Source organism: Mus caroli, unplaced genomic scaffold (genome assembly GCF_978045245.1).
Source record: "Mus caroli unplaced genomic scaffold, Mus_caroli_1 scaffold_4, whole genome shotgun sequence".
Taxonomy (NCBI): Eukaryota; Metazoa; Chordata; class Mammalia; order Rodentia; family Muridae; genus Mus; species Mus caroli.
In genome coordinates, this window is record NW_028227259.1 from 15,235,677 (window position 1) to 15,307,765 (window position 72,089).

At 40.0% G+C, this 72,089-nt stretch overlaps 4 pseudogenes; 2 read left to right on the top strand and 2 right to left on the bottom strand.

The window, feature by feature from the left end:
* Positions 1 to 14,241: 14,241 nt before the first annotated feature.
* LOC110293848 (dead end protein homolog 1 pseudogene) lies at positions 14,242 to 15,312 on the bottom strand (annotated as a pseudogene).
* A 1,908-nt stretch (positions 15,313 to 17,220) lies between these two features.
* Positions 17,221 to 18,972, bottom strand: LOC147004926 (NEDD4-binding protein 1 pseudogene; annotated as a pseudogene).
* Positions 18,973 to 30,548: 11,576 nt separating this feature from the next.
* LOC147004927 (glycylpeptide N-tetradecanoyltransferase 1 pseudogene) lies at positions 30,549 to 32,382 on the top strand (annotated as a pseudogene).
* A 19,185-nt stretch (positions 32,383 to 51,567) lies between these two features.
* Positions 51,568 to 53,319, top strand: LOC110294127 (NEDD4-binding protein 1 pseudogene; annotated as a pseudogene).
* The last annotated feature ends 18,770 nt before the right edge of the window (positions 53,320 to 72,089 follow it).

A 72,089-nucleotide genomic window follows, 5' to 3' on the forward strand; every position in this document is an offset into this window, starting at 1 on the left:
TTAGTGCTACTTCAGGAGGAAAAGGCTTGTACACTGTAAACAAATCAAATGACTATCTACTTCTACTCACCAGCTACAAATACTAAGTAAAAACATAGTCATAATCATGATTCCCTAGTTTAGGGAGGAAGGAAGGAAGGAAGGAAGGAAGGAAGAAAGAAAGAACGAAAGGAAGGAAGGAAGGAAGGAAGAAAGAGAAAGAAAGAAAGAGAGAAAGAAAGAAAGAAAGAAAGAAAGAAAGAGAGAAAGAAAGAAAGAAAGAAAGAGAGAGAGACAGATGGGTGACTAATATTTTGAAAATAAACAGGATTTTATTGTAATCTTTGGAGCAGTTAGTAAAATGTGGACACCATTTCCCCAAATGTGTTTGAGGTAATTTCAAATAAAGTTTTGTTTTAATGATTTTGGGTGGTAGTGGTGGTGGGCTTACTTGGCTATGTTAAAGTATCAAAAAGTTCTTTCAAGCATTTGATTTAATTGTCTAAGGACAAAGGAGAAAAATGAAAAGCAGGGGAGTAAAAGTAGAGACAGTGTGGTGGTTTGAATAGGTGTGGCCCCAGAGGTTCATGTGTTTTAATGCTAGGCAAGAGAAAGTGGCACTATTTGGATATGTGGCCTTGATGGAGTAGGTTCAGCCTAATTGGAGGAAATTTGTCACTGTGGAGCAGGCTTTGAGGTCTCTTCTGCTCAAAATACAGAGTGTGGCACACAGTCCCTCACTGCTGCCTGTGGATCAAGATATAGAAAGAACTCTCAGCTCCTCTCCAGCAACACATTTACTTGGATGCAGCCATGATTCTCACCATAATGATAAAGGACTAAATCTCTGAAAATATAAGCCAGCCATAATTAAATGTTTTCCTTCTTAAGAATTGTCTTAGGCATAGAGTTTATTCACAGAAATAAAACGTGAAGACACACAGCTTCTTCAGCTTGCATCATGATGTGAATACTAAGACCACTACACAAGGCCCTTCCTCTATAGGTTACTGATGAATACCTCACTGTGAGTCATGGACCTGACAGCTTTTTCTTAGTCTTAAGTCTTATTTTCAATTGCCTCTTATTTAGAGTTAAGCTACTGTTCTATCCAATTCTAACACTTCCTCCTTATTGAGTTCCTCAGAAACTATCTTTGCTCACTGCTCACTACTCCACCTATGGATAACACATGAAAGTTGATCCTGTTCCAATCATGACCTTGTTTAACTGAGGAACTTCACCTTTAAGCAAAGCCCTTGAAGCCACTGTCTCTTCTAAGCATCTTCTTCTAGATCTCAGTCAACTGCTCTTACCTTTTGATGTTTTCCCAAGCTTGGTAAGGTTTTGATGACATCATGGATGTTATCGTAGTTCAGGACTGTGCTTTGTCTCCTCGAGGTCTTCCTTAGTTGCTGTCTCATCAAAGGTCTCTCTCTCTAAAGTAACAGCCTTAAAAGCAGTTTCAACGACTTGATTCACTCATTGAATGGGAAAGGTAATGGTTAGATAAGGAAGCAAGCTTGTACAACCACTCTGGAAGTCAGTCTGGAGGTTCCTCAGAAAATTGAACGTAATACTGCCAGAAGATCCAGCAATACCTCTCCTGGGAATATACCCAGAAGAAGTTCCAACTGGTAATAAGAACACATGCACCACTATGTTCATAGCAGCCTTATTTATAATAGCCAGAATGTGGAAAGAACCCAGATGTCCCTCAACAGAAGAATGGATACAGAGAATGTGGCACATTTACACAATGGAGTACTACTCAGTTATTAAAAACAATGAATTCATGAAATTCTTAGGCAAATGTATGGAACTAGAAAATATAATCCTGAGTAAGGCAACCAAATCACAGAAGAACACATATAGTATTCACTCACAGATAAGTGGATATTAGACCAGAAGTTCAGAAAAACCAAGATACAATTCACAGACCACATGAAGCTCAAGAAGGAACACCAATGTGTGTATACTTTGGTCCTTCTTAGAATGGGCAACAAAATACTCATGGGAGGAGATTCAGAGACAAAGTGTGGAGTAGAGACTGAAGGAAAGGCCTCCCAGAAGCTTTACTACCTGGGGATCCATCCCATATATAGTTACCAAAATCAGACACTATCGTGGATGCCAACAAGTGCTTGCTGAGAGGAGCCTGTGCATGACAAATACAGAGGTAGATGCTCAGAGCCAACCATTGGACTGAGCATAGAGTCCCCAATGGAGGAGCCAGAGAGGATGGAAGGAGCTGAATGGGTTTGCAGTCCCATAGGAGGAACAACAATATGAACCAAAGACTATCCCCCAGAGCTCCCTGGGACTAAACCACCAACCCAAGAGTACACATGGAGGGACCCAGGGTGTTTGTAGCAGAGGATGAACTTGTCAGACATCAATGGGAAGAGAGGCCCTTGGTCCTGTGAAGGCTTAATGTCCCAGTGTAGGGGAATGCCAGGACAGGGAAGCAGGAGTGGGTGGGTTGATGAGCAGGGGGAGGGGGAATGGTATGGGGAGTTTTCGGAGGGGAAACCCAGAAAGGGATAACATTTGAAATGTAAAAAAGAAAATATCTAATTAAAAATTAAAAAAAATAGTGACCTTATCTAGCTGTAAGCCTCTGAGAAAACAATTACACATGGTGAATAAAAGTTACATTGACAGAAGGTAATATTGTAACTCATTCAATTATATAATTGTATTTATTCATTATTTGTAAACCAAGGAACTTTTGAGTGTACAAAACCAAATGAGAATTCATCTCCCAAACCATTGTGGTCTGCAGATCATTTCACAAACTCAGACACTAGTCTCAGTCAATCAGGGTTGGTTTATTGAAGGCCAGACCCCAAGACTGATCGATTAAAACAATATACCATACTTGAGAGCTGGCTGCCATGGCCAGCTAGAATTATATACAGATTTTAAGCCTGAGATCCACAATCATCTATGCTAAGGTATTTCACCAATCAAAATTTAATGATACGGGATTTCCTTATGATCATGTCCTTGTACACTTATTCTGCTTCCATTCCTTGGGGTATTTAAATGTGGCAGGCCATTTGTCTTGCCCACCATTCATGTCTTAACTTGCTAACCATGATGTTAATTAAATTACCTAAGTACTTGTCTCTTTCCCCCAAGCACAATGTCAGTTCCCACAGAAGTGTTGGGAACTTAAACCTTACTCAAACCCTACTCAAAATGGAAATCTTATTCCAGATAGCTTCTTACACTGGTAGAGGTGTATCTCATGTTTTGAGGTCCATGCTAAGAACAGATTATAAAAGGAAAAATCTTAAAAGTTCATACATAGTTGCAGGAAATTCTGCCTAGTGTATGGATTGGGTCCAAACTTATTATGGCTTCCTATATGAGGCACTTTTAATTGACTTCTGTTGTTTTGGCTTTCCAAGAACACTAAATCACCAAACATATCAGAATTTGCTATCAACTTGAGCATGAGAAGTCTTTGTAGTAATAGCACATGAGAATGTCTCCTTACCCCATTAGCAACATCAAAAAGTTGGAAGGTAGACAGACCATATTCATGTAGGCCCTAACATTTCACCTAGGCATTAACATTATATACATTGAACCATTTATGAAAGTCAAATCCTAAATTCTAAATTTTCTGAAGGCAGGGCTTATATTGGGTCCAAAGAATTATAAGCATGACAGTGGAATGCACTGTTTATCAAAAATAACCTAGAGCATTAATTATGTAAAATCCACAGGTGAATACCAGCAGGAGATATAGGGGATCAATTAAAATATTTATCAATGTTGTCAGCCAAGGACACCAGTTACATAGATATTTATTTTATTTTATTTTTAAAGTTTGTTTGGCTTTATCTAAGATATCTCTAATTACTTCAGAATGATTAGCATGAAAACAGTATTATTAATCTGGCATCATATCACATTACAATAGTAGATCCTAGGTTAGAATGATGCCAAAAACAAATCTGAAGACATGCTGAGAGTTCCAAAAGTTTCTTTTTCTTAGATAGTCCCTCCACATTTGGTATCATGATAGGATGGACACTTTATATTTACTCATGTAATGAGAGTAGTATGTCAATTGGTATTATAGGTAGCCATTTATTCCTTATGCCAGGGGGTTTCCTTTGGACTTAGCACCATTTCAGACTATTAGGCAGGACAATGTATTATCTCCTGTAACTACATCTAGCTGGTATTAGGACATTGTCATCCTGCCCAAGAAGGCTGAAAGGCTAGGCAAATGTTGGAAATGGGGCATTTATCAGAAGTATCTGATTAGATGATCCACAAATAAGACATTGACTTGACCAGTACATATCACTTTTCAGCAAACCAGAGCTCTGCAGCTTGTGTCCACAGGTAATCCTTGGATGGAGTCTGTCAATCAGATGAAAATCTGCTGAGATACATATAAATTGGGGACAGAAGTTACAGTTGTCTAGTAATTTGGGAAGGTGAGGGATCCCAAGACCAAGAGAAAAGTCCCATTTTCAAGAACAGGCAGGTGTATTTATCTGGAGTTCCTTTAATCTTTGGCTGCTATGGGAAATATTCAAAATTGCAACATCCAGCACTATTGCCAGCTACTCTCAAGCCCCAGAGACCCCGCTGCCTCCATGGCTACCCCCAAGCAGCAACTGCCCATCTTACAGTTCTGTTGTTAAGGATTCTGCTCACATTCTAACCATCCACTCTCTATGATCAGCGGTCCCAAATCTTAGTAACCCAGTAAAATCAAAACTCTAGAGGCTTGTAATTTATAAGTCAGATTTATATCAGTAAATTCTCACCCCACAAAATACCCACACAATGAACTCAGAGCCAAGTGATATTGTTATAAGTTGTCCACCTAGATAAGACAAATTGTCTTGTAATTATCATTACCTTATTAGATATTCATAGCTACCTATGCTATTTAAAACCACACAGAGTCTGAATGTCTTTCTCTTCCTCCATCTTCCTTCCTTCAACTTTCTCCTGTTCCTATTTCTGTCTCTGAAACTCTTAGCTCCACCTCCCTTTTCCCTGTCCAATCACAGACTTCTTGTTGTATTAATATTTAAATTAATTGGGGGGAAAATTCTGCTACATTTCACCTTTTCGGGATTAAGAGGGTGCATCATCCCACATCAAGATGTGGATCAAAAGCTTGTATTTTCCAGCCTCAACATCCAGGTCACAGGTGTGCCTTCCTTTTCTGGATTGTAATTAATTCCAGATATAGTGAAGCTGAAAATCAAGAATAACCATCAGAGTCCACCATTTGTCCTTTTGACACAAATCAAAACATGCCAAAATCAAAACAATAACCAGGTTATAAATACATGATGTAACCATCCCCCCTATAAATGCATAATCTATAATGTGGTTACAATAATGCCTAACATGATTAATCTTACCCTTATAAAACTGTAGAATCCAAAAAAAGTTCAAGACCCCTCTGAAGGGACTTTCAGAAACATAGTGGTCAAAATGACTAAGTCTGCAGCTGCCAAAACAAAATGAACTGTTCTCACAAAAATAACCATAACAAGATTAGCAGTTCCCAGAGAAATTACCCAACCCTGCCCCACACTGAATTCTGGTAAAAACCACAATCTACCCTGATCTTGCTAGAAATCCCTGTGATATTAATAGCTGTGACGTTAATAGCAGACCCATAAGTTCAAAACATACTGCTGCTTTGCTGAAAAACCACAAGGACAGGCAGAGTGAGGGACTAGGCCAAAGGGTTAGTGTACTGGCTAGTTTTATGTCAACTTGACACAGCTGGAGTTATCACAGAGAAAGGAGCTTCACTTGGGGAAATGTCTCCATGAGATCCAGCTGTAAGGAATTTTTTCAATTAGTGATCAAGTGGGGAGGGCCCTTGTGGGTGGTGCCGTCTCTGGGCTGGTAGTCTTGGTTCTATAAGAGAGTAGGCTGAGCAAGCCAGGGGAGGTAAGCCAGTAAAGAACATCCCTCCATGGCCTCTGCATCAGCTCCTGCTTCCTGACCTGCTTGAGTTCCAGTCCTGACTTCCTTTGGTGATGAACAGCAGTGTGGAAGTGTAAGCTGAATAAACCCTTTCCTCCCCAACTTGCTTCTTGGTCATGATGTTTGTGCAGGAATAGAAACCCTGACTAAGACAGTTAGTCACCCTATACAAATCAATCAGTGCCTGAAAAGGTTACTTGCTACACCAATTAGAATAAGCCAGCTAACCTTGTTGCCTAAATCTGCCCCTTACAAGGTATAAAAAGTGTGTTCTTTGTTTGTTCTGGGTCTCTCCTCTTGCCTGTGTGCTTAGGAGGGTCCCCAACATGTTGTATCCAAAAAAAAAAAAAAAAAAAAAAACAAACCTCTTATGCTTTGAAGCAATGGTGGTTTCTGTAGTCTTTGTGAGTGAGGATTTTTTGGTGGACTCCAACAAAACCACAAACACCTTATGAATTTAGAGTAGTTTAATGTCTTTAGGAAACATTTTAGTATCTCAAACTTAAATATGGTAACCATATTTTAACTGATCTAAGAGAAATTCAGAGAACATAAAATATCTCTTCAAATCTACAGCAGCACTCATGTCAATTGTAATCCTCATTCCTGCAACTGGTCATGTGGTCTTCGGTGATATTTATAACTACCTCACTTGACTGCTCATTCTGTATTTCTACCACTCTCCACTAGCATATCTTTAGGTCTTAGTTCCTTTCCTGAAGGATTGGCCCATACCTTTATTCATAACGGGTCTGTGCTCTTTGAAGTCCTGCTTAGATTAGGCAGATGTAGTTTCTGATTAACTTTAATGACAGGCACGATACTACTAAGATGTGTGCTTAAGAATCTTCTACCTTCAGACTCAATCTTTACCTCCATTGTGGAGAGGCAATATAATTTCACCATGGTAATCTGGATCTGTTACCCCTGCTAACATGGTTATTCCTTCATTAGCCTGTTAATTTAAAATCCTTAGAAGCCCAAAACGACCAGGAAGAAGTTTGAGCTTCAAGTTCAATGGAATGTTCATTGTGGTTCATGGCAGGAACACTTCCCTCCTCTGGAAGCAATGCTTCTAGAACAAGAGATCTTAATGTCTTCGGTTCAGGAAGGAAAAACTTACCTGTGGGTCACTAAGAGTAAGGGTGAGTGGAAATATTTCTCTTGCCACTCCTTGATTCCTGAACCCATAAATTATGGCTATAAGAAAAACTCTAGCAGACATCGAAGGCTGATTCAACCCACATACTGACTTCTAAAGAACCTTGACGCAGACATCCTTGCTGATGCCACCTAATTGGCACTCTGTCTCTTCAAAAAGTCATTCCATTTTTCTATAAGTCCAGCTATGGGGAATATGGTTGTGAAATGAATTCCTTAGTCAGAAACAATACTTTGTGTAATACCATGATGGTGAATAAGATTTCTATAAATATATGGATGATGGTTTAGGCAGAAACGTATGTGTGGAATAAGCATCTACTCCATAATGAACAAAATATTTCCTTACCACGGAGGACATGGTCCAACATAGCTAACCTGCCCACAGATTGGGGGCTGGCCAATCCCAAGAATGGGCCATATTTGGGGTTAGGTGTTGGATTCTGCTGTTGGCATACCTGAAATTCAGCTTCAGCTATGCCCAGGTCAGCCTAGGTGAATGAAAGTTCATGTGGATGAACACATACATAAGTTACCCCCATCTCTGCCACCATGGCCACTTTGATTATGTATCCACTGAGCAATGACAGGGATGTCTGAGGAAGGAGGCTGCATATACACAGAAAGAGTTATCTTATCCACTTAAAAACTGAAACCCTCCTCACTTGAAGTCACCTTCTGATGAGCATTTACATTTGACACAAATAGCCTCACATCCTTTGCCCATTTGGAGATATTTATCCACATATTTTTACCCTGATGCTTCCTTCACCTACTTCCCAATCAGTGTCTTTCCAAGTCCCATGAGTCATTAACCATTCATATATAAGCTGCTCTCTTCTTCCAACCTCTAATATCATGTGTCATACCCCAAGTTCTACTGACTGAAGATATCCTTTCACCAGTACCTTTCAGTTTTGTCCCAGAGAGGGGTTTTAATGCTGCAGCTGTTCACTTTTGGGTTGTGCCTGCATAAAATGCAGAAACATCAATACACTTGGTGGTAGTATTTTTCCTTAGTCAACATATAGGGATCACCCCATGAGGCTATGGGTACATATTTGGCAGCAACTGCACTGTAACAGGAATAAAAAATAGAGACATTTGGGCAATTTCTTCATGTAGCTTCTTTGTGTATTCAGGACCTACTTGGGCCCAAATGTATATAGACCACTACCATTTGGTAATAGATTGCTTTTCTTTTTTTTTTTTTTGCCACTTCTACTTCATGACTTTGTTGGTGTGATACCTCCCAGCATATGATGATCATTTCAATTTGCATGTTAAATTGATAGGCTATTGTCAAATGTTCAGGTTCCCCTATGACCCAATAACAGGCCCAGAGTCATGTTTGAAAAGAGAACAGTTGGTATAGTCTTGCTCCATAATCCCAAAGGTCTCTTCTGAGATTCATCTATAGAGGCCCTCAAAAGACGCCAATGGCATCCCTGTCTGACACTTCTACCTCAAGTATCACTAGGTCAGCTAGATCATATGTTTCAAGTAGTAGAGCAGCATTCACAGCAGCCTGGATCTGTTGAAGGAAATTTTCATGTTCCAAACCCCTCAAAAAGCTATCAGCTTTCTAAATCACTTGGTGTATGGGCTGGAGTAACAAACCCAAGTAAGGAATATGCAGGCTCCAGAATCCAAATAGATTCCCTAATCAGTATATTTCATCCTTTATGGTGGGAGAGGCAAGGTACAATAACTTATCCTTTACCATAGAAGGAAAACCTCTGCATGTCCAACATGACTGAATTTTCACTGCAGTAGACAATAATTGAATATTGTTTAGGGTTTCTATTCCTGCACAACATCATGACCAAAAAGTAAGTTGGGGGAGGAAAAGGTTTTCCACATTTAAATTTAAATGTGGAACTTTTAAATTTAATTTAATTCAACTTAAATTTCCACATTTTTGTCATCACTAAAGGAAGTCAGGACTGGAACTCAACCAGGTCAGGAAGCAGGAGCTGATGCAGAGGCCATGGAGGGATGTTACTTATTGGCTTGTGTCCCCTGGCTTGTTCAACTTGCTTTCTTGTAGAACCAAAGACTACCAGCCCGGGGGTGGCACCACCCATAATTGGTCATCACCTATTGATCAGTAATTGAGAAAATGCCTTGCAGCTGGATCTCATGGAGGCATTTCCTAAACTGTAACATCTTTCTCTGTGATAACTCCAGCTTGTGTCAAGTAGACACATACAATCAGTCAGTTCACTTCCCATTCTCTGATACGCATATGTGTTACCAGTAAGTCCAAAGTTTTCCTTACTTCTGCTCACTTGGTCCAAGCAGCATAATAACATAGGTATAATGCAACAGTGTAATATTTGCGGAAGAGAAAGATAAGATCCCTTTAAATTAAGTTATGACACAGGGCAGGAGAGTTAACATTTCCTTTAGGCAATACTATAAATGCTTCCAGTTTTTATTAGGAGCAGGCAATGAGAAAAAGGCATTTACTTGATTAGTAGCTACATACCATGTCTAAGGAGATGTGCTAAGTGGCCCAAGTGAGAATATTACATTTATACAACAGCTATAATTTGAAATACTACCTTATTTAGTTTTTGGTAGCCAATATCATGCTCCAAGATCTTTTTGTCTTTTGTACATGCCAGATAGGAGAAATAAAGGGAAATATGGTTGGAACTACAAGCCCTGCATCTTTCAAATCTTTGATGATGGCACTATCTTTACAATTCCTCCTGGAATACAATCCAATTTTTGATTCATTATTTCCTCAGAAGAGTCACCTCTAAAGGCTTCCATTTACACTTCCAAGTAAAAGAGTCTCCACTCAGCTTGGCCTTCGAACCAATATGAGATCTTCCAACTTCTATGTGTATCTATCTCGAGTATACATTCTGGAACTGAGGAAATAACCACAGGATGAATCAAACAACATTGGTTATTCATCTGGCTTCCAAAAAACCTCTAGCATAACTGGAGGGCCACAGTGTTTCTTGGGATCTCAGGAAATCAGCATCAGTTCAGATGCAATATCCAATAGATTCCCAACACAGTAGCTAAATAGTGAAAGGTTGGGACCTAATCATTACCTGCTACTCTTCACACAGGTGGTGATATCTACAGCAGTATTTCTCCAGAATTCTAATTTGGAGAGAGTTTAATACCACTCCCCATGCTGTAGTGACCCCACAGCCATGAAACTCATTTAACTGATACTTCATAACCATAATTTTGCTGGTGCTATGGGTTGTAATACATATATTTTGACACAGAATTATTCCAGAGGGATAGTGATCCCCATATTACTGATTTAGAGTATATAAAGGATTATAAAGTTAAAAAAAACTTAAACCCCAACTGTCAATCAATAAGTTGGCCAAAAATTTAAAACTGAGAACTCTCAAAAACAAAAATATAATTGTCCAACAAATATATTTTAGGAATATTTAACATCATTAGCCAATAGGGAAATTTATTAAATTACTCAGAGATTCTATATCATGCCAAAACACAACAAAACCAAGAAACAAACAAACAAAAACCAAACACATAAAGGCATATGAAGATAGAGGAAGACTTACTGTAAGTGATCATACCTGTATATTGAAGATTAACACATGTATTGAGATGGGAGTAAGTGTGGATAGGGGGCAGAATATTAGTGGTTTAGATAGTTTGTTTATTATTCATTTATTTTTCTACTTATTTATTTACACCCCAATCAATGACTCTCTCCTGGTCACCCCCTCCCACCATCCTTCACCCCATCACCCTCTCCTTCTCTTTTGTGTGGGTAGTCGTTCCATTGGAATTCCCCCATCCTCACACAACAAGTCTATGTGAGGCTTGGCTCTTCCTCTTCCACTGAGGCCAGACAAGGCAGGCCAGCTAGCAAACATATCCGATGTAGGCAACAGACTTGGGAAAGGACTGTCTTCAGTTGTTCGGGAATCATTTTTAAGGCCAAACTGCATATCTGCCTCATATATTAGGTCAGGTCTAGGCCAAGTCCTGTATGCTTTTTGCTTGGTGGTTCAGTCTCTCAGACCCCCAGTTGTCCAGGTAAGTTGATTTTAATGGTCTCCCTGTGGAGTTCCTATCTCCTTTAAGGTCAAAAATTATTCTGCCTACTCTTCCAAAAGAGTCCCAAGCTCTATCCAGTGTTTGGCTCTGGGTGTCTGCATCTCTCTGAATGAGCTCCGTTGAGTTTACTGCTATGAAGAGATCCAGTGACCAAGGCAATTCTTATCAAGGCAAAGATTTAATTGGGGCTGGCTTACAGTTTCAGAGGTTCAGTACCTTTACAGTAGGAAGCATGACATCCTGCATGCATACTAGATGCCAGAGGACCCCAAATGTCTACTTCTTGATGCAAAGTCAACAAGGAGGCAACTCCATTCTGCTGGTAGACAGCAAGAGAGTCTGAATCACACTGGCCAAATGTGAGCATACATATGAGATCTCAAAACACCACCTCAACTGTGACACACTGCCTCTTATAAGGCTTCAGCTCCTCCATGAAGCCCACAAGTCCTAGTAGGGCCACAACTATAGAACAATATAGAACAAACATATTCAATCTCCCACTGTGAGAAGACCAGCTGTGATATGTAAAAGAACATACTTTCCTAATCAGAGTTGTTGAATGCAAGGGAACACATGTGATATGAATACTTAGGAGGAAATACTGTGGTCAGAAGAGAACAGCAAAAAGGCATTCAATCTGGGAGATGGGGCAGAGAGGATCAGGAAGGAAGAATCAACCAACACCATGACAACTGATTAAAGAAAAGTTATTACTTTATGAGGATACAAAATAAGGAAATAAATGCACAAAGAGAAAACATTCTCATTGAATAGCCTTCTAAGTTGTAGAGTCAACTCTTACTGGGGTTCCAAAAAAAATTAAAAGTTAGTTATAGTGTAATTAAAAAAATCTTATTCTTAATGATAGTTTTTATACTCTTTATGTTCCGTTGTAGCCCACCACATATCAGAGAGAGTGGGAAAAGAAAAAGTAATGGGGGAAGTGGACCAGTTTAGAAAGGTTCTTTTCTTTTCTTTTTTTTCTTTTTAACATCCTTTAATTTTAAGTTTGCATTCCAGTCATTATCCCAATCCTGATCTACCCTCTGACTGTTCCTCATCCCATAGCACCTCCTTCCACAGCCCTGTCTCCAAGAGCATGTGGTCAACTCCAGTCCCCAGTCCAACAGACCTACTCAGTCCATAAGGCCTCATATCTGCTAAGGGTTAGCTGCATCTTCTCTCACTGGTGCCAAATCAGGCAGTCCTCTGAAGTATAGGTGTTGGGGGCCTCATAAGTATCCTATCTGGTTGGTGGCTCAGTGACTGAGAGATCTTGAGGGTCCAGGTTAGTTGGGACTGTTGATCTTCCTATGGGGTTGCCATCCTCCTCAGCTTCTTCTGGCTTTTTTTCTACCATAACCACTGGGATCTCTGGATTCTGTCCATTGGTAGGGTGAAAGTATCTGTATATGAGTCTTTAAGCTGCTTGTTGTCACTCTCAGAGGGCAGTCCTCCAAGTCTTCTGTCTGTAAGCATACTGTAAAGTTCTTTGCAGCAATCTTTGTCTCTGTTGTCTGGAAATTTGCAGTTCAGGTCACAGGTAAGCCCGGCAGCTGGATCCACTAGCAAACACTTCACAAATACACCAGTGGTCCAATGTGAAATGTCAGGATAAGAAACAGGAATCAGCAGCAGTGGCACTACCTAGCAGAGACAGCCAGGCCTCAGCCTAGGCATGCATCAGCTGGAGGGACCAAGAATAACACAAGGTGCAAATTGTCCTCTGAGCCTCTCTCAGGGAATGGAAGATCATGGACGAAGACTCAAGATCCACAAGCACTGTACATCAAACACTATAGGCAAGCCTAGCTCAGCCTCTGTCACTGTCCCTCAAGTTCTATTTATATGCCTCTGTGGCCTCCCTTCCCCCCAGCCTGGAACCTGCCTGCTCAAGGGTGGAGCTACCGGCTCATTCGTCCTGCCACGCCTACCTACTGCTGGAACCTGCCTTTGCTGCCTGGAGGCACACACGTGTTCGTCCTGCTACTGGACCCTGAGTTACTTGGCGGGAAGTTGGGTTCCCTCCCCCTTCCTTTATAACTGGGTGTCTGAAATTAGTAAAATTGAGCCTTGATCAGAACTTGTTGTCCTGGCTCCATTCTTTTCTTCCGCCCCGTCTAGATTCCTCTCTTTTCAGCCTAAACTGCCATTCTCAGTTGAACCGTTCGTGTTGTGGACTGCGGGCAGGCCGCAACATGCCTCCAAATATTACATGTCCTTCACAGGAATTTCCTGGGCACCTGTCTCAGGTGACTTCATGTTGCTATTCAGCCCAAGTTCACAAAAGCTGCAAGCTGAGCAAGAGAAAATTTTGGTGCCATTGTCTCTATGGAGTCCAGAAAAATGCAGCTCAACTAAGCAATGTAAGGTGGACCAAAATATGAGTGTCTTTAGCAAAGAATCTTTCATCACCATCACATGTCCTTTTGCTTGCTTGCCTTAGCACAACATCCTCTCTCCTGTGTCTGCTACAGCTAAATCTTCTTCACCTCTTTGCCCCAGCAAAACACCAACCACCCAACTTTCCAAAGAAACCTTATGCTGCAGACCCTTTTTGGTCCCTGTCTGAGTAGAACGGGTCTCTGGTTGCAGGTGGACAAGGAGTCGGCGAGTGAATGACAAACAGATGCGACACACGAGATTGTGTAATTTTCTGAATGTAATTTTTCAAATTGAGCATCAAACTTTTTTTTTTAATACCAACTGGGGTTTTAATATAAATAAAACCAGTATAGAAAAACAAAAATCGTGTATGCCCAAACCAGGGACAAGTGGTGGGAAGAAGGGATCTTTGGTTCAGCCAGTTCTCCAAATAAAAACAAAAATTCATAGTAAGCTCTGTTATGTCAAACTGGGAACTGACTAAGGATAGCAGGGTTCAGTGGGGGAGGACAAGGTTCCTCACAATTAAAGTAGCACTTAGGTGTGACAGGGTCCTGTCCCAGCAGGGAAAGCTGTCACCAAGCCCTGGGCTGCCCAGGCCTGCTGGGCTGGGGGTTGGCACAGGCTCTGCTTAACCCATTTAAGGGTGCCTGTAGAAAGAAGGGGTCACTGCTTAACCATAGTACCTGCTTCAGCCCCAGGAGACCACAAGCTCGACCTAGGTTCACTCAGTGCCTCCAGCAGCTTTGCTGACACAGCGTCCTTGGCTACTTCATGCCCATCCTGCCAATCAGAGGCCATCACAACCCAAATGAGGCCGCTGAAAGGCACTGGATGCCCAGGGATCACGACCTGGTACCAGAAGCGATGCCAGTCAGCAGGCCCTGTTCCTAAACACTTGATCAGGAACACTGGGCTGCCTAGCTTCATCCGTTGACACAGCAGTTGCAGGGCAGCCCGAGCCCCTTGGGACCTCAGCTTCTCCCTGGTGTGAGTTAGTTGGCTGACATCTGGCCTGAGGTACCGCAGTGAGGGACCTGCAAGCTGCTGGCGGAAGTGCTGCTTTAAGTCTGGCTTGAGCCACTCCACAGCCACCTGCTCTCCACAGAGGCGTGACTGACCTTCTACCACGGCCCTTTTGGCCATGGCAGCAGATCGGCGCGTACTGAACTTGAGCAGTGCAATCTGAGAGGGCGCAGACCCACAGGGCTGGGAAGCAGCAGCAGCATCTCCTGCAGGCAGGGACCGATCAGTTGCAGGGTGAGCAGTAAGCTCGGCGGTTTAAGCTAAGAGGCAGCTGGTCCTCCGTCAGCTCGCACTTTTCGCACTCCTGGTGCTTTGGCACACCAGGAGATGGCAAGAAGGCCGCAGCTGGTGGTTGTGCAGCGTGGCAATGGCGGCCTGGGCACCGCGCCGCGAGCTGTAGCGCGCATAGGCAAAGCCGCGGTTCAAACCACTGAAGGTCATCATTAGGCAGAACTCATAGAGGCACCCCTGGAGCTGGAAGAGTGGGATTAGCTGGTGCACGTACACGTCCTGCAGAAGTCGTCTGATATACACCTCGGACCCTTATGGTGGCGGGCTGCCCACCCAGCCTGGGGATGGCCCTCCATACTTCCTTTGCCCGTTGACCTGCGCCAGGTGGATGCCAGTCTACCTTACCCACGCCTCCAGGGCTGCCTTGTTCTCTGGATTCACCCTCTCACACCATTGCTCGCACTCCCGTTTGGACTGCATAGCTCTTTCCAAAGTCTTGTAAGTGCCTCTTTAGACCTTCCTTCGGCTTCTGCCTCTCCAAACTTTTTATACAGAAGAAAATAGGGAAGTTAGGTGACACATCCGCAAGGTACAAATGTGGCTACCGGATGCTTAATGACTCTTACACAAAACAGAGGAATGTAAACACAAAGACTGGCAGGAACTGGGCAATAAAACAACGGAGACAAAGTCAGCTCTATCTAAGGTCAGCTATAGTCTTAGAAGCCAGGTGTGAGGTGTTTACACTCCTAGGGCAAGGACTTTCACACCCAAGTCATGGTTCTAATTAGGGAGTTCTGCTCTAGCTAACCATCTCATCAATAATGCAATACTTTAAAACCACAGCCTGATCTACTTCCTAAACCATTGTAAATTCCTGTATATGGGAGTGACTTGGCTTTTATTCTAAGTGATAGTGTGGGGGGACTTTCTACTAATAAGTAATATAGTCTGCCATACATAACTATAATAAGAATTCTAAACTTACTTTGTTAAGCTTGCTCTGAGATTTCTAACTCTATGTAGTAGATAGTAATGACTGATTTCTTTCTCTATCTCTCTTACAATACTAGAGGCAATTCTGAATGTCACTGAATAGGCAACATTCTTACTGAATTCCAAGCCCAGGGTCGGCTCAAGGACTACCTAGGGCATTGGTGAAGGTCGGGAAGCAAGGTTTGATTTTGCTCAGGTATTTGGCAAGTCATTGCTTGGAGGCACCTATAACAAAACAGTACTGAAAGGAAGCACACAGAGCCATTCGCAAGGACAAAATTGGAGCATGCGTGCTATGGAATGCCACAGTTCCAGGAGACTAAGTTTCCCTGTAACTCTTTGCCTTCCGGACTGCATCCAGGCTTTTGGCCTGTCATTCTTGTCACTACTGGAGTGGTTGTAGCAACCTTAAGTTTGGAATTGAGTTAGTCAGCATCCTTCAGTCAGTTTCTTGCAGTACTCACCTCCCCTTATTCTTTTTTTTTTTTTTTTTTTTTTAATATTTTTATTACATATTTTCCTCAATTACATTTCCAATACTATCCCAAAAGTCCCCCATAGCGCCCCCCACTTCCCTACCCACCCATTCCCATTCTTTTGGCCCTGGCATTCCCCTATATTGGGGCATATAAAGTTTGCAAGTCCAATGGGCCTCTCTTTCCATTGATGGCCGACTAGGCCATCTTTCGATACATATGCAGCTAGAGACAAGAGCTCCAGGGTTCTGTTTAGTACATCATGTTGTTCCAACAATAGGGTTGCAGATCCCTTTAGCTCCTTGGGTACTTTCTCTAGCTTCTCCATTGGGAGCCCTGTGATACATCCAATAGCTGACTGTGAACATCCACTCCTGTGTTTGCTAGGCCCCGGCATCGTCTCACAAGAGACAGCTATATTTGGGTCCTTTCAGCAAGATCTTGCTAGTGTATGCAATGGTGTCAGCGTTTAGAAGCTGATTATGGGACGGATCCCTGGATACAGCAGTCTCTAAATGGTCCATCCTTTCATCACAGCTACGAACTTTGTCTCTGTAACTCCTTCCCTGGGTGTTTTGTTCCCAATTCTAAGAAGGTGCACAGTGTCCACACTTTGGTCTTCATTCTTCTTGAGTTTCATGCGTTTATCAAATTGTATCTTATATCTTGGGTATCCTAAGTTTTGGGCTAATATCCACTTATCAATGAATACATATTGTGTGAGATCTTTTGTGATTGTGTTACTTCACTCAAGATGATGCCCTCCAGGTCCATCCATTTGGTTAGGAATTTCATAAATTCATTCTTTTTAATAGCTGAGTAGTACTCCATTGTGTAAATGTACCATAATTTCTGTATCCATTCCTCTGTTGAGGGACATCTGGGTTCTTTCCAGCTTCTGGCTATTAACCTCCCCTTATTCTTGATTGAGCATCTCATGTTGTGCACACCAAACATCCCCTTCCCTTTTGTTCTCTAACACACCAATCTTCACTCTGGGCTTGTCCACATTATGGCATCTCCCACAGCTTACAGCTCCCCCCATCCTGCCTGTTGTCCACATTGTCACTGGGCTCTCAGGCCAGCTACAGTCCAACACCAGGGCAGAGAGGGCATTCAGGTCTTTTAGGTAGGGATGAGCTGCCAGAATCTGGTCGATCTTCCATTTTTGCTCAGAGTCAGGGAAGATGTTCAGCAACGCCTCCCTCAGCTCGCTTGTCTCTGCAGAAGATCTCTGGGCCAGCTCAGAAAGGTTCTGCTGCATTCTTGGAAGGGTGGCCATGGATGTGGAATGGGGCTGCTGAGGAAGCCAAGGGTTGGAAGCTGCTCTATGGATCCAGGGTGGAGCCTCGTGGCTTGTGTCGACTCCCTGGGTGTTGTGGCTCTGGAAGCCAGGGCCAGATGTGTCCACACTTGGTTGGGCATTGATTCTTGGATGCATGTCCCTAAGAAAGGTCTCCTTTTGTAGAAATTCATCTAGCCGAGGTCCATTTCTTCCCAGAGGGTCATCAGGAACCATAAATATGTCCCCCACGAAAGTGTACGGAAGCAGTCTTGTTTTAATAATTTCTCTCCAGGACACTGACTCCATCACAAACTCTCTCAAGTTATCATTTGTTACAATTATACCCCCAGTCTTGTCTGCTAAGTGAAGCAAGAACCTGTCTTCATGAGAAGCAATTCTTTGCCCTAAGACCTTCCGGGCAGAAGTTAAAGCTAATATCCCAAGGTCCTGGAGCTGGCTTAAGAAGTGCTGTTCTGTGGCATTAGGATCCCAACTTGTTCTCCACTGTGGGACAAACACAGTGATGTTTCTGTTGCCGAGCTTCCAAAAATATTCAACTGCCAGCGCTATGCCTCGGCAGCTTAAGAACTTTTTCAGACCATGGGTGATGGCAACATTACTGCCGTCTATAACAATATGCTTCAAGTCGTCCCTCCCTGGTTCACTTTTTAAGTCCAGTTCATATGGTATTTTCAGGATCTCTTGAAATCTCTGAACCTTGGTAACTGATGAATAGGTATGATCAGAGGATCCTGCCAATCTTGCATCATTATCTGAAGTTAGGAAGCAAGGCAGCAGTGGTGGGGAGATTTGAGGATCCTTTTGCTTGAGTTGAGGAGAGTTACAACAGCATGAATGTTTTTCGCAGTCAGGCTTCCTATAATTTGGATGAGAAGTTTCTGTTTGCTGATGAAAACCAGTTTCAGGCCGCTGTACCAAGGGAGCTGGGAAACATAGTCTGGCTGGTGGAATTGCCTCAGTTTCCTTAAAAGTCGGTTTTGTAGGTCCAATGGGCTGTCTCTCTTGATCCTCAATTTTATCAGGCATCTCAGGTTTGTAATTAAGCTCTTCCTGTTCTCTTACCTCCTCTGCTGCTTGTCTCTCAAGCCTTTGTAATATCTTTGCTACTTTTTCTCTCAGTACACCTATTTCTTGTTGTTGAACAGCTAGCTCTTCAACCTTTTTGGAGACAATTTCTAGTTGTACAGTTCTTTTTTCAAGTTCATTTGAGAGGAAATGTATAAAGATTGCAATTGTCAATTGGAAGACACTTATTCCTGCAATCAGGATTGCCATCATTAAGGTAAAGGCTTTCTCAAATACATTTTGTTGGTCTTCAACCCTGACCCTTGTGTGTGAGGGATCAGAATTGGAGTTTTCCATTTGTAATGCAGTCAAAATCTGCCTATATAATTAAATTGTCTTGAGTGTTGGTTTACTGTGATTTCCCTTCTTAGAGGGGTCTGCTCTGTTCCTTGCTCTAGGCTTGAGGCCCCTGTGGCTCCTGGGTTGCAGAAGGTCTCCTGGCGCCCTGCAGAACTTGATGAAATGATTCTTCGTCTGGAGACAACGCTGGTGGATTTCTCTTCTATAGCTTTCTGTCAGAGGGCTCCTGTACACTGCTTCTTGCAATATTGGTGGCCTTGATAATCCAAAGTTGGGATTGTACCAGGTTCAACCAGGTTCACCAGATGTATTTATTATTGGCCAGATGACATTGTTGTCTCTGAAGCTTATTTTTGAAGAATTTGTGGTTCTTCCTGAATTCTGGCTGGTTGTACAAACACACCAAGGATCTCAACTCCACTTCAAGGCACTAAGCAAATGGACTTCCAACTCCAGTCAACTCTACTGACTGAACAGAACTCTCCCTTCTTGTGCTGTGCTTATATAGCGATTTTCCAGAGTGGAGGGTGTATCCTATCTCAGACATACCCTGTGAGATTTGATAGAGCAGATTGTCTGCCTTTCAATTAGATCAGCTTTTGGGGGATTAAAGGTGTGTACTAAGGGTGTGTCAGAAGGCTCTCATTGACCTTGGACATTCCTGGAAGTGTTTAGTGCAGCTATATTGCTCTATCAAATTTCATCTACAATGGAGCAGAATAGTTGGCAGTCTTTTGTTTATCCTGATTTGATGCAGGGTTTGTCTGCCAAAGCTGTATGCCCAAGACACATACAAATAAATACAATCAAATTCAATCAACTCTAGTCTTCTAAATACTAGAGGAGAAAACAAGACAGAGATTTGAGTGCCACCATGCCACAGGTAAATATGTGGAAAAATGCCACAGACTACCCTCTGCCTGGTGGTACATGCAAGCCATAGATACACAGAGCCCTGTCTACTACTGCACAGCACTGTTGCAGGATATTCAATGACATTGTGAACCCCCATATTCTGTGTTTACTAGAAAAACCTGTTTGTAGTTGTGGTGTGCCTCAGTCTTAGCACTACGTTTAACCTGTGTATAACACAGACATGTTCTTAGTACACACCTTGAGTTCCCAATCATTGAAAGTTAGTTTGAATCCTTCTTAGAAGGATTCAATCATCTGCCCACTTCCCTCCTTGTTATTTGACTTTGGTGGCTCCTATCTTGCTCATCTTCTGTTCTACCAATAATATCCACTTAGATTTTTGAATAGATGCCATGAATTTCTGTTGGGTCTGTAAGACCCAAACCCTTGGTTAGTGGTACAAACTTGCAGATGCCCCTGAGTGAAACAATGAGATGCAGACCCTTGCAAAAGAAGGGATTTATTTTCCTGGAGAGGTCAACACAGTCCTTCTAGGCCAGTGACCAGAAGGTGACCTTCAAATGGTATTATAAGCAGTTTTTATACATCTTAGGGGCACATCTTACATCAACAAAGTTATAGTTCAAACATAATGGCTAAGGATATTGACCTTTAAATTGATTTGCAAGCAAGCATGATATGCATTTGAACTCTATTTGGGACTTGCAGAGGGTCAGGTGACTATTTGTTAGTACATTCTGGGAAGTTTTTACTCAAGAATGTTCCTGTGGGTGCAGAATGGAACTTAACCTAGCCTTGACCTGAGGTGAGGAGATGCAAATTGGCCTAGCTGTGACCTGAGGCAGGTGGGTATAAGACTGGCAAAAGTCCCTATGGCCCTTCAGGTCTGTGTTACCTCACTCATGAATAATTAGAATTATACCTAACTTCTCAACAGAGACTCTAAAAGTCAGAAGGATCTGGGCAAATGTCTTACTGACATTAAGAGAACACAGATAGTGACCTACACTTGTATACCTAGAAAAAGATTCGATCACCACTGATGAGGAAAACAAAGATTTCCATGACAAACTCAAATTTAAACTTTTATTTGCAAATACAGCACTACAAAGATTTTAGAAGAAAAACTCCAACTCAAGAAGGTTGACTATATCCAAGAAAACACAGGAAATAAATTCAGAGCAGGAAAAAAAAAAAAGAAGTAAAACAGACACACACACATACACACCACCACCACAACCACCACCACCACCAATAGCACCATCATCACAACAACATCTATCAAAATAACAATAATTAACAATGTTTGGTCATCAGTATCTTTGAACATTGATGGACTCAATTTCACAAGAAAAAAGCACAAGCTAACAGCTTAGATACAAAACAACATTCTTCAATCTGATAAATACAGGTAAAACACCTCAGCAGCAAAGATAGTGGCAGCCTAAGAGTAAAGGCCTAGACAGTTTTTCCAAGCAAACAGACCCCTTAAGAAAGCTGGAGTATCCAGTATAATATTGAGTAAAATAGATTTTCAACCACATTTAAACAAAACAGATGGTGAGAGAGATTTCATACTCATCAAAGGAAAAATCCACCAAGAGGACATCTCGATTCTGAACATCTATGCAAAAAACATAGGCACTCAGGTTCAAAAAAGCTTCAGTTAACACTGAAACCACACATTGATAGTGAGAGATCTCAACACTCTACCCTTACCCATGGACAGGTGTTTGAGACAGAAACTGAACAGAGAAATAAGTAAACTAATAGATGTTCAGAACAAAATGAAGCTAAGAGATATCTTTAGAATCTTTCTCCAAACACAATAAATTATACCTTCTTCACGACTCTCCAGCTGATCTTATCAGTTCACTATAAAATGAAGATAGATTTCAACAACAGGGTAATCAATGGAAATCTGGCAAACTCATGGAAACTGGACAACTCACTACTCATTGATCACTGCCTCAGGGAAGAATTCAGTGAAAATAAAGCCACAACACATTAAAAAGTATGGGACCCAATAAAAGCAGTGAAAGAGAAAAATCTCATAGTATGGATTTCCTTTATAAAGAAAATGGAGACTTCTCATACTAGCAACTTAAAAGCACACCTAAAAGCAATAGAACAAAAAGAAGCCAACACACCCAGGAGGAGTACATGGCAGGAAATGCTTAAATTCAGGGCTGGAATCAATATCTTAGAAGTAAATGAGAAGAATCAAAGATACAAAGAGATGTTTCTGTGAGACAATTAGGAAGATAGACAATCCCAAGCCAACTTAACAAAATCTAAGACAGAACCCAAAGTAATATAATTGAAAGTGACAAGAAGGGCATAACAGCAGATATGGAGGAAATCCAAAGTATTATTGGGTTTTACTGCAAAAGCGTTTTCTCCTTAAAACTGAATAAAAAATCTTAATGAAGTGGATGATTTACTTTTTAGATACCATCCCTCAAAGTTAAATCAATATGAGGTAACTATTTTAAATAGCCCTACATCTCCTCAGAAATTCTCCCAATTAAAAAAAATTAAATAAAAGCCCATGGCCAGATCATTTTAGTGTGAAATGCAATCAGATCTTCTATGAAAAGCTAATGCCAATGCATCTCAAACTTTTCCAGAAAACAGAAACAGAAGGAACATGGCCACACTTATTGTATGGCCCCATAGTTACTCAACAAAGAACAAATATTCAGATGAATTATTCTGATGAACATTGGTGCAAAAATGCTAAATAAAATACTTCCAAACTGAATCCAAATAATACAGCAACATCCTGAGATACCAAGATTAAGTAGGCTTTGTCCCATTAACACAGGCATGGCTGAATATATGAAATCCAGTTCAATATATAAACAAACCGAACGAAAATAAGTAAAACAGATTATCTCATCATATGCTGAAAAGCTTTTGACCAAATCCAACACAAATTCATGATAAAAGTCTTGAGATCAGGGATACGAGGCACATACCTCAACACAGGAAAGGCAATATACAGCAAACAAATATCCAAGATTAAATTAAATGGAGAGAAATTTAAAGCAATTCCACTAAAATCAGGGACAAGGAAAGACTGTAAACTCTCTCCCTCTCTTCAATATAGTATTTGAAGTTCTAGCTAGAGAAATAAGACAACTAAAGGAGACCAAGGAAATACAAAATGGAAAAAAAAAACCCTCAAAGTGTCACTATTCATAGATGATATGATTGTGTACATGAGTGACCACAAAACTTCTACAAGAGAACTTCTACAGTTGATCAGTACCTTCAGCCAACTGACTGGATACAAAATCAACTCAAAAATCATTAGCTATCCTTTACATAAACAATAAACGGGCTGAGAAAGAAATTAGGGAAATAACACCCTTTACAATAGCCAGAAATATTATAAAATATCTTGGTGTAACTGTAACCAACCAAGTGAAATGGAAGATTTGCATGTCAAGAACTTCAAGTCTCTTAAAGTATTGAAACTAACAGATGATGGAAATATCTCTCATGTTCGTGAATTAGTGGTAGAAATGACCATCTTACCAAAGCAAGCTATAGACTCAATATATTTCCAAAAATAATTCTAACACTATATATCACAGAACTTGAAAGAGCAATTCTCATTTTCATATGGAAACAAACAAACAAACAACAACAACAAACTAGGTTAGCTGAAACTCTCCTGTACACTAAAAGATCTTCTGAAGGTAATACCATCCCTGATTTCAAGCTCTACTACAAAGCAGTAGTAAAAAACACTGCCTGGTATTGGTAGAGAAACAGACAGGTTGATCAATGGAAGTGAACTGAAGACCCAGAAATAAAGACACACACCTATGCACACTTGAATTTTGCAAAGAACTCAAACTATTCAATGGAAAGAAAGAAGACGTCTTCAACAAATGGTCTTGGTTTGAACTTAGTGGTGCATGTAGAGAAACTCAATATTGATCTATATTTATCACTCTAGCTGCATACCCTGTACCAGGAGATGTATTAACTTTGTCAGGTAAGGACAGTGAGCCTGATAATAGTAGCTACACTTGGAGTAGCCACATGATTTACTTTTTCATATTTGATAGTCAACTGTGATTCTCCAGGATTGACCTATAGTCTGCATTGGCCAGGTAGATGAGTAACGTGGAGATATGGTGGGATTCCCCCACCCCAGTAACTTTCAAGTCCTTGATGATTGCACTAATTATCTGCAATTCCTCCAATACCATTTCTTTTCTTTTTCAGTCCTTATTTTCTTAGGTACACGCAACTCTAAACGGTTTACGTTAGCTTTCAATTCCAGAATTTCCCTCAGGCCATAGGTCAGGGAGCAAAATTAAATTCTAACAACTTGTGAGCATACCTCTCCCAGCAATACATTAGTGAAGTGTTTTTAAAAAGAAAAAAGCATCTGATGAATAATTATGGGACCTACTAGAGCTACTGTAAATTGGCTATCAAGTAAAACTCCAGCAATCACATGGTATCCATAAGCCCTTCTTTGAAGTCCAAAATGTTTGAGAGGTCTCATGGAATGATCACTGTCAATTTAAAATTACTATCCCATAGACCCAAGGCAGTCTGATTATTTCCTTTGCCCTGCTATACAGATAACCTTATAAAAGGGCATATGTCCGTGCGGAAGAAGAACTAGAGAAAGGCTAAAAAGCAAAACTTTTAGGTGTGTTGTAAAGATTATTCTTCAGGCTGAATATGGCCACCCCTTCATTTAAGGAGTTCAGAGTTTGCAAATTGGCTTAAATCTGGAAATCGAGTCACTGGTCAAGATTGCCTTCTGACAGGATTTAAAGTTTTTGTCCTTTTCCTTTTGTTTGAGAAGTTTTCTGTTTATATAGATCTCACAGAAATTCAGTAAAGGTTTTATCTATTTCATGACACAGTGAGCAAGTAAGCAGTACCAAACATCCATACAAGTCATCAAGTCATCACAGTATAAAATTTACATCACATACACTGATCATTATAGAAGAGTGTTGCTTGACAGCTTGCTAAACATGTTTTGCTCATCCACATTTCTTTTTTTTTCTTTTTTTAAAAATTTTTAATATTTTTTATTACATATTTTCCTCAATTACATTTCCAATGCTATCCCAAAAGTCCCCCATAGCACCCCCCCACTTCCCTACCCACCCATTCCCATTCTTTTGGCCCTGGCATTCCTCTATATTGGGGCATATAAAGTTTGCAAGTCCAATGAGCCTCTCTTTCCAGTGATGGCCGACTAGGCCATCTTTCGATACATATGCAGCTAGAGACAAGAGCTCCGGGGTACTGGTTAGTTCATCATGTTGTTCCAACTATAGGGTTGCAGATCCCTTTAGCTCCTTGGGTACTTTCTCTGGCTTCTCCATTGGGAGCCCTGTGATACATCCAATAGCTGACTGTGAGCATCCTGTGTTTGCTAGGCCCCAGCATAGTCTCATAAGAGACAGCTATATTTGGGTCCATTCAGCAAAATCTTGCTAGTATATGCAATGGTGTCAGCGTTTAGAAGCTGATTATGGGATGGATCCCTGGATACGGCAGTCTCTAGATGGTCCATCCTTTCATCACAGCTCGAAACTTTGTCTCTGTAACTCCTTCCATGGGTGTTTTTTTCCCAATTCTAAGAAGGGGCATAGTGTCCACATTTTGGTCTTCATTCTTCTTGAGTTTCATGCGTTTAGCAAATTGTATCTTATATCTTGGGTATCCTAAGTTTTGGGCTAATAGCCACTTATCAATGAATACATATTGTGTGAGTTCCGTTGTGATTGTGTTACCTCACTCAAGATGATGCCCTCCAGGTCCATCCATTTGGCTAGGAATTTCATAAATTCATTCTTTTTAATAGCTGAGTAGTACTTCATTGTGTAAATGTACCATAATTTCTGTATCCATTCCTCTGTTGAGGGGCATCTGGGTTCTTTCCAGCTTCTGGCTATTATAAATAGGGCTGCTATGAACATAGTGGAGCATGTGTCCTTCTTACCGGTTGGGACATCTTCTGGATATATGCCCAGGAGAGGTATTGCTGGATCCTCCGGTAGTACTATGTCCAATTTTCTGAGGAACCACCAGACTGATTTCCAGAGTGGTTGTACAAGCTTGCAATCCCACCAACAATGGAGGAGTGCTCCTCTTTCTCCACATCCTCGCCAGCATCTGCTGTCACCTGAATTTTTGATCTTAGCCATTCTGACTGGTGTGAGGTGGAATCTCAAGGTTGTTTTGATTTGCATTTCCCTGATGATTAAGGATGTTGAACATTTTTTCAGGTGCTTCTCTGCCATTCGGTATTCCTCAGGTGAGAATTCTTTGTTCAGTTCTGAGCCCCATTTTTTAATGGGGTTATTTGACTTTCTGGAGTCCACCTTCTTGAGTTCTTTATATATATTGGATATTAGTCCCTTATCTGATTTAGGATAGGTAAAGATCCGTTCCCAATCTGTTGGTGGTTTTTTGTCTTATTGATGGTGTCTTTTGCCTTGCAGAAGCTTTGCAGTTTCATGAGGTCCCACTTGTCAATTCTCGATTTTACAGCACAAGCCATTGCTGTTCTATTCAAGAATTTTTCCCCTGTGCCCATATCTTCAAGGCTTTTCCCCACTTTCTCCTCTATAAGTTTCAGTGTCTCTGGTTTTATGTGAAGTTCCTTGATCCACTTAGACTTGACCTTAGTACAAGGAAATAGGAATGGATCGATTCGCATTCTTCTACATGTTAACAACCAGTTGTGCCAGCACCATTTGTTGAAAATGCTGTCTTTCTTCCACTGGATGTTTTTAGCTCCCTTGTCGAAGATCAAGTGACCGTAGGTGTGTGGGTTCATTTCTGGGTCTTCAATTCTATTCCATTGGTCTATTTGTCTGTCACTATACCAGTACCATGCAGTTTTTATTACAATTGCTCTGTAGTAAAGATTTAGGTCCGGCATGGTGATTCCACCAGAGGTTCTTTTATCCTTGAGAAGAGTTTTTGCTATCCTAGGTTTTTTGTTATTCCAGATGAATTTGCAGATTGCACTTTCTAATTCGTTGAAGAATTGAGTTGGAATTTTGATGGGGATTGCATTGAATCTGTAGATTGCTTTTGGCAAGATAGCCATTTTTACAATGTTGATCCTGCCAATCCATGAGCATGGGAGATCTTTCCATCTTCTGAGATCTTCTATAATTTCTTTCTTCAGAGACTTGAAGTGTTTATTATACAGATCTTTCACTTCCTTAGTTAGAGTCACGCCAAGATATTTTATATTATTTGTGACTATTGAGAAGGGTGTTGTTTGCCTAATTTCTTTCTCAGCCTGTTTATTCTTTGTGTAGAGAAAGGCCATTGATTTGTTTGAGTTAATTTTATATCCAGCTACTTCACCGAAGCTGTTTATCAGGTTTAGGAGTTCTCTGGTGGAATTTTTAGGGTCACTTATATATACTATCATATCATCTGCAAAAAGTGATATTTTGACTTCATCTTTTCCAATTTGTATCCCTTTGATCTCCTTTTGTTGTCGAATTGCTCTGGCTAGGACTTCAAGTACAATGTTGAATAGGTATGGAGAACGTGGATAGCCTTGTCTAGTCCCTGATTATAGAGGGATTGCTTCAAGCTTCTCACCATTTACTTTGATGTTGGCTACTGGTTTGCTGTAGATTGCTTTTATCATGTTTAGGTATGGGCCTTGAATTCCTGATCTTTCCAAGACTTTTATCATGAATGGGTGTTGGATCTTGTCAAATGCTTTTTCCGCATCTAACGAGATGACCATGTGGTTTTTGTCTTTGAGTTTGTTTATATACTGGATTATGTTGATGGATTTCCGTATATTGAACCATCCCTGCATCCCTGGGATGAAACCTACTTGGTCAGGATGGATGATTGTTTTGATGTGTTCTTGGATTCGGTTAGAAAGAACTTTATTGAGGATTTTTGCATCAATATTCATAAGTGATATTGGTCTGACGTTTTGGTCACAAAACAGGCCTCAACAGATACAAAAATATTGAAATTGTCCCATGCATCCTATCAGATCACCATGGACTGAGGCTGATCTTCAATAACAAAATAAATAATAGAAAGCCAACCTTCACGTGGAAACTGAACAACACTCTTCTCAATGATACCTTGGTCAAGGAAGGAATAAAGAAAGAAATTAAGGACTTTTTAGAGTTCAATGAAAATGAAGCCACAACATACCCAAACTTATGGGACGCAATGAAAGCATTTCTAAGAGGAAAACTCATAGCTCTGAGTGCCTCCAAAAAGAAACTAGAGAGAGCACACATTAGCAGCTTGACAACACACCTAAAAGCACTAGGACAAAAGGAAGCAAATTCACCCAAGAGGAGTAGATGGCAGGAAATAATCAAACTCAGGGGCGAAATCAACCAAGTGGAAACAAGAAGAACTATTCAAAGAATCAACCAATCAAGGAGCTGGTTCTCGAGAAAATCAACAAGATAGATAAACCCTTACCCAGACTCACTAGAGGGCACAGGGAAAGCATTCTAATTAACAAAATCAGAAATGAAAAAGGAGACATAACAACAGATCCTGAAGATATCCAAAACACCATCAGATCCTTCTACCAAAGGCTATACTCAACAAAAATGGAGAACCTGGATGAAATGGAGAAGTTCCTAGACAGATACCAGGTACCAAAGTTGAATCAAGATCAGGTTAATGATCTAAATAGCCCTATATCCCCCAAAGAAATAGAAGCAGTCATTAATAGTCTCCCAACCAAAAAAAGCCCTGGACTAGATGGGTTTAGTGCAGAGTTCTATCAGATCTTCAAAGAAGATCTAATCCCAGTTCTTCACAAACTATTCCACAAAATAGAAACAGAAGGTACTCTACCCAACTCATTCTATGAAGCCACAATTACTCTGATACCTAAACCACAAAAAGACTCATCCATATTTTTTATAGAACTCAGGAACAACAGGCACAGGAATAGTAGTACTCCTGATGTTCAGGAACCTCCCCTCTTCAATAACCAATGAAGAAGATACCTACATCTGGATTTTATCTGGGAGTATTGTCAATTGAAAGTCCCTCCTTTCAACTCTAGCTAGTGGCAAGTAAGTCAGCAAATTGGGCTGACCAAATTTTGTGTCATTATGTGCCTACTGATAAATGAATGTTGTGATACCAACCTCCAAAAGAAATCAACTTTATCCACACCTTATTATGCAAAATTTAATTGAAACAAGATCAGCTATTAATTTCTAAGTTGAAACAATGAAAATGCTATAATTAAAATAGAAAAACAGTATCCATACAAATATCTGAAAAATCTGAAATAATGATTTAAACAAAGTTTACACACACATATACAGACATGTACACATACACACATGAGAGGCCATGAATTTGAAAGTGTGTAGAATACAGTTGTTGACTAATATAATGAACATCAAAAAAAAGTAGAATAGAACTAATTAAAATATACTCTTTAAAAACTAAAATCAATCACAAATAAAAAAAAACACAAATAAAAATTTTACATAGCTTGAGAACCTATCAACAGTGAGGGTAAACAGCCTATAAGTTGGAACAAAACCTTTCCCGCTTACACTTCACAGGAGGGGTGATATCTACAGCATTTTTCCTCAAGCTTCCTAATACTGAGACTGTTTAATATAGCTCCTCATGTTGTTGAGTCCCCACAGTTTTGAAATTAGTTTAACTGATACTTTGTAACCATAATTGTGCTAGTGTTATGTGTTTTAACATAAATATTCTTGCAGATATATATTTGCCAAAAGAGTCTTTTTTATGATTTTTAATATACTTTTTATAAGGTATTTTCCTCATTTACATTTCCAATGCTATCCAAAAAGTCCCCCATACCCTTCCCCCCACTCCCCTACCCACCCCCTCCCACTTTTTGGCCCTTGCGTTCCCCTGTACTGGGACATATAAAGTTTGCAAGTCCAATGGGCCTCTCTTTCCAGTGATGGCCGACTAGGCCATCTTTTGATACATATGCAGCTACAGTCAAGAGCTAAGGGGTACTGGTTAGTTCATAATGTTGTTCTACCTATAGGGTTGCAGGTCTCTTTAGCTCCTTGGGTACTTTCTCTAGCTCCTCCATTGGGGGCCCTGTGATCCATCCAATAGCTGACTGTGAGCATCCACTTATGTGTTTTCTAGGCCCAGGCATAGTCTCACAAGACACAGCTATATCTGGGTCCTTTCAGCAAAATCTTGCTAGTATATGCAATGGTGTCAGCGTTTGAAAGCTGATTATGGATGGAACCCTGGATATGGCAGGCTCTAGATGGTCCATCATTTTGACACAGCTCCAAGCTTTATCTCTGTAACTCTTTCCATGGATGTTTTGTTCCCAATTCTAAGAAGGGGCACAGTGTCCACACTTTGGTCTTCGTTCTTCTTGAATTTCATGTGTTTAGCAAATTTTATCTTATATCTTGGGTATCCTAAGTTTCTGGGCTAATATCCACTTATCAGTGAGTACATATTGTGTGAGTTCCTTTGTGATTGGGTTACCTCACTCAGGATGATACCCTCCAGGTCCATCCATTTGCCTAGGAATTTCATAAATTCATTCTTTTCAATAGCTGAGTAGTACTCCATTGTGTAAATGTACCACATTTTCTGTATCCATTCCTCTGTTGAGGGGCATCTGGGTTCTTTCCAGCTTCTGGCTATTATAAATAAGGCTGCTGGAGTCCGGCTCTCGCAACCCAAGATGGCGGATGAGAGTGAGACAGCAGTGAAGCTGCCGGCACCTTCGTTGCCACTGATGATGGAAGGGAATGGAAACGGCCATGAGCACTGCAGCGATTGCGAGAACGAGGAGAACAACAGCCACAACAGGAGTGGCTTGAGTCCAGCCAATGACACCGGAGCCAAAAAGAAGAAAAAGAAACAAAAGAAGAAGAGAGAGAAAGGCAGCGACTTGGAATCCACCCAGGACCAGCCCGTGAAGATGACCTCTTTGCCAGCAGAGAGGATCCAGGAAATACAGAAGGCCATTGAGCTGTTCTCAGTGGGTCAGGGACCCGCCAAAACCATGGAGGAAGCCAGTAAACGGAGCTACCAGTTCTGGGATACACAGCCAGTGCCCAAATTAGGTGAAGTGGTAAACACCCATGGTCCAGTCGAACCTGACAAAGACAACATTCGCCAGGAGCCCTACACCCTGCCCCAGGGCTTCACCTGGGATGCCTTGGGTCTGGGAGACCGTGGTGTGCTGAAAGAGCTGTACACCCTCCTGAACGAGAACTACGTGGAAGACGATGACAATATGTTCCGATTCGACTACTCCCCAGAGTTTCTCTTGTGGGCTCTCCGGCCACCAGGTTGGCTCCCACAGTGGCACTGTGGGGTCCGAGTGGTCTCAAGTCGGAAACTGGTTGGGTTCATCAGTGCCATCCCAGCAAACATCCACATCTATGACACAGAGAAGAAGATGGTGGAGATCAACTTCCTGTGTGTCCACAAGAAGCTGCACTCCAAAAGGGTGGCTCCAGTTTTGATCCGAGAGATCACCCGGCGGGTCCACCTAGAGGGCATTTTCCAAGCTGTTTACACTGCCGGAGTGGTGTTGCCAAAGCCTGTGGGCACCTGCAGGTACTGGCATCGATCCCTAAACCCTCGGAAGCTGATTGAAGTGAAGTTCTCCCACCTGAGCAGAAATATGACCATGCAGCGCACCATGAAGCTCTACCGACTGCCAGAGACTCCCAAGACAGCTGGCCTACGACCAATGGAGAAGATGGACATTCCAGTAGTGCACCAACTGCTCAGCAGGTACCTGAAGCAGTTTCACCTCACCCCTGTCATGAACCAGGAGGAGGTGGAACACTGGTTCTACCCCCAGGAGAACATCATTGACACTTTTGTGGTAGAGAATGCCAACGGTGAGGTGACTGATTTCCTGAGCTTCTATACACTTCCCTCCACCATCATGAACCATCCAACCCACAAGAGTCTGAAAGCTGCATACTCCTTCTACAACGTCTACACCCAGACCCCTCTTCTAGACCTTATGAGTGATGCCCTCGTTCTAGCCAAAATGAAAGGGTTCGACGTATTCAATGCACTGGATCTCATGGAGAACAAGACATTCCTGGAGAAGCTCAAGTTCGGCATAGGGGACGGCAACCTGCAGTATTACCTGTACAATTGGAAGTGTCCGAGCATGGGGGCCGAGAAGGTTGGGCTGGTGTTACAGTAACCAGTTGCCAGTGAGATTCTGGATAAAGGCACTGAGAACCCAAACCAGGAAACGGAACCCTGCCACTTGTTGGTCCAACTTTCACAGATGTGAGATCTCTGACAGACAAAACAGAACTGAACCGGCTTTACCAAACCGCCAGCGAACTTGACAATTATATTGAGATGGCGTAGGCTGCGTGATGTCACCTTTAGCCATGTTTCTGGTCTCCCTATTTTCAATGAATTAACATGCTCATGCAGCCGTGATCAAGGGAATGTAACTGCTGAAACCTAGCTCGTGATTGGCATATTATGGAGTTAACGGGTGAATAATAAAAGTATATATATTATATATAAAAAATAAATAAATAAATAAGGCTGCTATGAACATAGTGGAGCATGTGTCCGGTTGGGACATCTTCTGGATATATGCCCAGGAGAGGTATTGCTGGATCCTCCAGTAGTACTATGTCCAATTTTCTGAGGAACCGCCAGACTGATTTCCAGAGTGGTTGTACAAGCTTGCAATCCCACCAACAATGGAGGAGTGTTCCTCTTTCTCCACATCCTCGCCAGCATCTGCTGTCACCTGAATTTTTGATCTTAGCCATTCTGACTGGTGTGAGGTGGAATCTCAAGGTTGTTTTGATTTGCATTTCCCTGATGATTAAGGATGCTGAACATTTTTTCAGGTGCTTCTCAGCCATTTGGTATTCCTCAGGTGAGAATTCTTTGTTTAGCTGTGAGCCCCAATTTTTAATGGGGTTATTTGATTTTCTGGAGTCTACCTTCTTGAGTTCTTTATATATATTGGATGTTAGTCCCCTATCTGATTTAGGATAGGTAAAGATCCTTTCCCAATTTTCTGGTGGCCTTTTTGTTTTATTGACAGTGTCTTTTGCCTTGCAGAAGCTTTGCAGTTTCATGAGGTCCCATCTGTCAATTCTTGATCTTACAGCACAAGCCATTGCTGTTCTATTCAGGAATTTTTCCCCTGTGCCCATATCTTCAAGGGTTTTCCCTACTTTCTCCTCAATAAGTTTCAGTGTCTCTGGTTTTATGTGGAGTTCCTTAATCCACTTAGATTTGACCTTAATACAAGGAGATAGGAATGGATCAATTTGCATTCTTCTACATGATAACCTCCAGTTGTGCCAGCACCATTTGTTGAAAATGCTGTCTTTTTTCCACTGGATGGTTTTTGCTCCCTTGTCAAAGATCAAGTGACCATAGGTGTGTGGGTTCATTTCTGGGTCTTCAATTCTATTCCATTGGTCTACTTGTCTGTCGCTTTACCAGTACCATGCAGTTTTTATGCCCAAAGAGTCTTAACAATAGGTTAAGAACCATTGTCCTACAGGATATAAAGGAATGCAAAATTAAACACCTTCAAAACACATAATGGATTACATTGATGGATTTCATATATTGAACCATTTCTGTATCTCTGGGTTAAAGCCTACTTAATCATAGTGAATAATTGTTTTGATGTGGTCTTGGGTTTAGGTGTGAGTATTTTATTTAGCACATTTGCATCATTGTTCATAAGAATAATTGGTCAGAACATACATTCTTTGTTGAGTCTAGGTAGTTTAGGTATCGGATTGACAATGATCTCATAGTATCCTATGGCAATGTTCCTGATTTTTATGCTTTGTGGAATTGTATGAGGACTATTTGCATTAACTTTTCATTCAAGGTCTGAAAGCATTTCACACTAAAACCATCTAGCCCTGATCTTGCTTTTTATTAATTAATTAATTAATTTATTTATTTTTAATTGGGTGATTTCCTTAGGGGTTATAAGGCTATTTAAATTAGTTACCTCATCTTGATTTGACTTTGGCAAATGGTATCTATAAAGTAAACCATTCATTTCATTTAGATTTTTCAATTTTGTGGATTGCAAGCTTTTGAAGTAAAACACAAAGATACCTTGGATTCATTATCATTTCCAATTTTATTGATTAGGACACTTCCTGTATTTTTGTTAGGTCAGCTAAAGGTTTGTCTATCTTGCAAAGTGTCTCAAAGGACAATCTCATGGTTTCTTTGACTTTTTTTTCTTTTTTCTATTTTATTGAACTTCTCACTGAGTTTAATTATTTCTTGCCATGTACTCCTTTGGGGTATGTTCGATTCTTTTTTTTTTTTTTTTTTTTTTTTTTTCCTAGTCCTTCAAGTGTGCTTTTGAATTGCTGAAGTGAGATCTACCAATTTTCATTATGAAGATATTCTGTGCTATATTTTTTTCTTTCACTGCTTTCATTGTGTCCCATGAGTTTGAATGTGTTATGTCTTCATTTTCATTGAATTCTCAAAAGGCTTTCTTTCTTCTTTCTTCATTTCTTCCCTGATGCAGTGATCATTGAGTAGTGAGTTGTCCAGTTTCCATGAGTTTGTCAGGTTTCTGCTGTTTCTCTTGCTGTTGAATTCTACCTTTATTTCATAGTGATCTGATAAGATACAAGGGATTTTGTTTTATCACTTGAGGCTTGGTTTGAGATTGTCTACGTGATCAGTTTTGGAGAATGTTCCCTGAAGTGTTGAGAAGAAGGTATAATTTTTGGGCTGGCTAAATGGTTCTATAGATATTTGTTAAATCTATTTGGTGACCCAGCCACTTCAGTTACTCAATAGGTTCTCAAGGTATGGAGTAGGGGTGGAAAGGAAGAAGACAATTAGACAACATTATAGCGTGACTCCAGTCAGTGCTGAGGCTGATTTTTTTTTCTCCATTTAGCATTTATAGCATTCTAAATAGTGGCAGAGAATAGGTTCAGTTCTGGGATCAAATGCAAAGTATTCAAACAAGGTAATAAACAGAGATATCAAACAAAGCAGTAAACAAAGCCCCCTAGTCTCTGTTTCTAGAAGCTTATGAAGATACCAAGGTATAAGAAATGCCTTTCTAGGCTGTATTTACCTTGAACTTTACATTAGCCTAAATGTGAATATTTTTATCTGAGCCTACTTCCTTGAGCCCAATGACAAGCGTTACCCAAATTTCTAGAAGCAGCCGCAAAGGTATCCACATCTCCCCACTTTTTATTTCATAAACATGACTTTGTCTGTCTTAGGTTGTTTTTACAAGAATGCCTTTCTTACCTGTCTTGGAATATGCATTTTCAAAACCAATGCATTTCCATCTTAGGATGGTAAAACACTCTACAGCATCTTTGACTGCCACCCTGTTAAATTAATGAGTCTGTCTGGGAATCCATTGCTCATTTAAAGCCTTGTAGTTTGGCTGCCAATATGTTGGTGTTGTTAAAAGCAAGTTTTATTACAATGTACAGAAATAAAAGTATTCCCTGGACAAGAAGGGCTTATATGATCAAGCTATATAAGCTGTTTTTGAATATTGACTGAGATAGAAATACTGACCTTAAGCCATGAATATATCTGCAGCATCAAAAACTCTGAAAAGCAGCATTCTTTAATTCATAATGTCAGTAAGCAAAGTTAAAACATTCTGAGAAGTCTTAAAATTATATCTAATACTGCAAAAGGGTCGTTGAATTTTCTCACAATTATACTATCATTGTAAACTTTAGAAGTGACACAAATCCATTGGTATTTAATGAAACACTCAAGATCGCTTCTTTTAAACTCTGAGCTCTCTTTCCAATAATTTGAATAATATCACCGATTGCATAAATTCATTGTTCTAGATACTATCTATATCTTCTTGATTACCCAGAGCAACAATTTTTTTTTTTTGTTAAATGATTAACAAAATTGTCTGTCTTAACTTCTTGTATCACAGCAATTAGAAGCAGTGGTGCTAGGTATTAATGTAATCAAAGCTGCTATGCCAGCAAGAGTCAACCCCACTACCTTCTTGCTTAAATCCTGACTCAGTTCTTCCAGTATTTGCAAGCCTTTTTCAGATTACTAAAGTCCTGTACTACTCACAGACAATAAACAAAAAGAAAAGCTGGTTGGTTGACCACCATAACAGACATGCCAGATTTCAATACATTAACACAATTAGAAAGGGAACAATCAATACAAATTAAATTAAATATTGGAGAAAACGCAAAAGTAATTTTAACATAACCAATTAATAAAAGATTACGAACCTTAATACATGTAATAACACTTGTTTGAAATCCAGATCCTGCCATTGTTCTAAATCTTGATCCTGTTCCAGTTTTATCAACTGTAAATGTAAGCTCATACAAGACAGTTGTCAGTTTTCAAATATGTCTCTGAAAATGTCCAGAACCAGCCTTCCAAACGAAGACTGTCATTTTCTTTTTTTTCCAATATTGGATTGATTTGCAGACTGGTCCATGATTGAGTCAGAATAACTGATCATATTAAAGGAAAGAGAAGGGTCACTATAACTTCTCTATTTGAAAGTTTTTGAAGGCAGTTTCCAGGTCTCCAGTTTCTCTGTCCCACAAGCTCTAAAAGCTTGAAGCAAGGCAGCTTGTCCAGTCTGGGATATAGACAAACAAAGGTGGGTCAGGAACATATGCCCAATATCGCTTTCTTTGTCAAAATTGTCAAGCTACACAGCAAACTCACAGTCAGCATCATTCTCTGTCCCAACATCAGCATGTCTCACCAATCACTCTGGCAGCTACCATGCAAGTTTATCATTCTGAGAGAGAGAAAAAACAAAAAACAAAAAACAAAAAACAAAAAACAAAAAACAAAACATGCCCTCTTTCCCATATTAATAACTGATTGGGACCATGCTGTATGCTGATAAGTGGATCTTTCCATTTCATCTAGGCTTAAGTATGCCAAGTTGTAGGATGCTACAGACATTCAGCAGAGAGTTACTTGGCCTCCAAAAATTAAAAATTAAAATTAAAATAACATGATTTAAATAAATTTGTGGGTTACTAGGATATAATTCCACCTTTTTTTATTTTATAAGATATTGTATTAAAGTTCAAGGTGTCCATTCCACAATATCTTGTCATTGCGAATAATAAGTGATCTCAGTAATATGGGTAACATTAAATTGTTGACAAAACATCTCAAATGTTTGACATCAATAGCCAGTTCCATTATGTGTTTTAATCTGATTTGGAACACCTCCATAGAGAAACAATGTAAGCAATGAGTAAGCATTTTTTACTTGCTTCTACTGTTAAAGCAGGTGCAACAAGAAAGCCTGAGAAGCTGTTTATAGTCACATGTATATATTTTAATTTTCCAAAATCAGAAATATGATAAACATCCATTTGCCATAATTGAATAGGTGTGAGTCCTCCAGGACTAACACCATTATGTGGTACAGGAAGAAGCTGAGGACATTCAGGTCATGTCTTTACAATGTGATGTGCACATTCTCTAGAAATAACTAATTGTTGTCTCAAGATAGTACTATTTTGATGATGTAAAGAATGAGAATGTTTGGCTAATTGCTCCCGTGTAAAGCCTATAATCTGCTGGTATGCAAATCTGCTGTGGCATTACCCTCACTAAAGGGTCTGAGCAATCTAGTATGAGCTCTTTAAGGTTCTATAAAGTAAGGAACAGTACATTCTCTTAAATTAAGTTGTATTTGCATAAATAATTGCAATATTTGAGAATTGGCAGTATCTAAAAAAAAAGAAACAGTTTCAAGCAATTGCAGACTAACAGCTTATTGGCATACAAATTGAAAACTTGATCCACATTTCAAAATCAGAAGCTACAGCACATAATTCAATGATTTGTACTGAAGCAAAGAGAAATTCAAGAGAATAAACATGTGATCCAATTACATATGCTACCTTACCATTAAATGAGCCATCTGTAACTACAGTATGCACAGTCTCTCTTTCAAACTTACAGGAAGTACAAAAGCATGCATAGAGGCCAATTTTAACAACTTTTCTTTTGGATAATGATTATTAATTCTGCCTGAAAAATTTATACACTCAATAGGCCATATATCAGTAATCTGCATTAACCAATTTAATTGCTGTTGCAATAAGGAATAAATATTTCATCAGGTTCTTTCCCAAAATACTTTCATGGTTCTAACCTACAATTCTGTATTAACACAGTAATAGCTTCAGAACAGGGTGTTAAAACTTTCTTTGGAGATAAAGAAAGATGAATCTGCATTAGTGGTTTCTTTTGACAAAGAACTGATATGAGTGCATGAGAAGTAGCAAGAACAAAACAGCTAACAATTGATCATATTCTATATAATTTATCCATTGTTGATTAATAGCTTCCTCTACTTCCTGCAAAGCTATTCATCTAGGGGAATTAGGATTTGCATTCTCCTTGAAAACATCAAACAGAGGCTTAAAGTCTCCTGTGGTGTGTTTAAAGTGAGCTCTTAGCCAATTAACATCTCCTAAGAGCTTTTGAAAATAATTTAAAGTAAATAAATGGCCTTTTCTTATTTGAATTTTCTTTGCCACAATTTGTTTAGGATACAACTGATGTCCCAAATACTGAAAAGGATATTTACCTTGGAATCTTTTCTGGAGCAACAACTGCTCACCAAAATTTTTAAACGTGTTGTATAAGAAAGGCTTGTAATAAAACACCTTCATATGGATCAGCTAATAAAATATCCATATAATGAATAATATACACTGATTCTTGTATTGAAGAAGCAACACATTTTTTTTTTTTTTTTTTTTATATAACGTAGGGCTATTAGCCTTCTCTGAGGCAAAATATTCGAATGATATTGGTTCATGGGTTCTTTAAAATTTCAAGCAGACACACTAAATGCAAATCTTTCATAATCATGATGATGCAAAGGAATAGTATGAAAACAATCTTTTAAAGCTGTAATAATTTTACACATATATTTCGGAATGGCAGGTGGAGTAGGTAAGCCAGGTTTTAATGTCTTTATAAGTTCCTAGTTTCATTAACCTTTCGTAAGTCTTGCAATAATCTCCACTTGCTTGATTTGTTCTTAAATATGGGTGAATTAAAATCTTGAGTTTGTAATTGCATTGTAAAGTGCAGCTAATGGAACATTAGCAGTTTAACTATAATTTTTAAGTTTCTTTTGCAATAGTAGAGCATAACCATAACGTTGAAAAGCAAAACCAATTTTTAACAATCCAGTGTAAACAATCCAGTCTCTCTAAAATCAATATAAAGTGCATTACTTTCATGTTACAAAGTTTGATTGCCAGCTCTTATATATGATTGCATGATGGTGCAACTTTTAATACCTCATTATTTTAAATCCTATATTTTATAAGTCTAGTTTCTAGGCCAAGAATTATATAAAATATTATCAACTTAGGGATATTTTTAGAGACCTATTTCCCTAGATTGGCTCATGTTGGGCCCAAATTTGGCCCTGGTTTGGGCCTTGAGGACTAATCTAAACCTGGCTCAAGTTTCTGCAGCCTTGTGGGAGTTTTTAGCCTGAGCCTAAGCCTGGCTCGAGTTTTTAGAGCTGTATCAGTCACTTCCATACTGAGATGACTCAGCAAGACCTCTTTAATCCTGCCTCTGCTTTGCTGTTGCTGATATAGAGCTTTGCCATTGGCCCTGTCAGTCACTCCATACCCTCTGCCACCCTTCGCTGTCTCCTACATCATCTTACCCCACCAAAAATCCCCTCTCTATGCTCTGAACTTATATAAGCAAGAAGCTGATGCCATAAAGTTGAGTTCCTGCTTCAACAAGGCTCGTGTTTCTTTTGGGCCATAGATTCTCACTATTCTGCTCAGCCAGGAGAGACCCTAGCAGGACTGGAACCTCTCTCCTCTTGCCTAGACTTGCTGGCATGGAGCCAGCAGTCTCATGCCATATATTGTTGTCTAGAATGACTCCAACTGAACCATCAGTTTGAAGCAAGCTTTCTGTTATCATTGTTACAAATTTTTAATTATAGCAAATAACTTATAAATCAATAATCTATAACCAAGATGTACAGAACACATTTGCATCTTTAAGACCAGTCAGAAACAAACATGAAATGAGTGGCCACACTCATCTTATATATTTAGACTAGACAAAATTTTCTTACTTTTTCTAGCTGTAATTTCAAGGGAAGAGCACCTTTGACACCTGCTGAACCCAATAAGTACGGTCACAGAGATATTTCTAGAAGAAACAACTATCAGCTCCCTTACCATAGAAGCTCAGAAGGGCTGCCCCCTTTAAGAGAGTATGGTGCAGATAAATAGCCATTGGCAGGGCTTCTCTAGTTGCCATAACCACCTATCTACGGGTGCAGGGCAAATTATAAGTATTTGTTGTGCAAATTGAGATTTTTTTTTTCTGAAACGTTAAAATTAAATCAAGGGGTGTGGAGAGCCAGCAGATACATTTTAACAATATTTTCTTGTGAACATGAAAAACAGAGAAATAATCAAGAAATGAAATGAAAACACAGACATAAACTGACAGACATGGATAGATTGGCACAGACAATAGACAGAGAGACAAGGACAGACAATAGACAGAGAGGGAAAAGAACTAGATGTGCCACCAAAGAGACCCAGATATCTTACCTAAGGAATCCAGAACCAGAACTAAGCATTCCTCCAGTAGGAGCCAGAGAGGAAGCAGGATGTCTCCTGACCTCCTCCTGTCCCTAGGAGAGCTCGGGAACAGCTCCATTTCATTTTCCTCTCTTTCACCAAAACATCCCAGACAGGGAGACGACTGCTTTTCTGAAACCCATTCTGTCTCTTACGTCTGGGCTCTAAACTATCTGTAATCAGAGTCCAAAGATCTGTGTGAATTATCTTCACTATTCTAGATTTTATCATATCTCTAAACACAGACACAAAAAGCATTCTACCATTACCTTTATTCACAGCTAGCACAAATCTTCTTTATTTTCCATTGTTTGCTGCCTTTGCTTCCTTTCCCCTGGTGCTCTTCACTGTATTCCACCTACATGAGCTCCATCATTGAGATGCCATCTGATCAGACCAGCTCATTCAGTCAGCAGGGTCTCGGGGGAGGGAGGGGGGACTGAAAAGGAAAAGACAACTAGACACCATTATAACATGACTCCAGACAGTGCTGAGTCTGACTCCACACAGTGCTGAGGCTGAGTGGGTTTTATTTTTTTCCCAGTCAGTTTTTATACTACTCTAGGTACTGGCAAAGAATAGGGTCAGTTCTTAGGTCAAAGACAAAGTAATCAAACAAGATAATAAACAAAGAGATCAAATAAAGCATTAAACAAAGCCTCCTGTTCACTGTTTCTAGGGCCTTATCTGGATGACCAAGATAAAAGGAATGCCACACATTTCTAGGCTGAGTTTACCTCGAGCTTTGTATTAGCCCCAATGTGACTATTCTTATCTGAGCCTACTTCCTTGAGCCTAGTGACACGTGCTTGCCAAATTTCTAGATGCAACCCCAAAAGCTCTCCACAATTTCTTCCCTGACACAGAGATCATTGAATAGTGAGTTGTCCAGTTTCCATGAGTTTGTCAGGTTTCTGTTGTTTCTCTTGTGGTTGTATTTTTGCTTTATTCCATGGTGATCTGATACAATACAAGCAATTATTTCTATTTTGTTTTGTCTTTTGAGGCCTGGTTTGTGATTGTCTATATGGTCAATTTTGGAGAATGTTCCCTGAAGTGTTGAGAAGAAGGTATAATTTTTTTGTATTTGATGAAACTTTCTCTAGATATCTGTTGGGTCCATTTGGTTCCAAATATATGTAAATTTAGTTACTAGTTTCCATCTCAATGACCTGTCCACTAGTAAGAGTGAGAAGCTGAGGTCTCCTACTATTAATGTCTGGGGTTCAGTATTGATTGAAGCTCTAGTAATGTTTCTTTTATGAATCTGAGTGCCCTTGTGTTTGGAGCATAGATGTTCAGAATCAAGATATCATTTTGGTGGATTTTTCCTTTGATGAGTAAGAAATCTCTTTCACCATCTCTTTTAATTAAATGTGGTTGAAAATCTATTTTACTTGATATTAGAATGGCTACTCCAGCTTTCTTAATGGGTCTGTTTGCTTGGAATATTTTTTCCAAGGCTGTTATTTTGTTGCTGAGGTGTATTTCTTGTATCTATCAGTTTGCAGGATCTTGTTTTGCGCCCAATCTGTTAGTTTGTGCCTTTTTCCTGTGGAATTGAGTTCAATGATGTTGAAAGATATTAATGACTAAAGATGGTTAATTCCTTTTATTTTGATAATGGTTGTGGTTGTGGTGGTGGTGGTGATGATGATGGTGTGTATCTGTGTGTTTGTTTCACTTCTTTTCTTTGTGGTGCTGTGAAATTATTTGTGGATATAGTAAACCTTCTTGGGTTGGAATTTTCCTTCTAATATCTTTCTTGTACTGGATTTGCAGATAGAAGTTTACATTTGAGTTTCTCATGGAAATCTTGTTTTCTTCATCAATGGTGATTGGAAGTTTTTCTGGTTATACTAGTATAGGTTTGTATGGGCCCAGGCCGTTGTGGCTTTTAGAGTCTCTGTTGAAAAGTCAGGTACAATTCTAATATTGTACCTTTATGTGTTATTTGACCTTTTCCCTTGGCAGCTTTTAGTATTATTTACTTGTTCTGTACATTTAGTGTTTTGACTTTTGTGTGGCTGGAAGGAATTTTTTTTTCTGGTCTAATTTTTTTGTTGTTCTGTAAACTTCTTGTACCTTTACAAGCATCTCTTTCTTTCGATTGGGAAATTTCTATAATTTTGTTGACACTATTTTCTGTGCCTTTGAGCTGGGAATATTCTTCTCCTTCTATTCCTATTATTATTAGGTGTAATCTTATTGTAGTGTCCCAGATGTTTAGTATCAGGAACATTTTAGATTTAATATTTTCTTTGATTCGAGTAACAATGTCTTTTATTGTATCTTCTAAGCCTGAAATTATCTCCTCTATCTCTTGTCTTTAGTTGGTCATACTTCATCAATAGTTTCTGTTCACTTACCTCTCCACTGTTTCCTCTATTGGTGTTTTCTTTATTTCTTCTGTTTCCATTTTTCAGGTTTTAAAGAGTTTTATTCATTTCCCTCCTTTTTTTGTACTTTCCTGAATTTTATTCACCTCCTCTTTAAAGGTCATTATCATCCTCTTTGTTTTGATTTAAGATCGTTTCCTTGTGCTTCAGCTGAGTTAGAATATTCAGGGTTTGTTGTAGTAAAACAAATGTGCTCTGTTGGTGCCATATTTCCCTGGATCTTCTTGTCATGTTTTTATGTTTGTCTCTAGTGATCTGGGTTTGGGGTTCATATAGATTTAGGTGTTGATTTATGAGCTTATTTTTAATAGATGGATTTAAAAAATATGTTTATCCCTTGTTTTCAGTTACCTCTTGGGCTTTTTGCCTTAGCAGACTGGGATTCTAGTGACCAACAAGTCTTCAGGTCTAGTAGATGTATCTACTGTGGTTTTGGTGGCCTGTGTGACCTCTGAAATTTCAGGTTCCAAACTTGGCTAAAATTGTGGGCCAGAATATGGGGCCCAGGAGAGGGTATGCAGTTTGGGGCCATTGGGTGGCATATTGGGAGATTTGGCAGGCAGTTGGCAGTGCCTTGCTTATGTTCACTAGTGCAGGTAATGTCTCCAGGAAAACAGCTGGAGTCATGGGCTTGAATTCAGAGCCCAGGGTAGGTGGTGTAATTTAAAGCTATTGAGAATGATTTTAGGGGAGTTGGGGGCAGAGGGCACTTTCTTATATGGGGCCCTTGGTACTTGTGTGGACTTTGTAAAGCAGTCAGAGTTGTGAAGATCCTATATTTTCAGTGCTCACTTAATGCACAAATATTATCTACTTTGGCCTCTAATTGAAATATATAAATATTTACCATAAGATAAAGATAATGAAAATACACAGAAACAGTTCTTCCCAATGTTTCTTAAGCTATGGCCCTTTGATATAGTTCCTTATGATGTGTTGACCCACATCCATAAAATTATTTTCTTTGCTACTTTATAAATGTAATTTTGCTGATTTGCATTATGATGTAAATAGCTGATATTCAGGATATCTGATATGTAACCACAAAGGAGCCATGAACCACTGAACTGAAACAGTCAACAAACAACTCTTGAACAAAGTACAATGAACAATATAAATTGACCTTTACACAGAACCTGAACAGAAGATGCATTGATGGAGGAGATGTTTAGTTCTCACATTTGACATTGGATTTGCCAGCAGTGGAAATGTCACAAAATATCTACAAGCAGAAATCTTATTTAAGAAAACTTAAGATGCTTTTGTATATTAAGTTGTTTTTAACATTCATGTAAACATTTTGTTTATGTGAGTGGATATGGATATTGAATGACATATTTAAGCTAAATTCTAGATGCAATATGTTATAATGTGCTATCTACTCAATGATTCAAGGCATTACAAGCATTCTTGCTAATTCCCATCTTTTGACTCCATATTTATCAAAACAATAAGTTCTATCAATAATACATTTTAAATCAATTTTATTATTTCTCCCACCATTCTTTTTTTTTTTTTTTAAAACAAAGCATCTTTAATAATGGGTGATGAGAAAACTGGGAGTCCAAATGTGGAAGAACAAAAATTAGAACAATATTTATCAATTTGCACCAACACTAATTCCAAATGGATCAAAGACCTAAGTGTGAACCCTGAAACACTGAAACTGCTAGACTAGAAGAAACCGTACATTGTCTCTTATACACATTGGTGTAGGACAGGACTTTCTGATAGGACTTGATTTTCTTGAGAGTTAAGGTAAAAAATTAACAAGTTGGAATTAATAAAACTAAAAAGCTTCTCCATAGATTAAAAAAAAAACAACAATCATTAGCCAATCAAGTGAAACCCTTAGAATGGAAAAGAGTCTTTGACAGCTATATATTAAACAAATAATTGATATTAAGAACATACAAAGAACTAAGAAAGCAAAGAGTCAAAATAATCAAACAACAACAAACAAATAAATCAAACAAACAAACAAACAAACAAAATCATACAAATGATCCTAGAATCTAGGGTCAAATAGTTCTCTAAAGAAAAAAATAATATCTAGCTAAAGCAGAGATTCTAAAATTTTGAGTTACAAACCCTTTGGGGGGTTCAAACAAACATTTCATGTCTCCCACCATTCTTGTTAGCCACAATTCTATATTAGATTTCTACCTATGTGACTGTAATTATTATCCTTTTCTCTGATTTTCTTGTGAGGACAAGTTTATTCAGATATAGCAGTGTTCTTTCTCTATTGTTCAGATAACTGTTTTACCATTATTAACAATTTTCTATTTCTGTTTCCTAAGAAGTAAACATTTTTGAGATATAATTCACAACTGAATTAGAAACTACTTTTCTAATTATGCTATTTGTGACTGGCTCACCACATATCACTTTGGATTAGGAATAAGAAAAATAAAATATTTAATGCTCTCTGTCCCTCTGTTTCCTCCTTTGATTCATGTGAGTTTGTTTATAAGTCTTAGATTCCTCATCTCCAGACTACAGCTGATGAAAGTCTCTATGATCTCAGGTCCTACTGCAGAGAACCTCATCCCACAGTGGAGTAAAAAAGAAAAAAAAAAACCCACAAAACAAAATAGTAAAGTGTTGATTAACTACATCTCCTGCAACCACAGCAGAATAGCTTAGAGTGATTAAATTAGAATTATTAGTTAATTGAAGGCATCTAATGAAATTTAATCTCATATAATTTGCTATGACCAATTTATAGGTACTGTTCATCCTTCTTGCTTCTTGCTTTCTTTCTGGCTTTCATTTTATAATTATGTATGGGCCTTCATAACTTGTTTCATAAATATCTGTCATATTTGTCCTAGAAAATTAATTTTAAAAATAAAATGCGAAGGAATACTGTTACATGCTTTAATCTCAGCTCTCAGACTCCAAAGGTAGGTGCATCTCTGTGAGTTCAAAATGAGGTCAGCAGGGCTACATCCTGAGACACTGTCTTTAAATAAATAAATAAATAAACAAGCAAATAAATTGTAGTACCAGGGAAATGTTAGTCTTTTCAGTGTCCCTGGGACATGGGAAGAATTTCTTTTAGTTTCTTTGTTACTGTCTGCACAGTCTCATGCTTAGGTGGGAAAGTCTCCATCTTGAGAAGGTATCTATAAATAGCAACAAATATTTGTGTCCAAATTTTGCTGCATGAAGTCCATTTCCCAATTGACTCCTGGCTTTGTGTCCCCGTATTAGGTATTGGCAACCACATTAGTCAATTGACAGGCCTGTTTTTAACAATTTCATCTATTTTTGAATTGGCATCTCTAATTCTGATGTGGGACTGGCAGACTAAGTCCTGCATTCTTTGGGGGTACCATGTGTGAATAACAATGGAACTTTTTCAGTATGCTTATACCCATCTTCTCTGGTACAATTAGTTTGTAGTCAGATGTCCTCCCTCATCTTTTATGACAATGAGACATGGGCAGGTTTTTGTTTGTTTGTTTTTGTTTTGTTTTGTTTTGTTTGGTTTGGTTTGGTTTGGTTTGGTTTTTCGAGACAGGGTTTCTCTGTATAGCCCTGGCTGTCCTGGAACTCACTTTGTAGTCCAGGCTGGCCTCGAACTCAGAAATCTGCCTGCCTCTGCCTCCTGAGTGCTGGGATTAAAGACATGTGCCACCACACTCGACTGATATGAGCAGGTTTTTGACCCAGATTACATCTTCTGTCTGGTCAGAGTGTGTGGGATCTCCTGGGTCTAGGGCAATCAAGGACATGAGGGAAAGAATTTCCCTCCAATTTCTAGGGCTACCCACTGGGCTATCTTTTTGCCCTCTGGGATGGAGTTTAGTCCTTCCTTCTGCCACCAGAAGGTCTTTCTTCCTATATAGTACCATAGATGTGAGCAGTAGCAAAGGCACATCAAGAATCTGTGTCTCTTGTCCTTTCTCAACTCTATTGCCAGTTCAGCTTTCTAGGCTAACATCTCTGCCAGGGGTGGCTCTGCTCATACAATCTTGGTGTTTGAGACCACCACTGCCACAGCATATGTCTGTCCTCCTGAATGAGGCTGATGGCATTGGTGAACCATGTTAGCTCTGCATCCATATGCAGAGGCCCATCTATTGAGGTCAGGTTCAGAAAGCAGGGCAGCTGAAAAGTTATCCTAGGGGCATTCAGGAAGAGAGGCTGCTAATGAGTCATTCTGGCAACATCTTTAACTAGGAGGCCTTTGCTGCACTGATGTGTAAACAGGGCAGGGACCAGCTTCTGCCAGTTGGTGACACATTGGCCATTGGCTGATGCCAGGACTGAGTCTCAGTATCCATCATCCCCCAGGTCTAGGGAGGTCACCTGTAGTTGACAGAGAAATCAGAGGCTCAATAGTCCCAATTTTTCAGGGTATCTAAGAGATCCTACATTTTTGTTCTGTTTCTCTTGCCATGGGAATTCATTTATAAACTGAAGAAGAGACTTTATCTTCAGGTCTTAGCAAGACAGAATGTTGATCTTTATTGTCTACAAAAAAGCTGGTGTTTTTCTCTTTTAATTCAAAGGTTACCCTGGGCTTAGGGAGGGGTCCGTTTTGATCTTCAGGGCTCCCTTACAAGAAACAACCAGAAATTGGCACTCATGAAAAATACCTATGACACCCCAAACACAAGTCCAAACTATTCTATAAGGCAGAAATGAGAAACAACCAGAAAGTCATGCAAACACATAAGAAAAGAAACAGATTGTTGGGTGTCTCCTGGCTCCTCTGAGCCCACACACATCCTCAGAACAAGACTCAGGATGACTCCTGGCCCCACCTTAGCCACAGCTCCCAGGTAAATCTATTCCTAACTTCAACCAGCCTCTGGTACAAAATCAAGGTCATGTTCCCAAATGGGTAGATGTCTCAGTTCCCTGAGCCACACCTACCCAAACAGAGGCTCAGAACATCTCCTTCCTGGCCCTACAATTGCTACAGCTCCGAGAAACATCTCTCCTAACTGCAAATCAGACACAGAACAAATTCAAGACCTTGTTTCAAGACAGTCTTAGCACCATTTAAAATCAGTAAACAGAAAAAGGCACAACCAAAAAAAGAAACCAAACAAATCTGGAAACCAGAGGGCCCAGGGTTTTTTTGTTTGTTTGTTTGTTTTGTTTTTGTTTTTCTTGTTGTTTTGTTTTGAATTGGGAGGTTCCCTTAGGGGTTCTAAGATTATTTAGATTAGTTAACTCATCTTGATTTAACTTTGGCAAATGGTATCTATAAAGTACATCATCCATTTCACTTAGATTTTTCAATTTCTTGAATCAACTCTAATGATTCTTTGGATTTTCCCCATGTCTGTTATTATGACACTTTATCATGTCTAATTTTATTGACTTGGATACTTTCTGCATTTTTGTTAGTTTGGCTTTAGGTTTTTCTATTTGGATAATTGTCTCACAGAAACATCTCTTGGTTTCTTTGTATTTATTTCCAAGTTATTGATTTCAGCTCTGAGTTTAATTATTTCCTGCCATGTACTCACTCCTCTAGGGTGTGTTGGATTCTTTTTGTTCTAGTGCATTTAGGTGTGCTTTTAAGTTACTAGTATGAGATTTCACCATTTTCCTTATAAAGGAATTCAATGCTACGAGTTTTTTTGTTTTTATTTTTATTTTTCTCTTTCACTAATTTCATTGTGTCCCATAAGTTTGGGTATATTGTGCCTTCATTTTCATGGAATTCTAGAAAGGCTTTCTTTCTTCATTTCTTCCCTGAAGCAGAGATCATTGAGTAGTGAGTTGTCCAGTTTCCATGAGTTTGTTAGGTTTTTGTTGATTTTGCTGTTGTTGAAGTCTATCTTTATTTTATGGTGATCTGATAAGATACAAGGGATTATTTATATTTTGTTTTATCCTTTGAGGCTTGGTTTGTGATTGTCTATATGGTCAACTTTAGAGAGTGTTCCCTGGAGTGTTGAGAAGTAGGTGTAATTGTTTTTATGTTTGGTGAAAGGTTCTAAAGGAATCTCTTAGCTTCCTTTTGTACCTAACATCTCTCAGTTTAATTATTCCTATGTTTCGTTTCTGTCTCAATCACCTGTCCATTGGGAAGGGTGGGGTGCTGAGGTTTCACATTATTATTGTGTTTATTCAAAGTGTAGTAATGTTTCTTTTGTGAATCTGAGTGCACTTGTGTTTTGAGCGTAGATGTTCAGAATCAAGATGTCATCTTGGTGGACTTTTACTTTTGATAAGCATGAAATCTTTCTCACTGTCTGTTTTTATTATATGTAGTAGAAAATCTATTTTACTGGATATTCGACTGGCTACTCAAGCTTTCTTAATGGGTCCATTTGCTTAGAAAACTTTTTTCTACTCCTTTACACTGAAGGTGCATCTATCTTTGTTGGTGAAGTGTGTTTCCTGTGTGTGCCGGATTGAAGGATCTTATTTTGTATCCAATCTGTTAGCTTGTGTTTTCTTCTTGTGGAATTGATTCCATTGATGTTGAAAGAAATTAATGACTTGTGATTGGTAACTTCTGTTATTTTGATAGTGGTTGTGGTGGTGAAGGCAGTGTGAGTATGTTTGTGTGTGTGTTTCACTTCTTCTCTTTTTGCTGCTGTGAAATTATGCCTGTGTTTTCTGGATACAGTAAAACTTCTTGAGTTGGAGTTTTTCTTCGAATATCTTTGTAGGACTGGATTTGCAGGTAGAAGTTTACATTTGAGTTTGTCATGAAAATCTTGTTTTCTTCATCAATGATAATTGGAAGTTTATCTGGGAATACTAGTGTAGGTTGCCACCTGAGCTCTCTTAATATCTGTAAGACATCTCTGCCCAGGCCTTTCTAGCTTTTAGAGTCTCTGTTGAGAAGGCAAGTGTAATTCTAACTGATCATCAGTAAGGTAACACAGATAACCCAAAGGACATTCATGGTATGTATTCATTTCTAAATGGATATTATCCATAAAATACAAGATAAACAGGATATGATCCACAGAACCACCAAAGCCAAATAAATATAAGGGAAGAAGGAGGAGGATGGAGTCCTTCTAAGAAAAAAAAAAAAAGAAAAGAGATATTGAGGGTGGATGGACAGAGGAAACTTAGTGGGTAGGGAGTAGGGCAGGGTAGGGCATCATGGGAGAGAGAAGAGAATTTATGGTGGGGGCATCTCTAGGACTGAACAAAGACCTGGATCAAGGGGGGTGACAAAGGAGGCTCAGTGGGCAACTCTAAAGGAGACTCCTAGCAATGGGGCATTTGGATGAAGAAGTAGCCACTTCCTGTGGCCTAGCAATATGTTCTAAAATTCTGGCTTCCTCTCATTCTCTAGCTCATTCTGCCTTCCCCTTGTCTATCTTGCTTTCTCTTCAACCTGTCTCTGCAAAATTCTTTTTGAAAAGCAGTGTTCTCTCTCTCTTTATCATTTCTCTGTATTGCTTTCTCTCTTCTCTCTGTTCAACTGAGAGTTGGGCATATCCTATTCTGTCAGATCTCTCTCTGATTCATCACAATGTCTGCTTTTCAATTAGACATCACATTCAAACACTGGTGCTTCCGATTAGAAACTAAACTTCAATGTTTAAGAAAAAAAGTTGTGTACTAAAAGCATGTCTGTATTCCACACATAGAGATTAAAGGTCCATGCTAAGACTGAGGCACAGACAAACAGGTTTTTCCAGTAAGCACACAATTTGGGGATTCACATAGTCACAAATATCTTGCAACAGTGCTGTGCAGTGGTAGGAAGGGCTCTGTGTATCAGTGGATTGCCTGTACCACAGGGCAGAGGGTAGCCTGTGGCATTTTCCACATATTTACCTGTGGCATGGTGGAACTCAAATCTCTGTCTTATTTTCTCCTCTAGTATTTAGAAGACTAGAGTTGATTGAATTTGATTGTATTTGATTTGTATGCATCTTGGGCATACAGCTTTGGCAGACAAACACTCAGGATAAATAAAAGACTGCCAACTATTCTGTTCCATTGTAGATGAAATTTGATAGAGCAATATGGCTGCACTAAACACTTCCAGGAATGTCCAAGGTCAATGAGAGCCTTCTGACACACCCTTAGTACACACCTTTAATCCCCCAAAAGCTGATCTAATTGAAAGGCAGACAATCTGCTCTATCAAATCTCACAGGGTGTGTCTGAGATAGGATACACCCACCACTCTGGAGAATCGCTATATAAGCACAGCACAAGAAGGGAGAGTTCTGTTCAGTCAGTAGAGTTGACTGGAGTTGGAAGTCCATTTGCTTAGTGCCTTGAAGTGGAGTTGAGATCCTTGGTGTGTTTGTACCACCAGCCAGAATTCAGGAAGAACGACAAATTCTTCAAAAATAAGCTTCAGAGACAACAATGTCATCTGGCCAATAATAAATACATCTGGTGAACCTGGTTGAACCTGGTACAATCCCAACTTTGGATTATCAAGGCCACCAATATTGCAAGAAGCAGTGTACAGGAGCCCTCTGACAGAAAGCTATAGAAGAGAAATCCACCAGCGTTGTCTCCAGACGAAGAATCATTTCATCAAGTTCTGCAGTGTGCCAAGAGACCTTCTGGAACCCAGGAGCCACAGGGGCCTCAAGCCTAGAGCAAGAAACAGAGCAGACCCCTCTAAGAAGGGAAATCACAGTAAACCAACACTCAAGACAATTTAATTATATAGGCAGATTTTGACTGCATTACAAATGGAAAACTTCAATTCTGATCCCTCACACACAAGGGTCAGGGTTGAAGACCAACAAAATGTATTTGAGAAAGCCTTTACCTTAATGATGGCAATCCTGATTGCAGGAGTAAGTGTCTTCCAATTGACAATTGCAATCTTTATACATTTCCTCTCAAATGAACTTGAAAAAAGAACTGTACAACTAGAAATTGTCTCCAAAAAGGTTGAAGAGCTAGCTGTTCAACAACAAGAAATAGGTGTACTGAGAGAAAAAGTAGCAAAGATATTACAAAGGCTTGAGAGACAAGCAGCAGAGGAGGTAAGAGAACAGGAAGAGCTTAATTACAAACCTGAGATGCCTGATAAAATTGAGGATCAAGAGAGACAGCCCATTGGACCTACAAAACCGACTTTTAAGGAAACTGAGGCAATTCCACCAGCCAGACTATGTTTCCCAGCTCCCTTGGTACAGCGGCCTGAAACTGGTTTTCATCAGCAAACAGAAACTTCTCATCCAAATTATGGGAAGCCTGACTGCGAAAAACATTCATGCTGTTGTAACTCTCCTCAACTCAAGCAAAAGGATCCTCAAATCTCCCCACCACTGCTGCCTTGCTTCCTAACTTCAGATAATGATGCAAGATTGGCAGGATCCTCTGATCATGCCTATTCATCAGTTACCAAGGTTCAGAGATTTCAAGAGATCCTGAAAATACCATATGAACTGGACTTAAAAAGTGAACCAGGGAGGGACGATTTGAAGCATATTGTTATAGACGGCAGTAATGTTGCCATCACCCATGGTCTGAAAAAGTTCTTTAGCTGCCGAGGCATAGCGCTGGCAGTTGAATATTTTTGGAAGCTCGGCAACAGAAACATCACTGTGTTTGTCCCACAGTGGAGAACAAGTTGGGATCCTAATGCCACAGAACAGCACTTCTTAAGCCATCTCCAGGACCTTGGGATATTAGCTTTAACTCCTGCCCGGAAGGTCTTAGAGCAAAGAATTGCTTCTCATGAAGACAGGTTCTTGCTTCACTTAGCAGACAAGACTGGGGGTATAATTGTAACAAATGATAACTTGAGAGAGTTTGTGATGGAGTCAGTGTCCTGGAGAGAAATTATTAAAACAAGACTGCTTCCGTACACTTTCGTGGGGGACATATTTATGGTTCCTGATGACCCTCTGGGAAGAAATGGACCTCGGCTAGATGAATTTCTTCAAAAGGAGACCTTTCTTAGGGACATGCATCCAAGAATCAATGCCCAACCAAGTGTGGACACATCTGGCCCTGGCTTCCAGAGCCACAACACCCAGGGAGTCGACACAAGCCACGAGGCTCCACCCTGGATCCATAGAGCAGCTTCCAACCCTTGGCTTCCTCAGCAGCCCCATTCCACATCCATGGCCACCCTTCCAAGAATGCAGCAGAACCTTTCTGAGCTGGCCCAGAGATCTTCTGCAGAGACAAGCGAGCTGAGGGAGGTATTGCTGAACATCTTCCCTGACTCTGAGCAAAAATGGAAGATCGACCAGATTCTGGCAGCTCATCCCTACCTAAAAGACCTGAATGCCCTCTCTGCCCTGGTGTTGGACTGTAGCTGGCCGGAGAGCCCAGTGACAATGGGGACAACAGGCAGGATGGGGGGAGCTGTCAGCTGTGGGAGATGTCATAATGTGGACAAGCCCAGAGTGAAGATTGGTGTGTTAGAGAACAAAAGGGAAGGGGATGTTTGGTGTGCACAACATGAGATGTTCAATCAAGAATAAGGGGAGGTGAGTACTGCCAGAAACTGACTGAAGGATGCTGACTTACTCAAGTCCAAACCTAAATGTTCTTTGGAAAGTTGGGTGGATGGTGATTTGCTGGGGCTAAGAGGTGAAGAAGGTTTAGCTCTAGCAGATACAGGAGAGAGGATGTTCTTCTAGAGCAAACAAGTGAAAGGACAAGTGATGGTGATGACAGATTCTTTTCTAAGGACACTCATGCTTTGGTCCACCTTACATTGCTTAGTTAAGCTGCATTTTTCTGGACTCCATAGAGACAATGGCACCAAAAATTTCTCTTGCTCAGCTTGCAGCTTTTGTGAACTTGGGCTGATTGGCAACATGAAGTCACCTGAGATAGGTGCCCAGGAAATTCCTGTGGAGGACATTTGATGTTTGGAGGTATATAAATAGAACTTGAGGGACAGTGACAGAGGCTGAGCTAGGCTTGCCTATAGTGTTTGATGTGCAGTGCTTGTGGATCTTGAGTCTTCTTTGATGATCTTCCATTCCCTGAGAGAGGCTCAGAGGACAATTTGCACCTTGTGTTATTCTTGGTCCCTCCAGCTGATGCATGCCTAGGCTGAGGCCTGGCTGTCTCTGCTAGGTAGTGCCACTGCTGCTGATTCCTGTTTCTTATCCTGACATTTCACATTGGACCACTGGTGTATTTGTGAAGTGTTTGCTAGTGGATCAAGCTGCTGGGCTTACCTGTGACCTGAACTGCAAATTTCCAGACAACAGAGACAAGGATTGCTGCAAAGAACTTTACAGTGTGCTTACAGACAGAAGACTTGGAGGACTGCCCTCTGAGAGTGACAACAAGCAGCTTAAAGACTCATATACAGATACTTTCACCCTACCAATGGACAGAATCCAGAGATCCCAGTGGTTATGGTAGAAAAAAAGCCAGAAGAAGCTGAGGAGGATGGCAACACCACAGGAAGATCAACAGTCCCAACTAACCTGGACCCTCAAGATTTCTCAGTCACTGAGCCACCAACCAGATAGGATACTTATGAGGCCCCCAACACCTATACTTCAGAGGACTGCCTGATCTGGCACCAGTGAGAGAAGATGCAGTTAACCCTTAGCAGATATGAGGCCAAAGGGACTGAGTAGGTCTGTTGGCCTGGGGGTTGGAGTTGAGCACATGCTCTTGGAGATGAGGCTGTGGAAGGAGGTGCTATGGGATGTGGAACAGTCAAAGAGTAGATCTGGTGGTGGGGGATAATGACTGGACTGTAATCTTTAGATTAAAGTGTATTAAAAAACTTGATCCTTTCTAAACTGGTCCTCTTCCTCATTACTCTTTCTTTTCCACTCCCTCATGTGTGTGGTGGGCTACAAGGGAAGATAAAGAATTTAAAAAATATCATTAAGAATAAAATTTTTTCAAACTAATTATCTTTTCATATTTGGAACCCCAGTAAGAGTTGAATCTACATCTTAGAATGCTACTAATGAGAATGTTTTCATCTTTGTGTATTTATTTCTTTATTTTGTGAGCTTATAATGTAATATATTTTCTTAATGTATTCAGTTGTCATTGTGTTGGTTTATCCTTTCCTCCTGACCCTTTCTGTCTCATCGCTTAGACTGAACTCCTTTTTGCTGTTGTTTTCTGACAACAGTAGTTTCTCATTAATGTTCATATCACATGTGTTCCCTTGCCTTCAACAATTTTGATTAGGAAAATCTACTCTATTACATATCACAGCAATTCTTCTAATTTTGATGAATTGAATACGTTTGTTCCATTGAGGAGTGGCACTACTAGGGCTTGTGGTCTTCCTGGATGAGCTGAAGTCTTGTTAGAGGCATCTGTCACTGTTGAGGTGGTCTCATATGTACGCTCAAATTTGGCCAGTGTGATTCAGACTTTTCCTGTCTGCCAGTAGAATGGAGTAACTTCCTTTCTCAGTTTGGATCAAGAAGTAGAAATCTGGACTCCTTTGGCATCTAGTATGCCTACAGGATGCCTTGCTTCCTACCGAGAATGGAATGAATCTCTTAAACTTTAGGCCAGCCCCAATGAAATGTTTGCCTTCTTTTTTTTTTTTTTTTAGACTCATTTTATTTTTTATTTTTTCCTCTTTTTTTTTTTTAAATTGGGTATTTACTTCATTTACATTTCCAATGCTATCCCAAAAGTCCCCCACAAACTCCCCCACCCACTCCCACTTCTTGACCCTGTTGTTCCCCAGTACTGAGGCAGATAAAGTTTGTACGATCAATGGGCCTCTCTTTCCACTGATAGCCGACTAGGCCATTTTCTGATTCATATGCAGCTAGAGACACGACCTTCTTAAGAATTGCCTCTGTCACTGGGTCTCTTCAAAGAATAAACAGGCTGAGAAAGAAATTAGGGAAACAACACCCTTCTCAATAGTCACAAATAATATAAAATATCTTGGCGTGACTCTAACTAAGGAAGTGAAAGATCTGTATAATAAGAACTTCAAGTCTCTGAAGAAAGAAATTCTAGAAGATCTCAGAAGATGGAAAGATCTCCCATGCTCATGGATTGGCAGGATCAACATTGTAAAAATGGCTATCTTGCCAAAAGCAATCTACAGATTCAATGCAATCCCCATCAAAATTCCAAATCAATTCTTCAACGAATTAGAAAGTGCAATCTGCAAATTCATCTGGAATAACAAAAAACCTAGGATAGCAAAAACTCTTCTCAAGGATAAAAGAACCTCTGGTGGAATCACCATGCCGGACCTAAAGCTCTACTACAGAGTAATTGTGATAAAAACTGCATGGTACTGGTATAGTGACAGACAAATAGACCAATGGAATAGAATTGAAGACCCAGAAATGAACCCACACACCTACGGTCACTTGATCTTCGACAAGGGAGCTAAAAACATCCAGTGGAAGAAAGACAGCATTTTCAACAAATGGTGCTGGCACAACTGGTTGTTAACATGTAGAAGAATGCGAATCGATCCATTCCTATCTCCTTGTACTAAGGTCAAGTCTAAGTGGATCAAGGAACTTCACATAAAACCAGAGACACTGAAACTTATAGAGGAGAAAGTGGGGAAAAGCCTTGAAGATATGGGCACAGGGGAAAAATTCCTGAATAGAACAGTAATGGCTTGTGCTGTAAGATCGAGAATTGACAAGTGGGACCTCATGAAACTGCAAAGCTTCTGCAAGGCTAAAGATACCATCAATAAGACAAAAAAACCACCAACAGATTGGGAAAGGATCTTCACCTATCCTAAATCAGATAAGGGACTAATATCCAATATATATAAAGAACTCAAGAAGGTGGACTCCAGAAAGTCAAATAACCCCATTAAAAAATGGGGCTCAGAACTGAACAAAGAATTCTCACCTGAAGAATACCGAATGGCAGAGAAGCACCTGAAAAAATGTTCAACATCCTTAATCATCAGGGAAATGCAAATCAAAACAACCCTGAGATTCCACCTCACACCAGTCAGAATGGCTAAGATCAAAAATTCAGGTGTCAGCAGATGCTGGCTAGGATGTGGAGAAAGAGGAACACTCCTCCATTGTTGGTGGGATTGCAAGCTTGTACAACCACTCTGGAAATCAGTCTGGCGGTTCCTCAGAAAATTGGACATAGTACTACCGGAGGATCCAGCAATACCTCTCCTGGGCATATATCCAGAAGATGTCCCAACCGGTAAAAAGGACACATGCTCCACTATGTTCATAGCAGCCCTATTTATAATAGCCAGAAGCTGGAAAGAACCCAGATGTCCCTCAACAATAAACTCAAAGAAGACTCGTGCCACAGGTCATTCAGAGATATGTAGACTCCCACAGCCAAACACTGGATAGATCTTGAGGACTCTTTTGGAAGACCAGACCGAGGAATTATAGGCCTTGAAGGAGATAGAAACTCCACAGGAAGACCATCAAAATCAACTTACGTGGATTCTTGGGGTTCCCAGAGACTGAACCACTAAGCAAAAAGCCTACAGGACTTGGCCTAGACCTCCCCTAATATATGTAGCAAATATGCAATTTGGCCTTAAAAATGATTCCCCAACAACTGAAGACAGTGCTCTCCCAAAAGCTGTTGCCTACATGGGATATGTTCATCTAGCTGGGCTGCCTTGTCTGGCCTCAGTGGGAGAAGAATTATGTAGCACCACATAGAGTTGTTGTGCCGGGGGGGGGGATAGCAAGGGGAGCCATCACCCACACAGAATAAAAGGATAGGGTGATGGTGTGAAGGATGGTGGGAGGTGGTGACCTGGAGGGAGTCATTGATTGGGCTGTAAATGAATAAGTAGAAAAAGAAATAAATAGACTATCTAAACCACTAATATTCTGCCCTCTATCCACACTTACTCTCATCTCAATATATGTTTTAATCTTTGATATACAGGTAGGATCACTTACAGTAAGTGTTCCTCTATCTTCATATGCCTTTTCTGTTTGGTTTTGTTTGTTCCCTTCTTTGTTTTATTTTGTTTTGGCTTGAGTTAGAATCTCTGAGTAATTTTAAACGAATTTCCCTGATGGCTAACAATGTTAAATATTTCTAAAATATATTTGTTGGACAATTATTTTTTGTTTTTGAGAGTTGTCTGTTTTACCTTTTTTGGCAAACTTATTGATTGGCAGTTGGGATTTAAGTTTTTTTGTTTTTTGTTTTTTTTTTAACTTTACAATCCTTTATATACTCTAGCTTGGTAGTTCTTAACATATGGGTCAATACCCCTTTGGGAAAATTCTATGTCAAAGAATACATGTATTACAACCCATAGCACTAGCAAAATAATGGTTATGAAGTATCAGTTAAATGAGTTTCATGGCTGTGGGGTCACTACAGCATGGGGAGTGGTATTAAACTCTCTCCAAATTAGAATTCTGGAGAAATACTGCTGCAGATATCACCACCTGTGTGAAGAGTAGCAGGCAATGAGTAGGTCTCAACCTTTCACTATCTAGCTTCTGTGTTGGGAGTTTCTTTACCTATACATTTTTTTTGGGGGGGTTGGTTGTTTTTAAAAATTAAGTGTTGTAAACCGGGCATGGTGGCACACACCTTTAATCCCAGCACTCAGGAGGCAGAGGCAGGCAGATTTCTGAGGCCAGCCTGGGTGTGGTGGCACACGCCTTTAATCCCAGCACTCGGGAGGCAGAGGCAAGCAGATTTCTGAGGCCAGCCTGGTCTACGAAGTGAGTTCCAGGACAGCCAGGGCTATACCGAGAAACCCTGTCTCATAAAACAAAAACAAAAACAAAAATAATTCAGTGTTGTTTGAATTTTTTTAAGTTTACAGTACAGTTACATTGTTTTAAATCTCTGTTTTTCTTCCTCTTCTTCATTCTATTCCTAACTCTATTCTATTCTATTTCAAACTCATGGCCTTTTGTGAGTGTATGTGTGTACATAAGGATGTGTGTTTGTGTGTGTGTGTGTGTGTGTAAACTGTTGTATAAATAATCATTACAGATTTTTCAGATAATGCTAGTTGTATGTCAATTAATTCAGGGCTCATAATCTTATATTGGATATGAAATTGGTGTATGCTTCCCTGCAGAATGTCTACTTATTTGCTTGTTTGGTTGGTTGGTTGGTTGAGATCCCTGGAACATGCTGTATAGATCAAATTCATAGAGGGCAGCCAGAATCTACCTCTTGATGGTTGGAAGTAAGTTAAATGTATGTGTTCCATGTCAGAGGAAAAGAAATTTTTTCATGTTCCTTACATTTGCCAATTCTTGACTCTATTTCTCAGGATTTATCTAGAAATTATGGCCTATATTTATATACTGAAGTGTTTTCCTATTTTACTTTATAGAACTTTTTATTGTTTCATATCAGAAATTAAGGTCTTGATCTAATTGGAATCAATTTTGTGTATGGGAACGTATTGATCTAGTGTAATTCTTTTGGATATTGGTGTGCTGGTTTGAGTGTTCTTGGCCCAGGGAATGTACTATTAGGAAGGATAGACATGGTGAAGTAGGTATCGCCTTGTTGAAGAAGTATTCCATTGTGGGGGTAGGATTTGACAGAACTTTTTCCTAGCCCCTTGAGGTTACCAATCCTATTCTTGTTGCCATAAGATGAAGATGTAAAACTCTAAGCTCCTTTGGCATCATGTCTGGCTGGAAGCTGCCATGCTCCTCTCTTGATGGACTGAACTGTAAGCTTGTCCCACTTAAATGTTGTCCTTTATAGGAGTTGCCTTAGTTCTGGTGACCTTTCAAATCAGTAGAAACCCAAATTAAAACAGTAGGTACCAGAGCATGCATTTATCAATAGGCACATAATAATACACAATTTGGTTAACTCAGTGGTGGTGGCAAACTTGACACCAGCCAGAATTGAAAGGAGGGAACTTCAATTGAGGAAATACCTTGATAAGATACAGATGTAAGTCATTCTCTTATTTAGTAAGGGGAGGTGTTGGGCATAGGGCTATGCAGACAGGCTGGTCTCCAATCGAGCTGAGATGCTGAACCCCAGGACCTGGTGGTCATAATTTACCTACATGGAACAGTAGGCGTTCCCTCATGCTCCTGAAACTCTGGCGCCTGCCTAAGTTACCGCACCCCCAAGCTGTCCCAAAAGAAGCATGGCTAAAAGTCAGGTAGGCAATGTGCCAAGCTTCTGACCTTCAGGCTAGACTCCTTCCCATTAATCTAGTAACAGAAAAGGTAGCAACTCACTTTAAAAGGGGCTGTTCAGTCCCTCCTAGCTCTCTCTCTCTCTCTCTCTCATTCTCTCATTCCTTTGTTCTCTAACCTCTCACTTCTCTCACTCCTCTCTCCTCTCTCTTTGTCTTCTCCTCTCCTCTCTCCCTCTTACTCTTCTTCTCTCTAGCCTTCCCCCTCTTTCTTTCTTTCTACCTTCTCTCTTTCTCCTTGCCTTTCTATAATAAAGCTCTAAAACCATAGACAGTCTCTGCTCATGAAGATCCACTGCACTCACTCTTGCTGGTGTGGGAACCTCTCTTCCCTCTTCCCTCTCTCCCATAACCCTGAGGCAACCCAGGATGGGCTGCCTCTTGTCCCCCCCCATCCCCCATCGTGTGGGTTAGAGGCTTGGATGCCCACCTGGGGCTGAGTGGAAAGCATCTGGTACCCCTTCAGTGTCCGCCTGTCCAGAGCATAGGTGAATCTCTGGTGGGACGTGGGTCCTTCCTCTCCCTTCTTCCCCCGGGCCCCTTATTAGTTCCCACAGGGAGGAGGAAGGCTCAGCCTGTTGTGAGCATTGGAATGCTTCATCTGGTGATCCTGGTTTCTATAAGAAAGATGGCTGTCTAAGCCATTATTAGCATGACAGTAAGGATCACTTCTCTGTAATTGTCAGCAAACCTGACATGAATTTTATGATGATATGACATGTATGGATATTTGGTAAATGCTTATCAATCATGGTGTTCCCAGGCATAAAATAGATTAGAAGCCTACTGCATTTCTCTTTGATCTGTCTATGCAGAAAGCTTCTCAAACAAAAGAAAGAAAGATTTCATTAGATAATGCAAAAGCAAATCTGGGCTGAAGAATCAATTTCCAGACATGAACCAGTTTGCAGACTCAAATTCCCCTTGAACCAAAGTTATCTGAGTTTCCCCCGGGAATGACCTGGATATGAAACATATACGTTTTGGTGTTAATATTACTACAGTTCTTCCCTACGGGGATCTACTTCCTTTGACAAGAGTACATTGGGAGAAAGGAAACAAGCAGACATTCTTGAGTCTATTGGATATTGGATCTGAATTGATGCTAATTCCCTGAGATCCCAAGAAATATTGTGGCCCTCCAGTTAAGCTAGAGGTTTTTGGAAGGCAAGTGAATGATGGATGTTGTTTGATTCATCCTGTGGTTATTTCTTCAGTTCCAGAATGTATACTCGGGATAGATACACATAGAAGTTGGAAGATCTCATATTGGTTCCAAGGCCAAGCTGAGTGGAAGCTCTTATATTTGGAAGTCTCAATGGAAGCCTTTAGAGTCGACTCTTCTGAGGAAATAATGAATCAAAAATGGGATTGTATTCCAGGAGGAATTGCAAAGATAGTGCCATCATCAAATATTTGAAAGATGCAGGGCTTGTAGTTCCAACCATATTTCCCTTTATTTCTCCTATCTGGCCAGTAACGAAGACAGAGAGATCTTGGAGAATGATATTGGCTTCCAGAAACTAAATAAGGTAGTAGTTCCAATTATAGCTGCTGTACAAATGTAGTATTCTCATTTGGGCTACTTAACACATCTCCTTAGACATGGTATGTAGCTACTAATCAAGTAAATGCCCTTTTCTCATTACCTGCTCCTAAGAAAAACTGGAAGCATTTATAGTATTGCCTAAAGGAAATGTTAAGTCTCCTGCCCTGTGTCATAACTTAATTTAAGGGGATCTTGTTTGTCTCTTCCACAAATATTACACTGTTGCATTATATCTATGGTATTATGCTGCTTGGACCAAGTGAGCAGAAGTAAGGAACACTTTGGACTTATTGGTAACACATATGCGTATCAGAGAATGGGAAGTGAACTGATTGGCTTTGTGTATCTGTTTCATCTTTATCCCTGTGTATCTTTTTTTTTTTTTAAAGATTTATTTATTTATTATATATAAGTACACTGCAGCTGTCTTCAGACACTCCAGAAGAGGGCGCCAGATCTCGTTACGGATGGTTGTGAGCCACCATGTGGTTGCTGGGATTTGAACTCTGGACCTTCGGAAGAGCAGTCGGGTGCTCTTACCCACTGAGCCATCTCACCAGCCCTATCCCTGTGTATCTTGTAGGCAAGACAAATTTCTAGCTAGAGCAATAAGACAAGTAAAAGAGATCAAGGAGATACAAATTGGACAGGAAGAAGTAAAACTATTGACAGATATACATGAGTGACCACAAAAATCTTATCAGAGCACTTCTGAGGTTGATAAATACCTTCAGTAGTGTCTGGATATAAAATCAACTAAAAAAAATCAGTAGCCCTCCTTTATGCAAATGATAAATGGGCTAAGAAAGCAATTATGGAAACAACATTCTTTAAAATATCCAGAAATAATATAAAATATCTTGGTGTAACTATAACTCAGCAAGTGAAATGAAAGACTTGTATGACAAGAACTTTGAGTCTCTGAAAAATTGAACATACCAGATGATGGAACGATCTCCCGTACTCATGGATCACTTTAATTAATATACTAAGAATGACCATTTAACCAAAAACAATCTACAGATTTAATGAAATTCCCATTAAGTTTTTAATATAACTCTTTATAGACTTTGAAAGAGCAATCCTCATCTTCATATGGAAAAACAAAAACAAAACAAAACAACAACAACAAAAAAACCCCCACAGATTAGCTAAAACAATCCTGTACAATAAAAGAACTTCTGAAGGAATCACTATTTCTGACTTCAAGCTGTACTACAGAGCAATAGTAATAAAAACTGCCTGGTATTGGTATAGAAACAGACAAATTGATCAATGGAACTGAACTGAAGACCCAGGAATACATCCTCACATCTATGGACATTTGAATTTTGACAAAGAACCCAAAACCATTCAATGGAAAGAAAGAAGGAATCTTTAGCAAATGATGCTGGTCAAACTTTATGGTGCATGTACAAGAACACAAACTGATTTATACTTCACTCTACACAAAACTTGAGTCCAAATGGATCCAAGACCACAACATAAAACCAGAAACACTATATCTAATAGAAGAGTAAATGAGAATAGCCTTGAACTCACTGATACAGGAATCAACTTCATGAATAGAACACCATTAGTACAAACACTAAGACCAACATCTCATGGAAACTCCACATCTACCACCCACAATCCTAGGGAAAGTTTGAGAGAGACAGTGAAGTCAGCAAACAATAGTTCACTAAATTCTCTCTCTAGCTCAGATTATCCTGGCCCTCCCTCATCTCCATTGCCCTCACCTACTTCTGGGCCACCTCATTCACTCCTAAAGATCCCTTTTAACTCCTATACAGAAGATCATTCCTTCCCAGCCATCACTTCCCAGCCCAGACTTCCCATCTGACTGGGTATCTATCCTAACTCTTCCTCCGAAGGTTCCTTCTCTGCTCACATGTTGACAGTTTCCTGCCTTGTCCCTGGCCAGAGGACCAAAATGCTCCAGAGTCTACTCCACTCTCCCTGGAGGACAGAATAGTATACTCCTCAAAGAGATATCTCCAAAGTCTTCTAGAGCTGTAAGATTTGTGGTAGCTCAAAATGACCACAGTTGTAAAAGTTTAGTAAATGTGTCCTTTTCCCAGACTTTGCCTCACTGCAAGGTGTGCCAAGAGATAGTCCTCTGATTGTATAGAAAAGCCCACACAATATCTCAGGTCCTTAAGCATGCCCCTTAATGTCGCTAAAGGTTAACCAATGATAGACTGCCCCCCCCCCCCAAAAAAAAATTGTATAAAAGGTGTGTGCTTTAGCTACTAGGGGTCGCTTCTATCCCGATTTCAGAACGACCCCGCCATGCTGGATTAATAAACCTCTTGCTTTTTGCATCAATCTCCATCTCTGCGTCTCTGTGAGGGGAACATCCCGGACATAAGGTTTTTTGGGTCTTATAGAACCTCAGTGGGAAGGATCCTTCACAGTGATACTCACCATTACCAAGCTCCTGGGACACCAGTACCATCTCTCCAGACTAAAGAGAGCACCTACCCAAGGATGAATAGTCTGTACAATAACTGGGACATTCTACACTCCAGTTTTCCAGAAAGCCCCAAAGAGGAGCTAGGATGGAGAAACCAAGGTGACTCTTCCCTCAGTTGGTGGCACTCTGCCCAATAATGGAGGACTCTTCATTCTCATTTGCTTATTTTGTTTTAATTTCTGCCTCCTCCGCTTTCTCCAGAAATGGATTGTTGAAGTGTCTTGGGTAATGGTTAATCAAATGCTGCTTCACCCATATCTCCAGCTGAACATTGACCCACCGACTTGACTCCTAACTCCACCACCCAACACCATCCCTTTTCAGCAGAAAGTAACCATATATGATCATCGCATGTATACCCAAAGTGGTTGGGATAATGGGTTGGAGTCTAGGGCTTTCTTTCCCCACCCCCCAAAATGGTACAGCAAATTTCATTTTCCTTTTCTCTCTTCAACCCCACCTGCTTGGAAAGTCTCCAAGCAGAAAAGGTGCCAAAAAGGCCCAGTACTGCAACTGCATTCCTGACATTCCTGACAGGTGTCCCAAACCCCCAGCACCTGAAGTCACAAGCCACTCAAGTTGTGTGACTCAGCCCTCCCTGCCCCCACATCCTCATAAAAAGCTTCCATGTCTGTAGTCTGCTGGTGACTTCTTCCAGTTTTGTCTCTGAGACTCATGAACTCACCACAGAGCTCATTCCAAAATAAACCTGCCTTTTCTTTTTCCTTTTAATTCAGCTGAATTGGCTTAGTTCTCAGGTGGAGAAAACCCATCACAAATAATCTAATTTAAAAAATGGGTTGCAGAGCTAAACAGAGAATTCACTCTCTAATACCTAAGAAGCACTTAAAGAAATGTTCAATATTCTTAGTCATCACAGAAAGGCAAATCAAAACGACTCTGAGATTTAATCTTACACCTGTCAGAATGGCTAAAGTTAAAAATTCACATGACAGAGCTGGTAAGATGGCTCAGTGGTTAAAAACACTGGCTTCTCTTCCAGAAGTTCTGAATTCAATTCCCAGCAAACACATGGTGGCCCACAAACATCTGCAAAAGGTATTTGATGCCCTATTCTGGCATGCAGGTGTACATGTAGACAGAACACTCATATATAAATAAATAATTTAAAAACAAAAAAAATCAAAACTTCAAGTGATAGCAAATTCTGATGAGGATGTGAGTAAGGGGAAAACTCCTTCATCGCTGATGGGAGTGCGAGCTAGTACAACCACTTCCATTATTGTAGTTTCTCAGAAAATTGGAAATAGTTTTACCCCAAGACCTAGCTATACTACTCCTGGGCATATAGGCAAAAGATGCCCCACTCTACCACAAAGACACTTGCTTAGCCATGTTCAGTGGTAGTTTTAGCCATTATAACCAGACCAAACTAGATGTCTGTCAGTTAAAGAATGGATAAAGCAAATGTTATACCATGGAACAGTATTCAACCATTAAAAAAACAAAGACATTATGAATTTTGCAGGCAAATAGACAGAACTAGAAAATAATATCTTCAGTGAGGTAACCCAGACCCAGAAGGACAGGCAGGGTATGTACTCATTTATAAACGGACATTAGCCATAAAATACAGGATAGCAATGCTACAATCCATAGAACCAAAGAAACTAAGTAATAAGCAGGGCCCAAGGGAGGATGTTTGAATCTCCTTCAGCATGGGAAACAAAATAGTCATCAGAGGTGGTTGAAGGGAGGGGAAATGGGTAGGAAAGAGTATGAGGAGCATCAAGACCTAGTTGGGGCATTGATACTAATTAAAGCCGCCTCCCGTCTGTGCTCAGTAACATCTATGGTAGTCTTTAAGCACAATGTGTGCTTTTCCACTGGAAAATAGAATTTATAGCCTCTATTTTGGAAACAAAAGTATCCATGGAGGCTTGCGCTTCTACTGTATACAAAACACACTGGTTTTGTATGGTTTGACTCATGACAGTAGAACAGTCTTAATAATTGTAGTTTAAGCTAAGAGCAGCCTATCACTAAATCCAACAGGCTCTGCAATTTAATCTGAAACTTACATATTGTGGGGAAACCCTGCTGATTAAGGTTGCAGTCTACCATGAGCTCAGCACAAAATGGAGGACTCCCTTTACCAGCATGGCTTTCTTTTACCTTGTTTGAGGATCCTGACTACCTACACCTTCTACCTAGGGAGTGCTGGGTAGTTTTAGGAAGACCTACAAATTTCCTCCACCTCCACACCCCATAAGTACCCACCTAGAAAGTACCTGGAATTCCTGGAATGTGTCTTCAAACAAATGAGGCATTCACAGAACTTTACACTCTAACCAATGAATTTCATTTAGCCTGAAAACTCCTTCCTACTCTCCAAGGTCCAAATATACCCTGAATAAATATGTGTATAAGCCTAATACAAAAAAACAAAACAAACAAACAAACAAAAAAACCTGTTAGGGGCACAAGCTACGATCATCTAAGAGAACTGTTTCATTGAAGTTCTTCACATAAAAGACCTGTAACACTAAGATCTTTGGAGACTACCCATCCCCACCATTTCTGATGATTCTTACCTTCCTGGCTTATATCACTACTGCCTTTCCTGTCTTGCTTCCATTGTCTCCTATGTCTTAGGGGTCTTAGTGGACTCCATAGAAAAGAGCATGTGAGTAATGAATGGCAGATTTCTGCGTTTCTATGGCTGATGATGAGGTGTGGGATCTCTGACTTCTGTGACACCATCAATGTTGGATTTTCACTAGGACTCCTCCTGGTTATCCTGTTGTTTCCCTGTGTCATGGAGAACCTTCAGCTTTGGATCATTAGGACTGGCCTATTCACGTGTCCCAACCATGTGCATGATACAGATTTGGGGGTGGGCCAACGAGAGTCCTGAATCTTGGCCTGGTTGGTAGCTGAATTGGTCATTGCATCAGATTTCCCTTATCCATACCAGTAGGATAAGTTCTCCAGCACTCCTCTGACTTAGCTACCCAATGTTGCCATTGGTAGGAGGCAGGGTCAGCTTTCCTGTTCTCATGTCCTCCAGCTGGCATACTTAGACTCAGGCCTCCAAAGCCAACTCCACTGTGGTGCCCACTCTCAAGGGCCAGCTCTCCCTCTATCACATCCTTGGGAACCATGTACTTCCACCATCAGGGCCAGATGTATAGACAAGGTGCAAAACCCAATATCCTAAGTGCTGTAGCCAGCAAAGGACAGAGTTAGCTCTCCTACTCTCAGAACCCAAGGACTAGCTCTCCTCACTGATGCAGGCAGTGAAGGGCAAGGGAGGAAAGGCACTATTAATACTATCTCACTATATGGCCTGCTTTCCTACTCTGGGTTCACTCACTTGCACTCCATTACCAGGGTCTGCTCTGCTAAGCTGTCTAGGCAGGATGCAGGGCTGGTGCTATAGAGTACTGCAGCTTGTGAGGGGCAGGGCCAACTCTCTCATTTTCATGATCTCAGGGCCAGCTCACCAGGCTGCCACAGAATGAGAGGGTTGAGGAGGAGGGAAGGGAATTTCTCTCTCTCTCTCTCTCTCTCTCTCTCTCTCTCTCTCTCTCTCTCTCTCCCTCCCTCCCTCCCTCCCTCCCTCCCTCCCTCCCTCTCTCTCTCTCTCTCTCTCTCTTTCTTTCTTTCTTTCTTTTTTTTTTTGTCGTTTGTTTGTTTTGTTTTTGTTTTCTGAGACAGGGTTTCTCTGTGTAACCCTGGCTGTCCTGGAACTCACTCTGTAGACAAGGTTGGCCTTGAAGTCAGAAATCTGCCTGCCTCTGCCTCCCAAGTACTGGGATTAAAGGCGTACACTACCACTGCCTAGCCGGAATTACTGTTTTGCCCATACTCTGTGAGGCAGATGAGGGGTGGGGTCAGCACTCCCATGCTTATATTCTATACATATTCCACTCTGCTATGAGGGACCAATTCTACTATGCTGCCCAGGCAAGGGTTGGGGCCAGCTCAGCACAGTGCCTTAGAAGATAGTCCAGACCAAGGACATCTGCATGACCATTGGTTATAATATGGGCATGCCACACTACACAGACCCTAAATGCCTTAGGACCATGGACCCAGACGTGTTCCACAGTAACAACATGGACTTCGATACCCTTATAGCCTCAGGTGACAGTGTAGGCCTCTCAGGTCAGCATGTCATTCACCTCTCCCACCCAACTCCCACCCCTTGTGTCATAGCCTTCAGATATCCACATGGTCTCGAGTGTCAGCACAGACCATACACATCCTCTTGGCCTTTGGTGGTAACTTGGGCCACAGACATCAACACAGACCCCAGATACAGCAAGACAATGAACCCAGACAGGGCCCTCCGTGGCAGCCCAGGTCAGGACCTCACCATGGCTGATATCTACCTGTTCCTCACCACCATCAAATCTTTACCTTTTTCAATAGTTTATGGACTTGTTGGCTTCACTTTCTCTTTCATACCTCCACTGCATATTCTACCTTTTCAATCTCCCCATTAAACATTCTTCCATCATAGTGGTCCCTAGGGGTGGGGGTACTTGGTTGTCTTTTCTTCCAGCCTCCCTAGGCCTGCTGAAAATACCATTTTTTAAATACACTAATTCTGATTATGTCTTCTCCTCCCCTAACAGCTCTCAGATCAGATCCTCCCCACTTTTCCACCTACTCAAATCTCCCTCAATTTGATATAATTATATAAAATGATGATGATGGAGAAGAATTATAAATAAATAAATAAATTTGAGTGGAAGGTTTTGTGGGGTTGGTTCAGGGATAGAGGAAAAGATGGAGTAGAGACTGAGGGAATGGCCAAGCAATGACTGGCCCAATTTGAGACCCATCCTATGAGCAAGTCCCTGACACTATGATATTCTGTTTTGTTTGTAGTCAAGAGCAGAGCATAACGGTTCTCTGAGAGGCTTCCCCTAGCAGCTGAATGAAACAGATGCTGAGACCCAGAGCCAAACATTTGATGGAGCTTGGGGAGTCTTCTAGAAGAGTTGGGGGAAGGACTCCACAAGAAGACCAAAAGGGTCAACCAACCTGGACCTTTGGGGGCTCACAGAGACTGAACTTCCAACCAAAGAGCATATATGGGCTGGACCTTTTTCCCACCCCCACCCTGCATATATGTAGCAAATGTGCAGCTTGGTCTTCATGTGAGTCCTTCAGCAACTGGTGCTGAGGCTGTCCCTGACTCTTTTTCATGCTTATGGATCCTGTTCCTCTCACGGGGCAGCCTTGTCTGGCATTAGTGGGAGAGGATGAGCCTGCAATGATTTGATGCATCAGGATGGGTTGGTACAGGGATGAGGGCAGCAGGGTTCCCCTTAATGGAGGATAGGATGACTGAGGAGTTAGGATGAGAGCGGGGCAACTATTGCAATGTAAAGCAAATAAATATATCAATTAATGGGAAAAAGTATACATGATATAAAAAATTAAAGTCATACCAGTCACAAAGTTTCAGAAAATGTATAATAGTGATAATAAATATAAAATAAAAAATCCTATTGGTAATGACACCATTAATTAAATTTTGTACTGAGCTCTCAAGAGTTATAGAAAAACACCTTTAACTTAAAATGGAAAACAATCTTTATAAGTGGCAGTTGACAAAATTAATATGACCTTTTAAAAACGGAAGCAACTCAATTACATTAAGGTGTATGTAATGTAGGTGAAATTAATATCACAGTTGTGACTAGGAATGCTTAATTTGCTTGCTTTGTGTTTAGTTTCTTGATTGCACATGTTCTGCCTCTCAAGTACTTCAGGAAATAAGCAGTTTTGCAAAAGGCTCTTCAAGCTAACAATAAAACAGCAGCCAGCTTTTCCCTGGCTTTTTTTTTTTTTTTGGAAGCATGACACACTAACATTTCCACATAAAGAAGGTAATGGCTGCACATGACATTTACATTTTGAATTTATTCCTATGAATTACTTGAAGCAGATAGCTTGAGGAATTTTGAATGATATGTAAAACATATGATTGCACATTATACTGTGCACACTTAATACTCTTCAGCCTTTTAGGGACCTGAGAAATAAGTGCACAGCAAATATAGAAATTATCATGCTATCCTAGCTGATGCTGTGAGATATTTGTTAAGTCACACAGTATTTTTTACTTTTATGTATAATAATTTACATACATTTTAAAAGTCATTTTGCTTAGCAAATCTTGCTCTCTGACTTTTAAGAATAATCCTCTCATTTTACATGTAGCATTTCATTCAGGCAGCAAATTTTGTAGTACCTGTCATTTTAATTTATTTTACTCTATGTAGACATTTATATCTGTCATATAGAAAATTGGGGTCTTTCTATCTTATGTTGTAAGATCTGTCTATCTTGCCAGATATTGCTGTAGAACAAAGGCTGGAGTCCACGTTTTCCTATGAGGGATTGTAAGGCAGAAGGATGTTGTAGAACTCACAAATTCTTCCCACATCAGACCTCTTGGTGTAAAAACAACATTCTTGACATTTTTCAGAGTATACTATGGGCACATATTTACATACATTATGGCTTCAAAAATATGCTAAAATACCAAATGTATACAAGATATAAATTATGTGTACTCCTTAGTCTATTGCTGAGATGTGATTTTCTAGGAAAGTTTTTAAAATTGTATTTTTTATTTTGTTGTTCATTATATTTTGTGTCAGGATGTGTATATGTGTGCTTTTATAAAATGACAGGTGTATTTAATTAAAGATGTAAGGAGCAAGAAATATCACGAATTTAGTAAATATCTTTAATTTTTTCTTTTTTTTTCAATTGTGGAGTAATGTATTAGTTGTGTCTATGAAAATGACAGACGATTAGGAAAATATTTGTTGTGGATATAAACTCATTTATTCATGAAATTAGCTTATTTCTAGCTTTAATGACCCAGAGTAAATATTGTTGCAAAATATTGACATGTCTATTGTTAATTTTTAAGCTTTAGTTTATTTCTAAGGCATTATCTTTGGAAAATGCTCCATTCTGTTGAGCATCTGCTATCACACTACTGTTGTTGACTGTTTGGACATCACTAAACCTTCTTACCTTAGAATATTGTACTTATGTTCAAATTTCCCAGAAAAACTAAATTGAAAAATAATTTGTAAAAAGGGGAAAAACATATTGGAATTAATTTCAAACTAAAATTTCCCTAAAATCAATTATAGTCATTCCATTGTTCTACTTATTGCTACTTTTAAAGGGATTAGCTACTTCATTGATAACCTCATACATTATTCTACAGAGATATTATAGATTCTGGCTCTGCCTGAAACTCTAATGAAATAAGATAAGTCTTCGTGGTAGTTTGAGTGTGAATGAGCTGTAGATTCATACCTTCAAAATAGTTTATCTCTAGTGAAGGTAACTATTTGAGAAGGATTAGATGTGACCTTGTTGGAAGAAATGTGTCACTGAGGGTGGGCTTTTAGGTTTTGAAAGACTTGTGCCATTGTGTCTGTCTGTCTGCTTATCTGTCTTTATTTCTCGTTGTCTCTAACTCTCTTTATCTCTTTTTGTGTATGTGGATCAAAACATTAGCTGTCAGGTGCTCCTGCCATCAGGAATTTTCTCTGCCCACATGGATTTTAACCCCCTAACACTGTAAGCCCAACTTAAACACATTATGTTATAAGTTACCTTGGTCATGACATCTTATCACAATAGCAAAGTGACTAAGAACACTGTCATGGTTCTCTAGAGGAAGGGACAGGGTAGAATGAATATATATTAAAACATATCAATGACATTGCCTTACACCATGTGATTTGGAAATGACTATCTCACACCAGAGAGGCCAAGAACTCAGTAGCTGCTTAACCCACAAGGCTCCACTTCTCAGCATTCTCTTTCTGGTGCAGAAATTCCTAGAGAACCACTGATCTTTGGTCGACATAGGAAGGCCAACCAATCTCAGTGTCAACCATATTTAGGTTGAGTCTTTGCATTTCACACAGTCTCCTCAAGAACATTCCTCAGAGTACTGCACAGCAGTTACATTTTATTTGATTTCAGATCCAGTCAAGGTAACAACTAAGATTAAGCACCACAGTAGAAAACAGAATTGACCTTTGTTTCATTTGCTTTAACATTCCAAATGAACAGTGAGTGCTACATTCTTTAATTTTTTGTA